Here is a 72,089-nt window from a genome sequence, read left to right as displayed (position 1 = left end):
CAATAGATGCAACCTCTGCAAACATGACCTAGAAATGGTTAATCATTTGTTCATTCATTGCCCTTTCTCATCCAAGGTGTGGAACCTCCTAACCAGGGACCTCGATTTTAGTTGGTGCCCCCTGTTTAGTTTCCAAGACTTCTTCAGCCAATGGAGAAGCCACCACTCTAGCATGAATTCACATTTATTTAGCTTATGGATTCTCCCACACTTCTGCTAGGGAATTTTGAAAGAGTGCAACAATAGAATATTCAGAGAAAGGGAATCTCCAGAATTCATAATTGCTAAGAAAATTGAAGGTCTCACCTTAGAGAACTATGCTATAACCAAGGGTGGAAACATCAAGGAAGGAGGGAACTGTAAAGCTAGAAAGGAAGATAGGGACAAGAGGAGATAAGAAGCCAGATGGTCCTTTCCCCCTAAGGATGGCCACAAAGCCAACTTTGATAGGGTAGCAAAGGGGAATCCCAGACCAACTGAAAGTGGACACGTTATTAGAAATAGTTCGGGTGGAGGAATTGTTGCTATATCCTTCCCTCTTGGTCACTAGACCAACCATTTCGTTGAAGCTACTGCAGCCAACCATATTGTTAAACTGGCTTTGGCTTTCGAAATCGAGCATCTTTGGCTTGAGGGCAATTCCTTAAACATCATCAATTGTATCAAAGGTCTCATCACACCATCCTAGACTATTGTCAACATCATTGAGGATATCAAATTTGACCTGGGCAAGTTCAAAAAGATTTACATCAGCCATATTTTTAGGGAGGCCAAGCCAATTGTTGATTGGTTTGCCAACGATGCAGTCACAAGAAATTTGGTGATGATGTGGAGGAATGGCGATGATTTTTCAATCTCAGCAATTGAGTTACTCCAGCTAGAACAAATCCAAGGCACAAATATTATTCCTTTTTAATTATGACAAAATTTTCCAAATCGCACGTCAGAAGTAGAGTAATAAGAAGTAATGCGAAGCCCTTTTCAAGATATTATTTTGCATATGGGAGGCACGCTTTGAAGGCAGGCTCGAACAGAACCACCAAAAATCATAAAAACATTTTCATTTTTTGCGTCCCAACCAATTTTGTGCTCTGTAATACTATTAGAGGTTTCGAGTTTTCTGAGCCAAAGACTACCATAGTGGGTGGAAGGATCAGAAGAGAGCCTTCGGGGGAGTTAGAGAGTTGAAAGGAGAAGAAGAAGGTTTGGCGTAAGCTTAGAAAAGGTGGAATAACGAAGTTCATGGAGAAGCTGCATGGTTTCAACACTAGGGTTATGAAGGTCATGGTGGATTCTTGGAGAGTCAAAATTGATGGTCTAACCCACCAAATCTCTGAGGGCTTAATTGTGGAGGTGATAGAGATCCCGCTGGATGGCATAAAATTTTACAGAGACAAAAAGATGTCGGCCAATGCTGTAAATGAATTTGTCAAGGATGATAAGGAGAGAGACAAGCTCATCAAGATCAACACCTACTACAATATTGAATCCATCGAGAAATTATGAAGGTATGTTCTCATAATCCTCATTGAGTACATCACTCTTGATCTTAGGTTTGATAGGATAAGAACACACCATTTTGTTTTGCTGAACCACTTTAGGCATGGTGTTAAAATTTATTTTCCCTTCTATCTTTACACATCCATGTCTAAGGGTATTGAGGATTTCAAAAAAAAAACTATTACAAATCCTGCCCTCCATGAAGGCCTTCTTCTCCTAGTTTACGAGTTTTTGAAAACCCAAACCAAAGGAAAATCCCTTGGTGACCCGGGTAGTGAATCAGAGGATACTACCAATTTAGACTCGGAGGATGTTCAAGTTGTTAAAATAGAGGATGCCAAAGCCACCTCTGTTGCTCGCAACCCCAATATGCTCAGTAGAAAGAGCCCTAGAAGCTGCCCCCCCTTCCCAGAAAATTGACAGTAGGGAAGAGGAGGAGACAGAGACTAACTCAGAGGAAGAGGACAAGGAGTTGCAGAAGGACAATGTGAGTGAGGTGGAGAAGGGGAGGGATAGCGACAAGGAGGAGGCTACCCTTGTTTCTCCTCTGTGTAACCCCAGGAAAAGAAAGGCTGACCAAGCCCTGATTCAGGAAGATACCCAGAATCCCAATACCCATGGCCCTAACTCACCCATATCCCTGCCTAAGGAGATGAATGAAATTATGGTGGAAAGAAGTGGGGAGGTGGTAAGGAAGAATAGGAGGAGGGTTTGGAGAAATTTTAACATGGACACAACTAGGCTGGGTATTGTTAGAGAACCAGTGAACATCTAGGTGTTGGAGGACCTTGATGGCAAAACCCACTATGATGAGTTAATTGACCCTGATATGTTGGTCATCTCCAACAACATGCAAGAAACTGGCTTCAATTTCCTAAATAATGTGAAGAATTGCTTGGTAGACAATTTTCATTCTATCAAATGGCTATTTCAGGAAATTGAGGCCCTTAAGGAAAAGAACAACCAGGAAACCAGTCAGAATACTTGTAGGGTTCAGGAGACCACAAGAAATAATACTGCCCAAGTTGGTAACCAGAACATCCATGGCAGTCAGGACACCAGGGAAGGACAAGAGGACAGACTCTCCTTGGTTGAACAAAAAGTCTAGAAGTTCAAATCCATCCACCAAGTGTTGACCAATCAAATTGTGGACACCTTGCACACTCTGAATGAGAATATTGTCAACTTGGGTGACTCTCTGATGAGAGCCGACTTAGGTAGGGACACTATATAGAAGATTGGGATGGATTTTGAGCAGGTGGAGTTTGCTCAGATTGATGCCAGGGACTAGGTAGAGACCTAGAATAGGAACCATGAAGGAGCAGATAGTCAGAAGGACAAAGAAACTATAGAAACTCTACAGGATGTGGAGAAGCACAACCAATAGTCTGCTTCACTTTTGGTTTTTTTCTTTGTTTTGGTTTATGGCCTTTGCCTCCTGGCCTCGAGCCTTTTGTCAATTTTTGGCTTTTAGCAGCAGTCTCTTGTTAGCTAGACTTTTTAATTTTCTATCTATTATGTTGTAAACTTTTGGGTTTCGGGGTCCCTGTAAAACTTGTTTTACTTAATCAAAAACATGATCACACCATCACCTATTCTACCAATCTCATTAGTTATGCCAAAAAATTTAAGGTCAAATTTTTTGGGTCAAATATTTTTTCTTCACTTGGGAAGACATGGACTCATGTGAGAAGGTTTTTATGATTCAAAGGTGTTGTTGATGACCCTCCTTGTTTCTCTATCAATGATAAATCTCTTTAGTGGGGATTTCGATTAAATGGTAAACCACTTGCCCTTTCCAAAAGTTGTTCTATTAAACAATGAAATGATAATCATTTTACCATTAGAGACATGTTTATTGATAAAAGGCTAGGGACTTGGGATGAGCTTAGAGAAATGTTTTATATTCCAACTACTCACAACAAAACATATACTTTGGTCAGTAAAGCAATGGATATTTTTCTTGGTAAATTCGTTACTAGTATTGACACTAACAATATTCTTAAATGGAAGGATGGTATACCTTTTATGGGTATTTCTTCTAAGAAAATCTACCACATGTAAGGATGATGATAATATACTTAAATCATTAAAGCAAAAGTTGAGCTTTGATTGGCCAAACTCCAAATGGCACTCTATTTTAGATTTTCTATGGCACCATTCTAGTAGACCAAAAATTAAGTTTCAAATCTGGACTCTCCTTCTCAAAAATGTCATTGTGGGTAATATTTTTCTCTCACTTGACATTACCCTCTCTTGTTGTTCTCTTTATCATGTTCCTAAGACTACTGAGCATATTTTCTTTGATTACAGGTTTGTTATTTTGATTTGGTCCACTTTTTTTGGAAGACCTACTACATGGAACCCCATGTTTAATTTCCCTTGGATTAAAGTACTTTTTGGGTTTGTGGATATTTTTTATGCTAGACTTAATATATTTTGGTTTGTTTTTTTCGATGAAGTCCTTTGGTTTATTTGGAAAAAGAGAAACTAAGAAGTTTTCCAGGAATTCAAAAGAGAACTTGTTGGGTTTCGCAAAAACCTCACCTACAACACTATCATGTCACAAGTTTATGTTGTCTTTGAAATTTCAAAGAGAAGGTTTATGATCCCACTAAAAGGAGTAATGTTGGTATAAAAAGATGATATCCAATCAACACACTACTTCCATACTTACAATGAAATGTTAGATGAAAAGGAAAGAGATGATCTTAAATAGTTTGTGAAAAAAAATAGTATAAACATAGAAAATTAAGACAAAAAGATTATGAAAGTGCATGGTCCTTATGCTATTATAGAGATGCCTCCACTTGATCACCTTGTCAACATAGATGATGTTGGATGCAACAATAATGCCATTGGTGCATGGGACTGAGGATCTGATAACATATGAATCTTTTTTTTGACATTTCTAATTATCTCTCTTTTGTACATATTTTATATGATGACTAGTACAATAAATGATAATTGTAATGAGCTTAGTGGATAGGATTCTTGATACATTGACAACATTAGATACTCAATCAAGCACTAATTTCTTGTTAAATTTGTAAGTATTGTATCAAATGATTTCTTGATCCTTAATATAAATTAGATAATGCATCCCCTAATGAATATTTATATCTACCTTTATGTTTGAATAAAACTAACATTAAGTGTAGACTAGTAGAGGTTATGAATTTTGATGATTAGTTTTCAAGTGATGGCTTAAGTTAATAGTTCAAATAATGATAGTTGATTAACTTACATCTAACTAATATTATGAATTTTAAAATGATCATAGATGAATAAATATGACATTTTAATGTCTATCTTTATGGATGTAAATATGTTTGATGATGTTGCTTTGGTAGCAATGTTAGAGAGCCTGTCAGGACATAGGTTGGTTAGTACTCTCAAATTTGAATTTTGTAAACACATGTTTACATATGTACTAGAAATTATTCATATCCTATTGATTTAAAAAACATTATTGGTGCTTTAAGTATTTAGATGACTTATTCTCTTGGGCTCCATTATGGAGCACTGCATAGCTCAACGACCATGATAACTTGAAATGAAATAATAACACTAGAGTACCGTAGAAACATCTGAAGGAAATTAAGTAAGGGTTGCTGCAAGTTGAATGTTGAGAGTTGGAGGAAAAAAAAGAATTCTTTTGGTACTTGCAAGTTTTTAATACAACAAAATGGGAGATGGAATGAAAAAGAAAACCAATGTCATGGGTGTTAATGGTAGACAAAGGAAGTTTGTCAAAACTTTGCAAGTACATTAAAAAATAATTAAAATACACAAATGTACAATGTAGCTTTACCAAGGGTAGGAGATTAACAAAATCGACAAGGACTAGAAGAGACCACATGACCCTCACAAGTCTACAAGAGAAAAATAGGGAATATTGTTGAATGCATTCTAGATGCTAAGAGGGGGAAGGGGTAAATCAACATAAACCAAAATCACACTTAAATGAACAAATAACTTCAAATATTCACTCCATAAAACATTGAGAAAATTAAAAACATAACTAACAATACATGAACACCAAAAACTTATATGTGGAAAGCCCAAACTTAGAAAATTTATGATGATTACTTGCCCACAAAAATAATTCACTAGATTTGGATTATAAAGATGATAAGAGCTCACTGCTATGGACTTGTAATAGTGGCTCACTCCTAATAAATATTGAATATCAATAGGATCTTACCACTTTGGACTTGCAAAAATTGGCTTATTGTTCAAGTAGAAAGATAATCCAAAGAACAACTACCTTCAATATTCACTCCATAAAACATTGAGAAAATTATAAACATAACCAACAACACATGAACACCAAAAACTATGTGGAAAATCCAAACTTAGGAAAATTATGATGAGCACTTTCCCACAAAGATAATTCACTATAGTTGGATTACGAAGATTCTAAGAGCTTACTCCTTTGGACTTACAATAGTGGTTGACTCTTGATAAAATATTAAATATTGATATATTCTTATTTCTTTATACTTGGAAACATAGGCTCATTGTCAAAGTAGCAATATAATCCAAAGAACTTGTGCACCCAAGATGCATTGTCTTAGAGATAGGGTACATACAACTCTTCACATCTTCATAATAGATATAGATAAATTATACTAATAATGCAACTAATTTTCTCAATATTGTTAACCTCAACAACATTTTGTTATTACCTTTACTACTCTTCCACTATCACAACATATCAGTCTCATAATCAAAAATTTGATCTTGTAAGACTCTACAGATAGATCTTTAGTGGTCTCCTCATAAATATCTCACTTCCCTTATACCGAGTCATGTATTGTACTCATATGCAACTAAAATATTTAGAGCTTACAAGGTCAACCATGCCAAAAGTATAATACATTTGAGTTACATTTCAACCAAGATAACAAAATACAATGAGGTCCCATGCCATAAGCATCCATACCAAAACATATACTATATTTAACATGGACCCTATCAGCTAAGAGATAAATATTAAATGCAATATCAAGGACAAGATATGAAACATGATCCACTCTAGGAGAGAGAGGAGCCATGAAAATATTATACACAATCCACTAATAGATCCATAATTACTAGAATAACTTCAAAAGCCATATCAACTATGTAAAACACATTAACGAAGGAGTCACCTAACTACCAACTATATCTCAATCTCCACCCACTTTAGTGTGATCCACATGCTATGCCAAAAATAACATCACTTGTCAAAAATCCATGTTAGAAGCCATCATAATGCATTTCTCAACTTGACCACAAATTGATGATAATTGGAACACTTGATACCACTATTCTTGAAAGACTGGGATTTTTTTTTGTAGCATTAGAAAATACCACAACCAAGACCAAAACTTGAAAATAATTAAAATCACATTTGCATATCTTCATCCTTGGTTTTTGGAACATAAACCTTCTGAAAAAATACAACTTAATAATTTTCGTCTTCAAATGCAAAAGTTTGTTACAAGACTTCTGACATTTGCACATAACCATTGACTTTCAGACCAAAACAAATAACTCTCAAGAACTAACAAACATCATTCGTATGATCTCTAGAATACATAACTATCTTCTATTATTTTGAATACATACTTGTCTTTCACTATATTGTATCATCAAATACGTACTTGTCTTCCCTTTTTCATAGGTTCAAAAATACTAACATGTTCAATAATACAACCTTACATCTTTCTAAACTAGTATATATACCTAAATGTGTCAACAAAAAATACTCCTAGACACAATTGTAATAACAAACACCTCCAACACCTTCGAACTACATAGTGTTTGAAATCAATGACAACATTTAATCAAATATATATTCCCATCAAATATAGCAAGTATTACAAGAATGGAGAATTGTGAAGGATTGAATGAGAAGAGAAAGAAAAAGAGAAGAAGTTCAAATGAACCCTACAAATCCATAAAAAACATGAAATTGGATAAAAACCATAGAATGAAATAATATAGGGATGTAGAAGAGGGTGATAGGTTGACATATATAAATGAAATATAAGAAGTCTTAAATGAATTCTACAACTTCGCAAAATGGAAAAAAGAGAAAAGAGAAAGATAACCAAGAGAATGCAAGGATGCTAATGAGGATGGAGGTTAGGAAATGAGTATAAGCAAGTTATAGTTTGGATATATGCAAAATCCTTCAAATTGATCGAATGAAGAAATGAAAAAAAAAAGTAACCAAATAGACTCAAGCCAACTTCTATAAAGAAATTGTATGTATTCATTATCAACATTTAGATCACCTTTATACCTATAATCTACTAATAAAGAGAACCTATTTTTCCAATGATATGTTTGATTTAAAAAAATTATATATGACATTTCTCCCACTTTCAAAATATACCCTATCAACCAATTAATTATTTTCATTCTTTTATATGAGCAACATTCTATTTTTATCATACTCTTGAAGTGGGAACCATATTTACTCTTGATTTAATATTATGATTATTATTTGTTGAGATTAACTATTATTATTATTTCTTAAGCTCAAATAGACTCAAACATATGACCTCCCCATGAGAAGTTCACAACTTACCATCGTGTTGTAGATTGTTGCCTTTTGAGGTTTCAAATATTGATGTCATAGTTCTAATGAGTATGATATTGGATTTATCTCTTTCTAAATATATGAACATCATAGTTTATCAGTGGATGGTCAAAATTGCCAAAGTCAAAATCACTTTTAAATTATATCTATATCATTTATTTAAATAATTCATATGCAGATGATTTATGAATTTATTCATTGGTGTTGGTGTTTCATTTTTTACTTCAATTACGTTACTATCAAAATCTTTATTGTTATTTATAAGTAGTGTATATTTTCAAACTTGATATCTCCATGCATTTTATATATTTTTAAAAAAGGTATGCTAGTAACATATTGGGTGCAACTCCACATGGTTGTTATTTGCCTATTTAAAATGACACAAGAATGATATAGATAAAGACATCCTTCCAAAAAAATAAAATAAAATTTGAATAAAAATTTGGTAAATTAAAGTAAGTTTCTAAATTCACAACTGAAACTATTTATAATAGTTTTTTTTTAAATGAATTTTTTGCCATTTCTATCTTTAATCCTACTGATTGTAATATTCTCACTTGCATAGTTTATTGCCTTACATATATTAATACATCACTCTATTGTGTAAAAGTGCACTTTGAGATATATATCTATCACTTCTAAATGTGAAAATTTTATTTGGTGAGGTTTTAACAATTTATTTTGAGATTTCTATTATAATTACCACACATATGTCATACAAAATCAATACAATAATGAACACAACACTATTCCACATAATGTAACCCAATAAAGTTGACAACTTAAAATAAAATAATAACACTGGAATACCATGGAAATATCTAAAAGAAATAAAGTAAGGGATGTTATCAATAGGTGGAGGGGAAACAAAAAAAAAAGCCTTTTGGTACTTGCAAGTTTGAAATACATTGAAATGGGAGATGGGATGGGGAAGAACCAAAATCATATGTGAAAATGGAAGACAAAAGAAGTTTGTCAAACTTCACTAGTAAATAAAAAATAATTAAAGCATATGATTGCACAATGGAGCTTGACTAAGGGTAGGTTGTTAACAAATTGGCAAGGGTTGGAAGAGTCTATATGATCCTTTAATTCAGTGCAAGGCAGGAGAATCCCCAAAGGAGATGTTCTAGCCCCTAAAAAATAACCATACAATGGAAGAATAAATAATGATACACGTATTTAGATCCAAAATAATGCCAATTCTCATAATATAATTATAAGATTTACATCCAACATGCCCAACTGTAAGGCCTTCCAGGTTACGGCCAAATACATACGCAATTACAATACTAATTATGCAAGATCACTCAAGATCCAATCCCAACTTTAGCTAGTCCAGATCCACAATTTGGTAAAAACCTCCAAGGAAGATCTCAACTTGTTCTTGCAAGCCCACCAAACAATCCCCTTGTTTCCCAAGCCACCACTACTAGCTCTTCAAAGTTCGCTCCTTCGACTCCACATCCTTTTCTCCAAGATGGATGATTATGCCTAAAGACTCCACAAGACCCCTACTTATACCCAACTAAGACACAAGTCAGCCCAGGAAGCTACAAATTAAATAAACCTTTACATTAAATAAATGTTGAGCCACAAGTCGGCCTCCAGCAAATATTAAATACCAAATGCCTTAAAAGGATTACAACACTTATTAAATACATCAAGAACAATTAACCAAGGCCAAAATCAGTCCACACAAACTCCAACAATTGATCCACATCATAATATTAATCTTCATGCAATAAATGCACCAAATCATCTGAACAAATCCATGAGAACTCCATCTTGCAAGCCACATTGTTGAGTGTCAACAAAACCACAAGCATCGTCGAGCTCCCACAAGAATTTTTGAGTAATAGTATAGGTCGAGCAATAATATAGGTCAAGCTATAGTATAGGTTGAACACCTTCAGCAACTGAGTCCCTTCAATGATCAAGCACTTCGGCCAACACTACACCCAATAATGACCAAGCACCACTCCGTTTGTGACCAAGTCCTCAACTCCAAAGCCAAAATCCCTCAAAAATGTAGGATTGCTAACAAGCATAGGATGCTCCTACATTAGACACCTCAGGTTCGAAAAGATGTTCTTAATAGTTGGAATAACATCTTCTAAGATTCAACACATAAATCCCAAACTGGTTCTTCACATACATGTCCTCCAAATCTTCAACTTGTACACTCTTTCCCTTGTTTCACTTCTGCTTCTTCACATCCATCCGCGGTGTTCCATAGTTCTTCCTTCCACACTAATCTCTAACCCTCTCAGAATCCTTCAACTTAACTTAGCTACCAATATTGAGGTTCCTCTTACCGAGATCTTCATTGTGCAAAGGAATCGGGGAATGCTTCCTACTACCTTTCACAATTGGATACCCATTATTGACATAATCATACACAACCCTACAATCATACTGCTAAGGTCTACCAAGCAACAAATGACAACTTTCCATGTCAACAATATCACACAACACTTGATCCTTATACTGCCCAATCTGGAAATCAACAAGGCACTGCTCCCTCACTTCCAAAGCATGCTCACCTTGCAACTAGCCAATCCTATAAGGATAAGGATGTCTCATTATTCTCAAAACAAGTTTATTAACCATCTCCTCAACAACAAGGTTATCTATTCTACCACTGTCCACAATCACCTTGCAAACTTTATCACCAAACTTACAACAAGTCCTAAACAAATTACTCCCTGAAAAGAGTCCACTAGCCTTTGACCAACTAGTACTTGCCGAGCCAGTAAATTCTCTCCTTACTTAGGTTGACTATCATGGTTTTCATATGCATTCACAACAACAACTCTTTTGTCACCAGCCTTTTGCAGACACTCATAAGCTCTATGTCCCTCTTCATGACATCTGAAACAAGTACCCTTAAACTCACCTCTACCTGTCCTCCTCTTCTCATCAATAGGTTTTGGTTCATCTTCTCCACTCAATTTAGCATTTGCCAAGTAGTACTGCTTCTCCTTCTTTCAAGAATTACCTTGACTTTTCCTCTTCAACATTTCTTCTACCTTCAAGGCATACTAATAAGCATCCTCAACCAAATCAATTTTCAACATACGAACTTCATCTTGGATATTGAATCTCAAACCATTAATATACTGAGCTACCTTCTCCTTTGACAATTCTCTATGCCCAGACCGAATAGTCAACTTGTAGAACTCCTCAATATAATCTTTCACGGTCATATCTTTCTGCTTCAAATTCTATAACCTGTTAAACAACTCAAGTTCATAATCAACAAGAATGAACTTAGCCTTCAACTTAGTTACCATCAACCTCCATCTAGTGATCTTCATTTCACCTTCCTCCTCTCTATCTCTTTGTAGTTCTTTCCAAAGAGAAGCATGTCCTTACAACTTAGTTTGTGCCAACCTTACTCTAAGTGGATCTCTAATATCCTCAGGTTCAAAGTAGTCTTCCAATTCACCAATCCAATGAATTAGGTATTTAGGATTCAAAGTACCTAAGAAATCAGAAACCTCGATCTTATGCTTAAATTTCAACTAAGATCTAGGGCTAGCAAACTAACCAGCCCTATTTCCCTTATGTCTCTCCACATGATCAATTATGTCCTTGCCACTTGATTTAGTAACCTCAAAGTCTTTAGCAACTTCCTCATAACCATCTTCAATACCCACATGTCACGGTACACCAACTATAGCACTTATGATTTCAACAATCATATCACTCTTCATCAGCACCATCTCAAAAATGAAACTAGCTTTAACCTCCTTCATTTCAGATCTAAAATATGTTTTAACCTTCTCTGAGATCCTTTCTTCCACAACATCACTAAGATCATCAATTGTCATAGGGTCCAATCTTCTCGGAGGCATCTTCCAAGGTTTTCGTAAACCCAAAGTAGTAAAAGCACAAATCCAAAATATTAATAAACTCCATAAGATTAGCCTTCACTTAAATCTTGGTGCAAACTAACTTTGGTTCGACACTCGATCTACACACTTGGGAACAAATGAGCTTTGATACCACCTGGTGTAGTGCAAGGCAGTAGAATCCCCAAAGGAGATGTCCTAGCCCCCAACAAATAACTACACAATGGAAGAATAAATAATAACATAGATATTTAGATCCAAAATAATGCCACTTCTCATAATATAATCATAAGATTTACATCCAACATGCCCGGTTATAAGGTCTTCCAGGTTACAGCCAAATACACAAGCAATTACAATAGTAATTTTGAAAGATCCGTCAAGATCCAATCCCAACTTTAGCTAGTTTAGATCCACACTCTAGTAGAAACCTCCAAGGAAGATCTCAACTTGTGCTCACAAGCCCACCAAGCAATCTCTTTGTTTCCTAAGCCACAACTACTAGCTCTTTCAAAGTTCGCTCCTCCTCCTCCACATCCTCTTCTCCAAGATGGATGATTATGCCTAAAAACTCCATAAGACCCCCTACTTATACCCAACTAAGCCACAAGTTGGCCTGGTAAGCTACAAATCGACCTAGTAAGCTACAAATTAAGTAAACCTTTACATTAAATAAATGTTGAGCCACAAGTCGACCTCCAATAGATATTAAATACCAAATGCCTTAAAAGGCTTACAACACCTATTAAATACATCAAGAAAAAATAACAGATACCAAAATAGGTCCACACAAACTCCAATGATCAATCCACATCATGATTTTAATCCTCATGCAATAAATGCATCAAATCATCTGAACAAATTCATGGGAACTCCATCCCACAAGCCACATTGTTGAGCATCAACAAAACCACAAGCATCGTTGAGCTCCCATAAGGATTGTTGAGCAACACTATAGGCCAAGTAATAGTATAGGCCAAGCACCTTTAGTGACCGAGCCCCTTCAATGACTGAGCACCTTGGCCAATAGTACATCCAATAATGACCAAGCACCACTCCTTTAGTGTCTGAGTCCTTAATTCCAAAGCCAAAATCCCTCCAACATGCAGGATTGCTAATAAGCCTAGGATGCTCTTGCATCACCCTTACAAGTCTACACAAGGGAAATAGGGAAATTATTGAGCACACTCTAGATACTAAGAGGGGGATTAGGAGAATCGACATAAACCAAAATCACACTTAAGTAAACAACTAACTTCAATATTCACTCCATAAAACATTACAAAAATAATGAACATAACCAACAACACATGAACACCAAAATTTATATGGTAAACCCAAACATTGGAAAACCACGATGAGTGCTTATCCACAAAGATAATTCAGTGATGTATATAGTCTAATTACGAAGATGATAATAGCTCATTGTTTTGGACTTGCAATAGAGGCTCACTTATAATACAATATTAAATATAGATAGAAGCTCATTTCTCCAAACTTGCAAACATTTCTTCACTATCATATGAGCAAGATACTCCAAATTTTTACAAGTAGTGGTTGTCATTCCACCAAAAGAGTGACCTGTCAATGCTTGATGCAACCACTAGACTCATAGAATCCAAAGTAGGTAGTTAGTCCCTTGTCAAAAATCTCAAGAGGAGCACTAACCATTTTGCCAATAATTTCCCCCTCAACATTACCCAATGATATTCAAACTCATGACCAAGCTTTAATACCACTTATTACAAGTAGTGGTGGTTGTTGCACCAAAATATTAATTTTTCAATTTCTGATACAACCACTAGACTTATAGAATCCACAAGAGGTAGTTAATCCCTTGTCACAAATCCCAAGGGGAGCACAGACTGTAAAATCCCTTGCCCAAACTAACTGATTTTAGCTCAAGGAAAATTATCAAATACTTGTATGCTACCTTTCAATAGTTTGAATGATGCTAAGAAATTTACAATGTTCGCAAATGATATTATAATACCTCTTACAATGAACTAATATGCAAGTGCAGTTCTTTTGGTATTTTAAATGCATTTACATGGAAATTAGACATGGAATGCACACCTACAAGCAATTGACATTTTGACAAAGAATCCAAAATCTGATTCTGAATTATCATAGCAAAATCATATGCCTAAAAAATTACAATGTTAACTACCAATAATTGCAAGACGGACCTAATAATGGTGAGACCCAAGGATGGAGATGAATCAAGCATACATGTTGTAGCGCGACATTGTTCATGTATTGTAGCAACCAACAATAAATATATTCTTCAATTTAAGCACAAATAGAACTCTAGAATGAAGCTCTCCTGAATACCAAATTCAGTGGATATTTCACCACCTCAAATGGTTGTAGCACTAAAGAATGGACGTTCTCCAATGGCTAACTGAAATTAGAAACCTTAGTTTCTTCTCCCAAGTTCATAACAAATGCAATTCACAATAATCGAATGATTAACAATGAAGCTCTCACCTCTATTTATTCTTTTCCTTCACCCTTTAAGAAAGAAATAAAATATTATTTAATTGCACTCTCTAGAAGCTTCCCCCTTTCCAATAATTAGTTGTATTTCTAAAAAATGCACTCTCTAGAAGCTTCTTCCTTTGTAATACAATAATTAGTTGTGCTTCTAGAAATTTAAATTAATTAAATATAAAGTCACCTTTAATTTTAATTTATTTAATGACTTTATAAGAAATTAATTTAATCAATTTCTCTTTATTTCTCCACTTAGCCTTCGGAGAAGGTAAAGGCTAAGAACTAAAAAGATGAGGACATTACAGTCCGCCCTCCCTGAAATTGCTTGTCCTCAAGCAACTTCAAGTCCAAATGCTACAAAATCTCCTCATTCTCCCATGTCGCATCCTCTACTTATAGGTCCTTCCATTTCACCAAATACTCCCTTATACTATGTCAACTCAAGTTCCTTTCCCTGAAATCAATGATAGCCTCTAGCACCAATACCAATTTTCCCTCATCATCAAGGGTGGAAGCATTGTAGAAGGAACAATATAATGTCCCAGCGCCTTCTTGAGGCATGACACATGAAAAACATTGTGCACCTTGCTCTCCACTAGCAAATCTAACTCATAAGCCACCTCTCCCACTTTCCTTATAATCCTAAATGGATCATATTATCGTAGCTTAAGTTTCTCAACACTACTTTTCTTGAGAGCAGATTGACGGTAAGGCTGCAACATAAGATACACCATATCTCCAACCTCAAAAATTTGCTTAGTCCTCTTCTGGTTTGCATATTGCTTCTGTTGATTTTGTGCCTTGGTTATATTATCCTTGAGAATCTTAACAATGTCTTGACTCTCCTATAACAAATCACCTACACTGGGCACTCTACTGTCACTCAAAAGAAGATCCATAAAACTGGGTGCTTCATACCCATACAAGGCCATAAAAGGTGACATCTGAATATACATGTGATAAGTGGTATTATAGCAATACTTACAGAGATAAATCCATTTTACCCATGCTTTTTTTTGCCTTGCTATATAATTTCTGAGATATCCCTCCACCCATTTATTCACTATCTTCATCTAACCATCTGTCTGAGGGTGGTAGCTAGTACTCAAAGTGAGCTCTGTCACACACAACTTGAATAGCTCCTACCAAAAGTGAATCATTAACCTATTGTCTTTGTCATTCACAATGCTCTAAGGTAAGCCATGCAATCTGAATATCTCCTTGAAGAACAACTTTGCCATTTGTGTAGCACTATATGTAGTAGTGATAAAAAAGAAATGTGAAAACTTTGTGAGGCAATCCACAACCACATATATGCAATCCTTGCCTTGGGCTATAGGTAGTCTTGTGGTGAAGTCCATAGATAAACACTCCCACTTCCTATCAAGAATCGAAAGTGGCTGAAGTAAACCGGCTGAATAGAAGTGTTCTTGCTTATTCTATTGGCAGATGGGACACTCCCTAACATACTGAAGTGCCTCTGCTTTGAGTACTTTCCATGTGAAGCACTCTCTAATATGCCAACATGTCTTGTACAAACTAGGATGTCCTATCATAGGTGAATCATGAAAAGATTTCAGAACCATCCTCCTCACTATTGAGCCTGGGACCAAAAATATTCGCCCTTTGTAAATGATGAGCTCATTCACAAGGGTGTATCTGCTATCCTGAATAGTACCATCTATGAATCTAGTTGTCCACACATCCTTTGCATACTCTACAAGGATCAAGTGTCTCTAATCCTCTAATATGTTTGTCAATAAACTCAAATGGGGCCTACGTGATAAGGCATCAACAACTACATTCTGTGTCCCCTTAAAATATGTAATATCAAAGTCATAAGACTGTAACTTGCTCACCCACTTCTACTACCTATCATTGAGATCTCGTTGTCCCAAAAAGCGTTATAGGCTATTATGGTAAGTTTTGATACAAAATTTGCTACCTACAAAATATTGTTTGAATTTAGCCAAAGCATGCATAATGGCTAACATCTCCTTATCATATATGTTGAAGCTCTACTCTGGCCCTCTCAATTTCCTTACTCTCATAAGAAATAGGGTGCTTCTCCTACATAAGCACTGCTCCAATACCCTCTCTAGAAGCATCACAGTGTAGCTCAAAAGGTTTGTTGAAATCTGGTAATGCTAACACTAGACAGGAAGTCATCAACTCCTTAAATTTCTCAAAACATTCTTGTGCCTTAGGAGTCCATAAGAAAGCTCCCTTTCTCATCAAATCTATCAAGGGTGTTGCATGCTTGGAATATCCATCTATAAACCTCCTGCAGAAACCACATAATCCCAGAAAGCCCCTCAACTGTGTAAGGTTCACTGGTGAAGGCCACTCCACAATGGCATGAATCTTTTCAGGATCTATGCGTACACCTTCTGCACTGATGATGTGACCCAAATACAACAACTTTGTCATTACCCAAATCATATTTTGACTCCTTTGCATACAAGGACTCTCTGCCCAATATATCCAACACCATGTCAAGGTGAACCAAGTGCTCCTCCCAAGATCTATTGTACACCAAGATATCATCAAAGAAGACAAGTACAAATTTCCTCATCTGAGGATGGAAAACCCTATTCATTGTTGTCTAAAAAGTAGCAGGTGCGTTAGTTAGCCCAAATGAAATAACTATAAACTCAAAATGGTCACAATGACATCTAAAAGTTGTCTCCTCGATGTCCTGCTCTCTAACTCTGATCTGGTGATAACCTAATCTCAAATCTATTTTTGAGAAGAAGCAAGCTCCATGAAGCTCATCTATTAACTCATTGATCCTGGGAATGGGGTACCTATTTTTAATTTTCTTCCTATTAAGCACCCTGTAATCAATGCACATCCTCAATGTCCCATCCTTCTTCTTCACCAACACCACTAAAGAAGCAAAAGGAGACTTACTCGGTCTAATGCGACCCATAGCAAGTAACTCCTTTATGTTTTTTTCAATTTCATCCTTCAACCTCTTCAGATGCCTATAAGGTGTAATCATGATGGGCTTGATCCCCTCTTCTAACTCAATGATGTGCTCAATACCCCTGTCTAGTGGTCTACCTGGTGCAATGTCACTGAACACCTTAGAGTGTTTAACTCTAAGCTCCTAAATATCAGGAGGATATTCAGTCTTCTACTATCCCTCCTATGATGGTAGTAACATGCACTCTATTGCCCACTCTACTTGATCATGTTGAATCAATCTAGCCATCCTCTGAAAAGAGACAATTCTAAAATCACTGTTCCTAATTGCCTTAAGAATATGTGTCTTCCTGGCATTCACTTTAAACCTCATCTCCATCTCCTTGAGATTAAGAGTGAACTCACCAATATCGTGCAACCAACTCATCCCAAGGACTATTTCTATATCTCCCATAGGCACAACATAGAAATCTACCTTGAAGGCATACTTATTAACTTGCAATGGGAGTTCAATGATCTTACGATCACAATTGAGGACATAGCCATTAGCTACCTTCACTCTAATTCCCCTAAACACCTTTGTTTGTATGCCACGCTTCTCCACCAACCTAGCATCAATGAAATTATGAGTGGTACCGGTATCAACCAAAGTTATAACTCATTGTCCAGCAAGTACTCCTCTCATTTGAAATGATCCTTCCTACTTAATATTAGTGAGATGCGCTCCCCTAAGTTGCCCATCTCCTTCCCCATCGTTGGACTCCATTTTAGACAAGTTTTCAGCCTTGTCTGCCTTTTTTTCACCATCTATTTCCTTTATATCAAACTGCTGGTCTAAGTTATCTAATTCTGATTCCTCATAGTATGCCCACATAACTCTGTTAGCGTTCCCCTTTGGTCTAAGAGGACAGTCATGGTTTGCATCATAGGGTCCCTTGTAGTAAAAACATAATTTTTTCTTCCTCAAATCATTTAATGTTTCTCTGTCAAAAGGTGTTGGAGTTTTATCTTTAGAATTTTAAAATCAATCCTCTCTAGTTTTTTATAAAATGGTTTTTTATCCTTGCTAGAAGATGCTCCTTTGGACTGAAATTTGTTTGTTGGGACTACATGTTCCATTCTTCTTACCTTTTTCATAGCTTCCTATAAAGAAATGGGATCAAATGCCTTTATCCAACCTCTCAGTGGTTTAGATAGGCCTTCAATGAAAAGAACTATCAATCTACACTTTGAATGTTTGGCAACATGATTGTCAATCGCTGAAATTCACCAATAAAATACTTCAAGTTGCCTGTTTGTTTCAGCTATGCTAAGTCCCAAAAGTAAATCTTTGGATCTTTCTTGTCAAATCATTCAACCAACCTATCCACTTAGTCCTAGTACTTTGTCACCTAATTATGCTAAAGTGTTACCATACCATGGTACCACCAATCATGTGCTACTCCCTCCAAATGCAAAGTGGTGTATTTGATAGCTTCAATCTTTGTCATTGGCCTCAGTGCCAAGAATGTGTCAAGCTTATGAATCCAGGCTTGAGCTATCATCTTACCACTCCCATCAAATGTAGGCATAGTAAGCATGCATGTAGCCCTCTTCAGCTCACTATTTTGACCCCTAGGCCTCCTATCCTATTTGAGTGACCTGTAATGTTCTCTCCTCAGATTTACAAAGCATTCAAAGGTCATCCTCTCCCGAACTTGAGGAACTAATAATTCCCATTTATCATTTGCAGGCATAAGGATATCTGCAAATGTCTCATCCTCAACTTCCTCCATTGGTTCATGTACTGGTTCCTCTCTAACAAAGGTAGGACATGTGGGCCTATCTACTATTCTAGAAAGAGTTCTATGAACTCTAGGTGATCCCACTACACTCTTGTTATCTCCTTGTTCTTGATTCCGTCTACCCTATGGGTTCATGCTCTCAACCATGGTGGTGAGTGCCTACAAAGCTTGTGTCATTCGCTCTTGTCCTATAACCATTGCTCTAAAAAATTCCCTTGTTATTCCTATTGTCTCTTGGTGGGCTATGCTCTTACCTGTCACCCATGGTGTGTGGCTATTTGCGAAAATATTGTTCACTATTAAACAAAGCTCGCTTAATAGTGTAAAATTTGTGAGAGCCAACCCCAGGTGGTTGCATATGATTGCTAAACCCTCAAGATGGTAGGATTTAGCTCTAATAGCAATGTAATATCCCTTGTTTAAATTGATTGATTTTAGCTCAAAGAATATTATCAAATATTTGTATGCTGCCTTTAAATAGTTTGAATGATGCTACGAAATTTACAATGTTCGCAAATGATATTATAACACCTCTTACAATGAACTAATATACAAGTGTAATTCTTTTGGTATTTTAAATGCATATACATGAAAATTATATATGAAATGCATACCTACAGTCAACTGACACTTTGATAAATAATCCAAAATCTAATTCTGAATTATCACATCAAAATCATATGCCTAAAAAATTACAATGTTAACTACTAATAGCTACAAGAGGAACCTGATAATGATGATACCCAAGGATGGAGATGAATCAAGCATACATGTTGTAGCACAACATCATTCATGCATATTGTAGCAACCAACAATAAATATATTCTCCAATTTAAACATGAATAGAACTCCAAAATGAAGCTTTCCTGAATAGCAAATTTAGTGGATATTTCATCACCTCAAATGGTTGCAACATAGAAGAATGGACATTCTCCAATGGCTAACTGAAATAAAAAACCTTAGTTTCTTCTCCCAAGTTCATAACAAATGAAATTCAAAATAATCAGATGATTAACAATGAAGCTTTCACCTCTATTTATTCTTTTCCTTCACCCTTTAAGAAGGAAATAAAATATTATTTAATTGCACTCTCTAGAAGCTTCCCCCTTTCCAATAATTAGTTGTATTTCTAGAAAATGCACTCTCTAGAATCTTCTCCCTTTGTAATACAATAATTGATTGTGCTTCTAGAAATTTAAATTAATCAAATATAAACTTACCTTTAATTTTAATTTTTTTAATGACTTCATAAGAAACTAATTTAATCAATTTCTCCTTATTTCTCCACTTAGCCTTTGGAGAAGGTAAAGGCTAAGAACTAAAAAGATGGGGACATTACACAAACCATTTTCTAGCACAAAGAATTTATGCACCAAAGATAGATTATCTTAGAGACAAGGTTCTCACAACTATTCACACTAGATAATAAAAAAAGTCCTAATAATGCAACTGATCTGCACAAAATTACTAACCTCAACAACACACTATTAGTGCCTTTTCTTCTCTTCCACTATCATGATATAGTAGTCTTATAAACTAAACTTTGTTCTTCTAAAGCTCTACATATAGATCTTCAATGATTCACTACAAATCTCACACTTCCCTTTTGCCAAAACACATATTGCACTCATATATAACTAAATTATTGGACTTTATAATAGGTCAACCATGCCAACAATATATTATAACTGAGTTACAAGTTGATTATGCCAATAACAAACTACAATAAAGGCCCATGCTAGAAGCTTTTAGACCAAATTAAAGTTTATAATTAACATGCGCCCTATTGGATAAGAGATGAACATTAAATACAATATCCAAGCCGAAAATATGAAACATGATCCACTCTAGGAGAGAAGACCATGAAAATATTACACATAGCCCGATACTAGATCCACAATTACTAGAACAACTTCCAAAGCCATCTAAAACTTGTAGAACACATTGACCAAAGAATCACATAATTGTGAATTGTATTCAGAACTCTGTACACACTATGGTGAGATCCACACACCACATTAGAAATAATACCACTTGTCAATAATCCATGTTAGAAGCTATCATAACACATTTATGGACCAAAACTAGAAATTGATGATATATGGGACACTTGATACCATTATTTCTAAAACACTAGGAACATTAAAAAACACCACAACCAAGACCAAAACTTGAAAATAATTCAAATCACATCTGCATATCTTTATCCTTGGTTTTTGGAACATAAACATTTCAAAAAATATAACTGAATAATTGTCATCTTCAACTGTATAACTCTGTTACATAACTATTGACATTTGGACATTACATTAACTCTTGGACCTAAAAAATAACTCTAAATCATAAACAAACATAATTCTTACAATCTCTAGAACACATACCTATCTTCAATTATTTTGGATACATATTTGTCTTTCATTGTACTATAGCACCGAATACATGTCTTTTATTGTTCTATAGGTTCAAAAGCATTAATATGTTCAAAAATACTGCCTTACTTCTTTCTGGACCAACATATATGCCTAAACATCTCATCAACAAATACTCTTGGACACAATTGTAAGAGAAACACCTTGAACACCTCTGAACCACATACTATTTGACATCAATGATAATGAACAACCAAACACACATTCCCAACAAATATATCAAGGATGTGAGAATTGCAAATGGAGAGAGATTGACAAAGAAGAGAAAGGAAAAAGAAGATGCTGAAATGAGCCTACAATCCATAGAACAAATGTAATTGGTTAAAAAAATAGAAAATGAAAGAATATAGGGATGTAGCAGTGGGTGATAAGTTGACACAAATAAATGAAACATAAAAAGTCTAAATGAATTCTACAACTTCACAAAATGGAAAAAGAGAAAAAAGCAAGATATCGAGAGAATGTAGGTATGCAAAAGAGGGTTAGAGGTTGGGAAAAGAGGAGATTGAAGTTAGTTTAGATGTGTGCAAAATCCTACAAATAAACTAATGAAGAAATAAAAATACAAGTGAGCTAATAGACTTAAGCTAACTTCTTAAAAAACTAGTATATATTGATTCTCAATACTTGGATAACCAGACTTAAGCTAACTTCTTAAAAAACTAGTATATATTGATTCTCAATACTTGGATAACCTCTATACATATAACTCACCTATTTCCAATGATATGTTACAATTTTTTATTATTATTTTGATTTTGATTTGATATGACACTTCTCCCACTTTAAACCTATTGCAAAATATACCCTAATTTGTTCATCCAAGATTTTATTTTCGTACTCTTCAAGTGGGAGCCAGATTTACATACGTTTGCAATGACACTAGGGCATGGAGGGCTAGTTAGGTAAGATGCTTCCCAACCCAAACCAAGTATTTTGACAAGAACTTGGCTTTAATCATGGATGCCAAAGCAATGGCTCGCTCCTACCACATTTCCTTGGGAAGAAAGCAAAGACACAGTGAAGAGTCATTGTCAAAAAAAACAAAATGCTCTCTAGGGAGTGGCCCCCATTAAAGGCAATGAAAATGATGACAGCACTATTTAGTTGAAGAACAATTTTCCACAGCACGAGAAAAAGTTGATTCCTCACCAACCAGGGGCCACCACGTTGGGCAAAAGAAGAAAAATATATTCCCAAAGTACAAAACCTCCAAAACGGCCTCCAAATTTGTCGCGATCTCTACCAAAACCCCATAAATTCTACTCTCAGTCCGCCAATTAATGGACGAGAGGACGGCGAGTATTGGGTATGATTGTGATTATGAGTAGGAGTATGAGTAAGAGTATTTGCTCTCCATTTCTGCTATTTTCTACTGTTCAATTCCATCATGCTCACAAATTTATAATGCTCACCTCATATTGCGCTATTTATAATTCTCACAAAACGCGAAGGAAAGATTCGAAATCCTTCCGTCTAGGACAAAGTGTTCTTGTATCCGCATTCTCTGGAATTTGAACACCTCAGGAGATTTCGAACCCTAGGGGAGAAAACCCTAAAAAGTTCTCAGAGCCCTTCAATGGCTTCCCGTGTTTGCCATTTCAGCAATAGATGAACAGGGGCGTTTTGTTGAATTGCAGATTTTGGGGATAAATGTTGTAGTATGGTTGAATTGTGATGTGGGATAGGGGCGTTGATCATCAATGGGGCAATGCTATGCTAAAAATTTTATAGTACAGGGGGAGGAATCTGCTGTTTCCACATCGTTGCAGGATCGAGCCTCGGCCACGCCATTGCATTACGTAAATAATACTTATTCTTATGCTTGCACTCCTCAACCGAGCCCGCTTCCAGCTGGGGTTTCTCCTTCTCCTGGAAGGGCTACTCCGCGAAGATTTTTTCGCCGGCCTTTTCCACCTCCTTCTCCTGCTAAGCACATTCAAGCTTTTCTTTTGAAAAGGCATGGAGCTCCCAAGGTTAAAGAGGTTCCCTTGCCTGAGGGGGATGTCTTGGAGGAGGATAAACCACTTGATAAGAGCTTTGGTTACGCAAGGAATTTCAGTGCTAAGTATGAGCTCGGCCAGGAGGTTGGGCGCGGCCATTTCGGACATACCTGTCAAGCAAAAGTCAAGAAGGGAGAGCTCAAAGGGCAGTCTGTGGCTGTCAAGATCATTTCAAAGGACAAGGTAGTTTTCTTTTTGGCTTTTGTCCTTTTTTTTCGGGTATAGGTTTCAGGGATCTTCTCAATTGCGTGCACGTAAAATATGGATATAATTGACACGGACGTGCATTTTCCCTAATCTATCTGGCAAGTAAACTAATTTATGCCCGTGTGTCTGACACACGATCTTGACGAATGAGACATGATCAGGAAGAGTGAGATTGTTTATACAGTCCAGAGATCGTACTACCGTAAAATTATTTAAGAAATAAAAAAAATGCACCCAGTAGCTCTTCCAACTATTCACTTACATGATCAGATTATGCTGCAGTCACCCACTTTCTTGTCTTTTGTTGTCAGGGATTTTGCCTACAGTCCGTTTATCTAATTTTTCGTTTTCTTAACATGAAGAATTGTTGAAATGGATATTGCACTTAATTAACTTTGGTTCTACACTTTCTTGTAGGCGCAATAATGCTAGATCATATTACTATTATGTAACGCTTTGTGGAATCAGTAGCTTTTTAAAACGATTTCAATTGCATTGATCACATAGATTCATTTATGACATATTATAATATCTGCCAGTATTTTTGTCGTTATTGTTTTGTACCATTTAATATCAGATTAGAAAAGTTTTCCAAATCATCTCTTTTGAAATTGTTGATTTTTTAAACAATTCTTGATTACATAAATTGCGTGGATGCACTTATGCTATCATCTACTGATTTTTTATTATTTGTTATGGACCGTTCGATGCAATATTTCCAATTAATTTGACTAATTAATGCTAGCGAGATCCACTTTGTTGTTGTTAATGCTAGCCGGATCCACTTCAATGAATTTTTTGTTATTGTTAATAAGAGCTTAGTTTGTATTTTCAAATAAATTTTTAGTTAGCATAATATGGTTCTTGTTCTGGCTTTTCTGCAACATCAGATGCATTGAATTGAAGAGCTACCCTAATCTGCATTAGCATTGAATCATTTTCTAATTATGTGCGATTTGGGTGTTTAATTGGTAGATTACTACAGCTATAGGGGTTGAAGATGTTCGCCGAGAGGTTAAAATCTTGAAGGGGCTCTCGGGGCATCACAATTTGATCAGATATCACGATGCATGCGAGGACAACAATAATGTCTATATTGTCACAGAGTAATTGACATTTACCCTAATTAATTCTTAATTTTATATTTAGATTCTATGTCTAAAAGTCTGCAGACTTTTACTTGTCAGAAGCTTATAAATATTGTTGTGTGCAATTCAATTTTGAAGTCTAAAATGTACAATTAAGAGTATTTCATGTTCACTGCTGTTTAGTATGCTTTTGGGAATTTTCCACAAGTCTTACCCCACTATAATATAGGTGAGCCTTGTAAGCTATCCTGTTTTAATTTTATGGTGTAAAACCAGGAAATGAATGTCATGTACAGTTTCATAAATCAAGTGTCTACATTTCATTGCATTATTTAAATATAATTATTTCAATCGTCATTTCCCATGCTTCCATTGTTTTCAATACCAATTAGAATCACATGTAAAATACGATTGATATATAGCAAGCATAATAGAGGGCTCAAGTTCACTGTACTAAGTACTTGTGATATTGAGAATTTCTATGTATCATCTATTAATAATCCAGATAATTTTTTGATTTATATCTATAATAAGACTCCATGTTCTTGTTGCCATTTGATTATTACATTAGTCATTTCTACTATTCCTGTATCATTGTTTCTGTGTTGTATATGCATAGTTTGCTCTGAGATTGTTTTTTAATAAATAACAAATTTCACAGTGTATATTTGTTCATTATTATTACAAAGCAGAGTCTGAATACAAGAAAAGATTCATATTGTTGCATCTTTGCATGTATGAATGTATCATATGTAGGTTGGTGTGCACACACATATACATGTATAACTATATATGTCTAAGTATATCTTTCCAAATGTTGAATATCTTATTTTGTATTAAACTAAGAGTTATGTGAAATCTATTATATAAGATTTTTATTCATAAGAATATAATGCCAGTAACATAGATGTATCCAGTTATAGAGGGCTTGGTTGTTTTATACAGCTAAATTTGGATATATCCAATTTTGTAGGCTATGTGAAGGCGGGGAACTATTGGACAGGATTTTGTCCAGGTTAGAGCATTTATTTTCTTGTCATTGTATCTCATTTCGGAATTTTGATTAAGGGATGATTTGGGTAATAGGCCCATTAAATGTAGGTTAAAAGCTAACCTGGCAATTGGAATTAATTTTCCTTAATAGATTTTGAAGTTTTGATATTGAAATATTGTTGGAATTTTGATGCAGGGGTGGGAGATATTCAGAGGAAGATGCAAAGGTTATTGTTGTGCAGATTCTGAGTGTAGTTGCCTTTTGTCATCTTCAAGGTGTTGTGCACCGTGATTTGAAGCCAGAGGTAATTTAATAGGTTGATTTATCAAATCCATTTTAATCTCTGTATCGGAACTTGATTGCTCACAAGGTTCAGTTGTACTATTTTGAATGTGAAACTTAAAGGAACCATACGAGATTCAACATCATTGTGAAAGATGAATTGTGATATACAAATTTTTAGTATCACATCGGAATCAACATGTACCATATCTATGATCTGCTTATCTAACTTTTCTTGTTTTCATTTTTATATAGACGTTACAGCAATTTTGTCTCTGAGATTTTTTTTAATAGAATTATATCAGAGAGTTAGTTGAAAGCAGTGTATGGTCAATTTGTGTTTCTCATATTTAGATATATGGGTTTCTTTCTTCCCTACATATATTTGTTGGTTTCGACACCTTGAGTTTTGTGAATTTTCCAATGTTCATTCCTGTGGTCTCTTGTTTTGTTCTATATCATATTAAAAAATCTCTAATCAAAATATCAATGAAAAACAGCGAAAGTAGAAGAAGAGAGTCACACTATCTAAATATTAAGTTATCAGGTTCGGTGGTTTTATGGTTGAACCCAGGTCTGTTTCGAACCAGGTTTGTGTACCTTGTTGGTTAGGTTTGGGGTTTGCGATGACCATCTTGACTCTGCAATATGATTATTTGCAAATTTTATTTACAGTCTCCTGTACCTGCCATGATACATGGTTAAAGAGTAGAGAAAAATCATTGGTTTGTGATGATTGCCCTTTTTGTGTATGCCTGTGAATTGAAAAGGCCCACGCCAACAACATCATAGTAGAGAGATGAAAAATGATGCCAGTGTTTGCTTCTCCCACATTGGCAATGGATGTATCACCCCTTCTAGGTTTATTAATGTATGGTTAGGAACATTAATTAAATTAATTTAATGTATGGTTTGATTTATCAATGGATGTAGTGCTTGTTTGAAAGATTTATCAGTTGTTCCAAGTATATTGATGTAGTATATGTGTAATGCACTTACCAATAGGCCACTAAACAAAACCCTAAATTTAATACACTGCTAAAGTATATTGTTGAAATAAGGAAATAATAGTGCCAATGTATTCATTCAATGAAAATCAAATGTTTTTACAAATGATATGGCAATTTTCAGCACCGAAACATTATGACATGGCACGTTACAGACAAACCCTATCTGGCTGTATACAATTGAGAACTTGTTAGAACTACAAACTGAAATGAAGAACTTGGATTGATCAGATACTGGAGACTGACTACTGAAGATGATATGGTGAAAGTGCAACTCCTCTTGAAACTCCAAACCAGCAATTAAGCACAAGTGAAAGGACTGAAATATCCTTCCCACATCTGCAATAATTCAAGTGATCTTTCACACCCTCAAAATTGTGTACCAATTGAGAGTGTTCATTCTCAATGGCCAATTGTGACTACTTGCAGAAACCCTAGGCTCCACAACGCACATAAGCAAAAATCAATAATAAATCTCGATGATAGGCAATGGGCCCTCAATGCCTATTTATTCTTTTTTCCTCGATAGGTCGGCCTCCTTTTTTAATTATTTCTCTGCTCCTTCCAACAACCTCTAGAACATTATTTTATTTAATGACTTTATAAGATATATCTCTTAATTAAATATAAAGTTACCTTGTAATATATATTTTTTTATCGATAACTTTATAAATAATTAACTCCTCCAAAACGGGGACATTACAATATGTTAATAAACCTAAAGCTTGCTAATTTCTATCTATAATATGCATAAAGTTTGTTTTGATTGAGGCAAAAACAGGTTTTGAAGGGGGACCCGAAACCCTTTACATCAAAAACTTACATGATAGGACAAGAGGAGCACATAATACAGGACAATATCACGAGGGATTGGCTATAGAAATAGATATGCTTATAGCCCAGAGAACCAAATTATCTGCTTTTTAGAACTTGGCCCCCTGAGGCGATCATGATCATATAGGGAGGGGAGAGGGGGAGGATAAAGAACTTGCAGTGATGAAAGGTGATATTAAACCTAGATCCCACCATTGGTGAATAGAACCTGCATAAAGTTCATTAATATTTTTTTATTTTGGTATTTAATATCATTTCATTTTTAATAAATTCAATTTAGTAAGTGTAAAATATATTAATTCTATTCTAAATATTATACTAAATTATACCTTTGACTATATATTATAAGAATATAATTTAATTTCAAACCTATTTGAGGACTACTATATATATATATTTAAATATATATAAATTTTTTACATGCTTTTGTACTACCAAACCCAAACCGCATTTCAAAATTATGCCGTATTGGCGAACCGATTCTTTGAACCCTAACAGGCAACTTAGTCTAAAAATAAAAAATTAGAAATGCTATGATGCATCTAATGTCTAAAGACTAAGTTGCCGGTAGTAGTGTGGATATGAGAGCCCGATATTTGGGTATGTGCAATTTTTTGGGGGTTTGGGTACGTGTGTATATATGGTATGTTAAAAAATATTAAAGAAATATACAGAATTGTAAAACTAAATCATTCGATGGTATGATACTTTGTCATTGATTATTGCCAAATGCCAAAGATAAATATTAAATATCAATTGATAGTTTAAAAATATTACAAATAAGCCATATCATATATATCTAGTTTTACAATTCAAATGAAAATCATTACAATTTCAAATTGACAATAAAAAATGATAATTATCTTCGATCTTCAATATAGTTCATCATTCATCAAAAGGATTATAAATGTCTTTTACTTGATCATCTATTATATTTTCAGCTGCTGAAAGTTCAAGATCATTTGCATTTTCATCTTTTTTCCTGTGTTTTCTAAGTCACAAATAGTGACTGGTCGCACATTTGGTGTGCATCCATGGTTTGGGATGCACATCCAGATTGAAGTGCATCCAGAGCATGCAGTCAGATCTGATGTGGACCAGCAGGGTGCACATCTGGTAACTTTGTCCAAGCAGGACCAAATGAGGGACAAGCTTAGGGGTAGCTAAAAGCAGTCTCTTTTGTGAAGATGCCATGTACAAATAGAACTCGAAGATGTCCGCATTCTAAATTGGATACAAATCCATCAAAATTTGATCATGATGGTATAATATCTCTCGTAGCTTAACGTCCTTAAAATTCCCAATATCTTGACCCATTATATACACAAACACAACATTACATTATTAAGTCACAATATCCATGTCTTCTTGCAATCTAATGGCATTAATGTATTGGGTCCACAGTTGATTCCCTTGATAGTCACAGTTTGTCTGAAAGTTTGAGTAGTCAACAGGTCACTCTAATCTGATTGGGTTAGATAGAGAGTAATTTGGCCCTTCCCTCTACTATTTTAACAATTTCCTTGCCTGCCAAGCCATCCTGTCTACTTTGTTCTATTTGTTTCTCTTAATACTTTTTAAATTTTAAACTGTTGATTTATTTTTCTGCTGATACTGTAGACATAGTTTCTTTGGAATCTCAAATTTATGCTATATTATGTCTTTTTGAGCTCTTGACCACCAATGTTTTTTTGATTGCGTGAAATCTGGCCACAGTGTTTTTTGTCTTAAATTTTTTTATTGAAGGTGCTTTAAGACTATGCTTGGTGATTGTTTGTATATATATGAGCTAATGGCCAAGCCATAGCTTTCTATTTACTCATACGATCTTATATTGTCTAATTTCCATCCCTGCAATGTGATTAACTTTAGCCAGATTTTTTATTTCAAATTTAACTGCAAGCTGAGACGTTATCTCTGAAATCATTCCTTTGTCTTTATTAATAAATAAGATATCATCAACATATAGCGCAGTAAACTGGAAATGGTCACCGTCAAATTTATAATAAACACAATAATCTGGCTTGGAACACTCAAATCTCAAACTTAGCACATATATATGAAATTTTAGTTCCACATCCTACAACACTTTGCAAGACTATACAACTATTTCTTTGATTTACAGACCGAATTACTTTCACCTTTCACTACAAAGCGCTCTAGATGTGTCATATAAATATCCTCCTTTAGATGACCATTAAAGAAAGCAGTTAATTTTTCACATCCATTTGCTCACTATCTAGATCAAAGCAACAGCAATAGAAAATAAAAGAACTAATGGATGACATTTTGTCAACATGATACATCTTTTACTATCATAAACACCTTCAACTTTAGAGCAACCTTTTGTCTTTTAAAAGGTAAAGTATCACAATCACATTTTACCATTGCTAACTACTCTTTAAAAAAATAAAAAGATATAAAAAATAAGCAATCAAATACCCCAGTTTCTGTAGTTTATAACTTTACACCTACACACATACACATTTTCACATTAATAAGCGAAAGCTTTTACTCATGGCCCTTGCTAAAAGTTCCCACATGGGCTTGGAGAAGCTTGGAAACATGGCTTAACTTGACAACATATCAAACAGAGTTCAAAGACTGGACACTTTCAAAAGACTCCTTTCACATCTCAAAACATCCTGTAGACAGGATGTAATATAACCAGACCTGTAAAATCATGTAATATCATAAATACAATGGCTGTGTGATCGGGTGGGTACATAGGCTACCTGTGGTTTGACTTTCACGGTATTTGGTACCTCCCATACTAATCATGTTTCTTAGAGAAACTTGTCCACTTTTCTTCCATAGGTGCTTCATCATTGTCTTGGATCATATTCCCATTTGTGTTGATTTCCATCTAGGCAGCTGATATCCTTGCATAAGGGAAGTTTTTTGCCCAATCATGATGAATTTGTATAATATCATAGATAAATACTAAATGAGTGACAAGGTGGTTACATAGGCTTACCAATGGGTTGACTTTCATGCTATTTGCCATTCGTTACTGTAAGAATTTGGTATAGCTCTGATACCATGCAAGAATTTGCCCAAGGCAATAATTCAATGCCAAGATCAAGAAGCTCAATAGATAGCACAAGAGAGGCAAATGAGAATCAAATGAGAATGGATATCAGATGATTGGATAATTGGATATGAGATGAATACACGCTAGAAATGCCTGTATATAAAGGCAACTAGAATGACTAGGAGTCACACAAGAGAAAAGGATTACAACTCAGCACATCTCCACCAAAGGTGGATCATCCTCCATTGAGCACAGGGGTGATGAGAGGATAAGTTTACATAGGTGTATCTCATAAAGAGATGTTGTAGACACCATGTGCTCTAATAAGTTGCTAACTCCTGTGTTGTCAACAAGACAACTCATATGTCTATGCATATTCCTAAGTGTCTACATGACAACTAATATAAAAATGCATTATCCTAAGTAAACTTAAGTGAAGTGTAATAATAATTAATTATTTACAATAACACCCCCCCTTAAGTGCAACTTAGGGGAATGCACTTAGGCTCACAAAGCTAAATACAAGATGCAATGTGGGTCTTGGCTACTAGGCCATGTGAGGTGCCCATGTACAAATATAGTGCTCTACATACAATGCGATGTGATGCAATCTCTCTGAAAATGGAGAAAGAGGGAAAACCTCATAGGAAAAACCTTCTCCAAAAAGAGAGATGAAGTAGTACAAGATGTATGCAAGGATGGAGTAATCAAGACCCCCCATATATCATGCATGTACAAGCAATATATCCCCCATAAGAAAAAATACATGATGGTATCCCCCCATATTGAATAATCTCCTGCAAGGATGTCAAGAAGAAAAGAAAAGTATCCAATGCCTACAAATGACATTTCTCCCTTTAGGAAGAAGATACACCAAGTATAGGTGCAAGTATACTTTCCATTGTGGATAGGAAGATGGATGAGGAATCCATATATAGTATGCTATGGATGTTGCCTTTGAAGTTTGCTCATATGTTGACAAGTCCTTGATGAATGTATATGCCACAAGCCAATCTAGTGGATGCCCAAAAGGTGGTGGCAAACAAGGTAACATGTCCATGTATGAAAGTGAATCAAACTCCAAAGACAAGGATTCATCCTTATAGGAAGATATGGGAAGAGAAGCAATATAGCCTCCCCTCAATGATGAATGCACACCCATGAAAAAAGCTCTTTGATGACTGAAGAAGCTGCACCATGAAAATTGAATGATGTTCCTCCTTGTAGGAAGAAGTGGTGCCATAGGTTTAGTAGAGAATGCTCCCCAACTAGTAGGAAGAATCCTCAAAAGATATGATGTCTAAGGAAACTGGAATACAATCTCCAAAGACTGATATGTCTCCTTTGAAGTAAAAGAGTCCTCCAATTGTTGAAAAGAAGTGTCTACAGTCATGTCAGTCTCAAAAGAAAGATCAAGTGGTTGAGGGTCAGAGTGTTTCCTCGCAACAAGTGAAGAAGAATACTCCTCAACAAAGAGAAGATGGATGCCATCAATAATGTCTCCCAAATCTTCAATGTAAGACTCCACAAACAACACTGCAATGTCTAGAAGGAAGTCATCCCATGAAGCTGAAATAGGAAGACACGGTTTTTCCTGCTGCACTGAATCAGGAGCATTTGTGGCTAGAACGGGATTAGTAGAAGCAACAGGAGCATCAGGAGGTATGATCTCAACTAGAGTTGTAGGTACCACAACTGGAGTGATTGGCGGTAGAATGTCCTCTGGTAATGGAGGGACTCGTGGATCTCCGTATGCTTCCCAAAGACGCATCCAAACGTCATGAGGACTACTTGCCTTTCTAAGAGGAGCAAAAGATTCCTTACTCATACTGTTATACATAATGTGAAGAAGAAGAGAAAGATGTCCCCAATTAGTATTAGGTGGAAATATCTTTGAATATAGATTAAGGAAACACTTCTTTATGTTCTCTTAAATGATCAATCATCAAAGCACTCCATTTCTAATAGTTCTTTTTTGTCAATTTGAATTTTAAACCAAAGTGACACTTTTGACATGACTCCATGAGATCAAATAATGGATGCACCCCCAAAATGCAAAAAAAAATCAAAGACCACCCCCCCCCCCCCCCCCCCCCCCACAATGCATGATTTGGCACTTTATATTTAGTGCGATTACAATGGCCACTTGCCAATTTAGGGCGTAAGTGGACTTCTGTTTATGATGGTTACAACAACAAATATGAAGCTATATTGGACTCAACAAGATAAGACACAAGACCTCTCACGAATCTAATTAATTACAAGTGCCAATAGGCTAAAAAAGACCAAATTCTGAAAGTACTATGTCTACTCAGAGTTACTCCAAACTGATACCAGATCTGGAAAGTAGACAAAAATTCATGCACTTTCAAAAAAATAGCACACGAATGTGTCCATAGGAGCTTGAATGAAGCCTCTAAAGTTGTAAAAATCGGGATTGGCAATTAAATTTTTTTTTCAGGAACAAAGATCACAAAAGTCAATTTGGGGGTTTTCTGACCTTCTGAATGTGATGCCAACATCCGATTTGCACCACCAAGCTCCAATCTTGACCTACAAAAAAAATTCTCTCCAATGGCTATGCAATGAAACTCCTATGGCTCTGATACCATGTAAGAATTTGGTATAGTTCTAATACCATGTAAGAATTTGGTATAGCTCTGATACCATGTAAGAATTTGCTTAAGGCAATAATTCAACGGCAAGATCAAGAAGCTCAATAGATAGCACAAGAGAGATAAATGAGAATCAAATGAGAATGGATATCAAATGATTGAATAATTGGATATGAGATGAATACACAGTAGAAGTGCCTATATATAAAGACAACTAGAATAACTAGGAGTCACACAAGAGATAAGGGTTACAACTTAGCACATGTCCACCAAAGGTGGATTATCCACCATTGAGCACAAGAGTTTGTGTGATGATGAGAGGATAAGTTTACATAGGTGTATCTCATAAAGGGATGTTGTAGATACCACATGCTCTAATAAGTTGCTAACTCCTGTGTTGTCAACAAGACAACTCATATGTCTATGCACATTCCCAAGTGTCTTCATGACAACTAATATAAAAATGCATTATTCTAAGTAAACTTAAGTAAAGTGTAATAATAATTAATTATTTACACTAACAGTTATGTCTCATTCTGAGCTTGTCTTTTCTAGTGATTTATGCTATTACCGTCGAGATGCCGTCTTGCATCATATGCCCGTTTGTGTTGACTTTCATCTAGGCAGCTGATATCCTTGTATAAGGGAAGTTTTTGCCCAATCATGACAAATTTGTATAATACAATAGATAAAAAGGCCAAATGAGTGACGGGGTGGGTATAGGTTTCACATGGGTTGACTTCAACGCTATTTAGTACCTCCCATCTGAGGCTTGTCTTTTGTAGTGACTTAATCCGTATCCTTAGAGATGCTTCACCACTGTCTTCAATCAGGTGTCCATTGTTGACTTTCATTGTCTTGGAACAAAGTCCTCGTGATTGGGCAAAAGAACTTCTCTTGAACAAGGGCACCAGCTGCCAAGATGAATAACTTCTGTCTTGAATTAGTGTTGCTAAAGCTGGAGATGAATATGCTGACCATAGAGGAGTCAGTGTATTCTTGCGAGCAGGACCTAATTCTCTTCCTCCTAAGTGCTTTTTATAAGGTCTATGTTTGATTTTGCAGAGACGAAAAAGATCATAATGCAAATGCCTTTGTGAAATGCAAAAGTTTTATGAATTTAGGCTTTAGGAAGGAGACTCAGATCTGTGATGATGAAACAGGTCCACGTCTTATCAGTCCAGAAGGAAAGTCTTTGAGTAGAAGGCCAAACATTTTTGAAATTTTAAATAAGAGCGAGGAGAGTATTGAGAACATACTAAATCCATTCCTCTTGGACATCAACATATTTTGGCAGCAGGCTGGAAGCTAAAGTTTGGCATCCTGACGAGTTCTTAGAGGAATTGTGCCTGGCTCCCTCTCTGCCATCTATGATCAAGGGGGCTTTGCTTCACTTGGATTGTCCAACATCATACTGGTTTAGAAGGAAAGACCTTGAGCAGCAGGTCAAGGATTTTCAAGATTTAAGATCTTCAATAAGATAGTGGGCGAGAAGAGGGTTGAGGGCCTCCGAATTCCATTCCTCTTATACATTAACAACTTGGAAGCAGGCAGGGATTAAAGTCAGCTGACACTTTTTTTGTGAGGCATTTTGTGTAGCATTGTGAGGAATCTCAAGGAGTTCTTCCAGGAACTGCTCTGTTTTCTCTCTGCCATCTACAAACTAGGAGTTCTGCTTCTCTTGGATAGGTCTCTGCCACAGTCGATGACCATTTTTTTGTAAATATTTATTGCACAAGCTCAGTGAGAGAGCTACTTTTGCTTTGGGATATGTCGTGCCTATGCTTGGAAGTTTGAGCTTGATTCCAGCTTCCATAAATCTTATGCTTACTTTTGTCTATGGGCTAGTAGTAAATTGATAATGACTGTTTTTATGAACATCTCTACCAGTTTTATTGAAGATGTTGTAAGTTTCTAGGGTGTTCTCTGAATTTTTGGCGGGGATATGGAATATTTTATTTTTATGCAATTTCCTGTATATTTAAAAAAATAAGTTATAATGAACCCTAAATCACAATTATAATGGTTTGCAGTTTGCACAATTAAAAATATCCTTTAGATATAGCGGCCAGAATTGTAATAGCCAGCAAATTTTATTAACTCGAAATCTTTGTCAATTTCTGCTAGGAAATCTGTCAAATCAGCACAATGTTGATTTCCATGTGAAATCACTCTCACAGAATTGTTGGTTTTCATCCTTCAGTTAGACCTAGAGGGGTTGCTTCCTCAGGTTAATTGAATTGTTGTTCATACTTAACAAGGAGTAGAAATCAGATAATAAAATGGTTGATCAACAATGACTCTTCTCCTTGCTTGTCTCTCTTATCATAGTTAAACTTATTAGTTTTCATTTTATGCTACAATTAGTCCTTTCGAAAGTGGCTGCCTTCACTGTCCATAAAAATTGAAAGTACAGCAGCTTTTTTCTCGTGTACTAAATTTCCAGCTTCTTTTTGCACATATTTCATTCCTGTAACTGAATCCGTTTCTATGCATTTGGAAAGTGTGGCGCTTTGGAACATTATGATTCATTTGTCAACATCTATTACAATGTCAAAGTTGGTTTATTTTTTCATTAAGTGGTCCTGACAAGTCTCCTTGGTTAGAACTTAGACCTTGTATTCTTTTATCTCTTTTTCTTTCATGCACTAGATCATTGCGAGGATTAAACAGCTAGGTGATTTACAATTTTCATTCTGAGAATTAGTTTTTTGCTTGCAGCAGTTATACATAATTTATTAATCTGGAAAATTATAGTTAAGGATGGTTAAATGCGATATGCTTAGGGCAGGTCTCAAAAATTCTTGTAGAGGATAAAGGATGTGCTTGTGATATAAATGGCCTTTTTTGAAGTAAAGTTTGAAAACTATATTTGTCCTGTATCTCTTTTATTTGATGATGACACTTAGCATTTTGGGACATTTCTTTTCAAAATTCCAGTTACATATCATGATTTATCTTTTCAATTTTGTGTCATTTTCATGAATTGATGAGTGTTGGATTCTTACAAGGATGGCATAATTTCCTAATACTTTACAATGACAGAATTTTCTCTTCACTACAAAGGATGAAAATGCACCTTTAAAGGCCATTGATTTTGGGCTGTCAGATTTTGTCAGACCAGGTTCGTCCTTTCATTGAGCTGCTTATTATTGTGAAATTGATGCAATTAAATTGAGCAGTAAAATGATTTTATTTTATGTTATCTTTGTTTAAGACAGCCATCTGATATCATTTTCCTGGTGCTGGTTGACTATTTTAAACCATAATCATTAAGATTTATATTTCATGATTGTCTATTTCTGCGGAAATTGCAGATGAAAGGCTTAATGATATAGTAGGCAGTGCATATTATGTGGCACCAGAAGTACTTCATCGATCATATAGCACAGAAGCAGATGTATGGAGCATTGGAGTGATAACATATATCCTCTTATGTGGCTGTCGGCCTTTTTGGGCACGCACTGAATCAGGAATATTTCGTGCTGTTTTGAAAACTGCACCGAATTTTGAGGACACACCATGGCTTTCAATTTCTGCTGAAGCTAAGGATTTTGTGAAACGGCTTCTTAATAAGGATCTGCGTAAAAGGATGAGTGCAGCTCAGGCCCTTTGTAAGGGTTTCCTAATTTCACACAACCAGTGTTTCATTTTCAGTGCGATTTTAGTTGGTGTAGAAAGGAAATATTATAATGTAGTAACTTCCCAAAAATTTCTATTTTGACAGCACATCCCTGGCTTCGTGGTCGACATGTTATTCCACTGGATATATTGGTGTACAAACTAGTCAGAGCATATCTCCGGTACTCGCCACTAAAGCGTGCAGCTCTTAAGGTAATTTTGTTCTTGTATAGTTGGATAGGCCTTAGCCAATATTTTTTGACTATTGGATTATTCAATGAAGCAAAGGGATACAATTTAATGCTGTGAATTTTATTTTGATACTCTTTTGGTCATTGAAGCTCTTAAACCTCAGTAATCCATGGGTAACTGTGTTATTTGGTTAACATCTCTAGAATATAATTTACATTGTAAAACTCAGTTTTTTTTTTTTTCTCCGAGAAAAGAAAAGAGTAGGATGAGTTTTCAACCGCATTAGCAACATGCATGGGTGACAGTGGCTGGCAGGTTTCAACTGAGTCATGTAAGATCTTTTAATGATTTTGAAAAGAAAGATTGATGATAAAGTTCCTGAAGTCTACATAACTTGAAATTTACCCAAAGTAAACTTTCGAGGCTTGATAGAGAAGTAGGCATCTGTTTCACATTCTCCAAAAATGCCTGGAAGGATGTTTTGTCATTTATATACTTTTGACCATTACAAGCAAGTCAGCTGTAAATCTTAAGGAAATAATGGAATATCATATATAACCACACACAGCTGTTTTTAGCAAGTCAGGAAAAGAACAATGAAATATTCTTTAGATTCTATTAGACTAATATGCTGTAAGTTTAGGGGAAATCCTATTAGATTCTATTAAACTAGTATCTAAGGTTGTGTTAAGGCTTTGGGCTTGTCCCATGAAGGTCCAGAGTTCAACTCTTGCCGGCCATGAATACCTTCTGGTTGCATTGTTTGAGGCTTGAGCCCATGCAGTAGGCCCTTGGGGACTAGGTTCGTTCTGGCTTGCCTCCTCCATTGCCCCAAAACCCTGCAAAAAGTCTGGATCACTGGTAAACCCCAAGGTTCAAAAGAAAAAATGCTGTGGATTAAACTGTTCAAACATACTTACAGCACTGGTATGCCTGGAATGATAGTTTTATGTACTTCAATGGTTACAAGCAAGTCAGCAGTAAATCTTAAGGGAATATTGGTATACCATGTAATTACCTCATATAATTCTCTTTTGCAAGTCAGGAAAATAATCTATGAATCACTTTGTAGATTCTGTTTATTCTATTTCACTAATATGCTGTAGGTTCAACCCTTTATACTCAACTTATAGCACCAGTATATGTAGACAAGCACGGCGCTCTGTTGGCTAAAGCTAAAACTATTTTAAGATGATCTGGTCCTCGGCCACACCCTAGAGGATTGGTTTTGCAATGTAATTTGGGGCATGCTTCAAATATGCAGTGTTTTTATTGATCATCCACTTCCTCTCTGTTTTTAGATAGATGACCAGGCTATCAATGGGAAATCAGAAGACAGATTTCAAATTGCCAAATGAAATTTATTGTGATATTGCTATCAGGATTTAGTTGTGTGATTTTGAGTCAAACTCATTGACCCATGTTTCATGAGTAGTGATTCAACATGAATCCATCTCTCATGAGAATAAATGGAACAGTTAGCACTCATTGGATCTAGGTGATGCTCACAGGGGTGAAGCACTGGGACTTCCCGGGAGGTCACCCATCCCAGTACTACTCCAGCCTGAGTGCGCTTAACTATGGAGTTTCCTCCATGGTTAAACCCAAAGCTTGCAACCTCATTTGCAAAACCTTCACCAAGTGTTGTGCCTTATGAACCATTCATTAGAAAGCCTCTTAAGCTCATCAATTGATAAGTAGGAGATGATTTCCACAACAAGTCAAATTATGATATTGCTATGAGGATTTAACTGTGTGATTTTGAGTCAAATTCATTGACCCATGTTTCATGAGTAGTGATTCAACATGAATCCATCTCTCATGAGAATAAGTGGAACACTTAGCACTCATTGGATCTAGGTGATGCTCACAGGGGTGAAGCACCGGGACTTCCTAGGAGGTCATCCATCCCAGTACTACTCCAGCCTGAGCGTGCTTAACTACGGAAGTCCTGGTGCTTCATCCCTGTGAGCACCACCTATATCCAATGAGTGCTAAGTGTTCCATTTATTCTCATGAGAGATGGATTCATGTTGAATCACTACTCATGGAACATGGGTCAATGAGTTTGACTGAAAATCACACAGTTAAATCCTGATAGCAATATCACAATTTGACTTGCTTTGGAATTATCTCCTACTTATCAATTGATGAGCTTAAGGGGCTTTCTAATGAATGTTTCATAAGGCACAACACTTGGTGAAGGTTTTGCAAATGGGGTTGCAAGCTTTGGGTTTAACCATGGAGGAAACTCCGTAGTTAAGTGTGCTCAGGCTGGGGTAGTACTGGGATGGGTAACCTCTTGGGAAGTCCCGGTGCTTCACCCCTATGAGCATCACCTAGATCCAATGAGTGCTAAGTGTTCCATTTATTCTCATGAGAGATGGATTCATGTTGAATCACTACTCATGAAACATGGGTCAATGAGTTTGACTCAAAATTACACAGTTAAATCCTGATAGCAATATCACAATTTGACTTGCTGTGGAAATTATCTCCTACTTATCAACTGGTATTTATTTTTGGAGAAAAAAGGCTTGTGATAATTTTTATTCTCCGAATGTTAAGGTGAACTTGCTAGGATTTTGTGGATAGTCGGGCTCTTTTTATTATTGCCGTCAAATGATAACCCTACTTTAAGATTATCAGTGAGAGGTTTGCTTTAGGCTTTTAAGTTTTATATGTGCAGAATTTCTTAGGAAGCAATGGAAATGTAATCTAAGCACGAATATTATGATGGTTTATTTATACCTCCAAGTGTCGTACACTTGTATTTCACATATTTACACTAAATATTTTAAAATGAGTTTAATGCCTGTTAATAGGCTGATGAATTTTTACCTTTTTAAATTTTAATTTCATTTTCCAAGCTTTCCAAATATCACCATTAACTATAATTTGTTGAATTTGGACAAACACACTTCTTTATGTAATTTGCTAAGGTTTGAAATTTTGTTCCATCAGTAAATTTTCAAGCATTATATTTCTAAGCCCAAGGGACTGATACCAGCAACATTTTCAGGCATTGGTGAAAGCACTGGCGGAAGATGATTTGGTGTACCTTAAAGCTCAGTTTAAGCTCCTTGAACCTGATAAAGATGGCAGAATTTCTGTGGAGAATTTTAAATTGGTTAGTGAAATTTATCTTTTCATTTTTGGCTGTTCCATAGAGATTCTATGATTTAAGTTGAGAAATTGTCTGGTTGTCTGTAGTTTGGTTTTTATTAATTCTATGTTGCTAATATGCATTCTGCATTAATGTCACTAGTATAAAGTCTCGCATGCTTTTGCACTTTTCTGCTGATTTTTCCTCTATTTTTTTTTATATCAGGCATTAATGAAGAATGAAACAGAAGCCATGAAGGAATCTAAGGTTCTTGATATACTAAATGCGGTATGCATCATGTTATTTTGGTAATATTGAATATTTAGTACATTTCATTGTGCATCGACATTTGTCAAATAATTTTTTTGAGTTGTTTCTTTTTTACATATAATAAGGTATATAAATATTTTGTTTATCAACAATTATGGATATAACTGTTTTTATTGTACATGTACACGAAATTATATCTGGCACTGTACCCGCACTCAGATAAACCATAATAATGCCCCACGGTGTACCCATACATGTATTATGATGCGCAACTTAGCAAAAAACAAAGCAAAAATATTTGTTCCTAGTAATTTGTGGACATGTAACTTCTCAGAAGATAAAAGCAGTTATACTGTGTCTGCCATGAATTGATTTCAATTCTGCAGGTTAATGACAAAAACAAGTAGTTGGTAGGATATCAAGTATTAGACAACACAAAAAATGACACACTACTCAGCAATGCTGAATTCTGATTTGGTGTTTGGCGTTAGTACTTGGCTTTGCCAAAGTCTGACAGTTTGGGATCAAAACTGGGATGGATGCCATGTTAGAAGATAAGTTTTCCATTGAGTGGAGAGTCAAGGATCAATGTGTTCAAATTCTGGCTACAATAACCAGCAAGTTGGGCATTAATATTCATACCATAATATGCTATGGAAGATGCAATTATTGGTGGTAACCATGTAAACTAATTTTGCGCTGCTTGAATACATTTTGGATTGATGTAAATTGTTGGTGCAGAAGGATCTTCCATTGGGATTATCTTTTGAGTTTGAATCAGATCTTACATGGTGTATGACAACTATTCTTGGTCAGGAATTTCCTTTTTCCGTTTTCCTTTGTGTGCAATGGATGGTTAATAGTGTAATAAATGGATACTGTAATATCAATAAGTGAACTCTCAGATCTGCATTGGGGATATTTTGGTTTGAGGGTCAAATTCAGGGATTTATGAATTTGGTTGGTAATCTCTTTGGATGGAATATTTTGTTTAGTTATTTTTTGGTTATATTTCCAGGGCCAAAAAGGAAGAATGCCTGCAATAGTTGTTTTGCATTAATATTAGAAGGACAGCTTAAATAATTGGTTGAAAATAAGTGTACAATTTACACAATTTGGGCACTACTGGTTTCCAAAATCAAATCAACTTTCAATGCATTCAGTGGGCTTTTGGGTGTATGATTCTGGGTAGCGATTGACCTTTATTGGATCATAATTTTTTTTGATTTCCATCAAGTTCTATCAGAAACCATTGTAAACCTCAGCAGACTGATGTCTATGATACTACATAGACATTGATTTTAAAATTGCCCTGCTGTGGCTTTCAACCACTGGTCTGCAGAAAGTGGTCCCTCTGCCTGACATGTTTGTGCAAGAATTTCACTTCTAGTGCTCAAGGGCTCTACAGCATTTTATCACCGTAGACTTGGAGAAGCAAGATTCAACAATATAGGTTGAAGCATGACCTTGATAGTGAGATTTGCAATTCATTGTACTAATCTTATTTTTTATAATTGCCACTACAACTGTTTTTGCCTCCATTGATAGAAGGATTTTAAGGACAAAATCTGAGTGTTTCATTTCTTTTTGTTGTGGGATTCTATCCCATTTATACTAAGTCAGTTTATTTTAAATAGGTAGTGCAGGCCATTGCTTTTGATTCTTAGTTGCTACAAAAATCAATTTGGAAAGATTAGGGATCATTTTGGCATCAGAGCAATCTCCTTTTCCTTGGGATTATGGAAAAGTAGTTGTGGTTCTATGGCTAGACTAGGGCAATAGAGAATCTCAAGATCTGACCAAGCATGTAGTCCTCCTTAAGCGACATGCATACTGCCATGGAGAATCAGAATTGGATTGAGCAACAAGCACAAATCAATCAACAATAGGAGTATATGAGTGAGGTTCAGTCAGCTATTGGCCTTGCAGTCTGTGAATCTGTGCAGCTTGTAAAAGGTTTGGCATCGGAGAGGATGGCAAAGACATAGAAGGCTGAGATCCTACATAAGAAGAAAGAATATCAAAGATGATAAGTTTATGCAACCCCCATTCAAAGTTGAAGCAAAACTAGAAACACAAGCTTTTGATGGGCAATGGATGAACTTTTAAATACATGGATTAAACAATTAGAGGTATAATTTAATAAGGATAATAATACTGGATGCAAAAGATCTCCTTTGCATGTCACAACGTGACAGGCTGTGCTCTTGTATGGTGGGAGATCTTTGTAATAGCTTCGGAACGACACTAAAGCCAATCGTGATTGGTTGGGAAAGATGTAAGGAATTCCTACGACATAATTTCTATGCCACTCTCCTCAAGAATATTAAAAAAGTTAAGGAAAAATTTAAGGAATTGTTACAATAGAATTTCAATCCCGTTGGCCACAAGACGGCCAAAAAATTCAGTGGTTGAATTTTAAATATCAAATTGGGCACATTATACTAGATTACAGAACAAAATTAAGAAAGTCAGGTCATGCTACCGGGCCTGGATTTGTAGGACAAGGACTTACAAATTATGCTGGAGGTCTTCACATCTACATCACAAGAAGGCTGATAAACATGAAACCATGGGTTTTGGACACAGCCAGAATCCAAACTTCTATCCTCAGTAGAAGTTTGGGATTGAGCAAAAACTTCTAGAGGGTATGGCTCTACAGAAGAGAAAACAGAGAAGACTAATGGTTTTTCAAGGAATCAAAGGGAAAATAGAAGGCAAACAAAATGGTTCTGAAAAGCTGAGAGGTGGAATGGAGAATTTGGCTCCTCCTTAAGGTATCCATAAGTTTTTGTGGAACCAATTGCCTCTTTAACAAGGGGAGTTCCATAGTGGATCATAAGAAATGGATTTCTCATCAGGAGTCACATCAGCAAGTTATTGTCCTCGAAATTTACCATAAAACTGGTAGATTGAATTTTTTATTTGGTAGGTTATAGATTGAAAATATTGATGCTAATGGGGATGCCAATATTAAAATTGCCATGGTGAACCACTGAATTCAAAAGTGCGCTAATGGTCTTACATGCACTAGTCTGTAGAAAGTGGTAGTTTTACCTGATGTGTTTATGCTTGAATTTGAAAGAAACGAACGCCTTTGTCTTTTAAGTTTATTTGGATTTGCAATCTTTTAATGTGCATGGACTCTCCATTATCTTTGAGTACTGTAGACTTAGAGAAACAAGATTCCAGCAATATATGTTGAAGCACAATATTGATAGTGACTTTGTCCCAGTGGAGCACAGGTTAGATTGTAATCCACATTCAATTGCAATTTCTATGTACTTGTTTGTTTCTTAATAATATTTGATAGCAGTGCAATTACTGCTATCCAGCTGGTTTTAATTCCATTAGCATGAGGATTTCTAGGGTAAAATCTGTGTTTTATTTCTTTCTCCTAGTTTATAATCCACTTCCATTTGCAATTTCATTGAACTTTCTGTTTCTTAATAATATTTAATAGCAGTGCAATTGCCACTACTAGCTGGTTTTGCCTCCTTTAGCAGGATGATTTCTAGTATAAAATCTAATTATTTTATTTCATTCTCCTAGGACTATACCCATTTTGACCATCATTGGGTCTTAATTAGTTATCACAGTTCATTTCTTGTGATTTTTAGCTTTTACAGGCAATGAACATTAGTTTGGTGCGATTAAAGATCGTGTATATTTCAAAATTGTGGTAGATTTTGATTGGGTGTAAGGAGCATCTTATGTAGGGCGCTTAGGAAGAAATATATTATATTATGATTTTTCTTCTGTTTATAGTAAATTTTATTGGAAGGGTGTGGCATGCGTTGTCAATTCTGGCAGGGCAAATGGTGGTGTGGCCAAGTAGGTCAGTTCCAGTGATTGGTAGGTGAAGAATTGACACTGCAAAGGGAGTTGGCACAGGAAATGGAGAATGATCAAACTATGAGATGGATAAATAATATCACTAGGATGAATAGCAAGTTAGTTGACACACTGAGTAGAGGTTTATGTTAAGTAACGAATAGCTGCAGCAGCTACAACAGTAGGGGGAAGATGCCTGAAAAAACCACAATATATTCCGAAGATGCCTGGGCCACTAACAGCAGAGTGAGGAGGAAGTGCTGTAGTTGAAGTAAAAATTAAAATAGATAGCCATCGTAGTCCATATTATTGGGAGACTGCTACTGGTTCTGGTTCAGGAGATTGCTACGATACATGTGTGGCTATTTTCAAAATAGGAGATGATGGTAATTGGAAACACTTTATTTTAATACAATTTAATAAATCCAGCCCACCTGCACTGTAAGACTTCCCAAGCCTATAAGAAACCACATGGTGGGAAGGAAAATAGAATGCTCAAGGAAAAATTAACAGACGTCTCACATCTAGATTAAAAAATGGTCTCTTTTTGCACCAGAACAACATCAATGTTCTGTGGCAATTTTGTTTGTATTCTCCAAGTTCTATTTCCAGTGGAGACATCTCATGTTCCATGGGAGGCAGGAGGAGATGGCAGGGTTCTTGTTGATGAGTTCACTGCATTTGGGTGTCTCTGGGGACATTTATGATATCGAGATGTATCCTGGTCCCTGAGATGTGTCTCAAAGGATTGGATACATGTCTCTTGGTAACTATGGGCCATACCTTACAGAAGAGAAGAAAGATTTGAAGATATAAGAGAGGGGGAGAGCTTAAAGATGCTACTAGAATAGAGGAAGACAGATTTTAGGGACCATATTTAAATTGTTAGTATCTGTAAAAGGGTTTTTTAAATCAATAATTTTTAGAGGGTAACGCTAGAGACCTGCTGAGTGTGGCTAGCAAAAGAAGAAGAAAACTATGAGTTGATTTACTTTAATGTAGTTTGGTTCCTATTGCCAGATGATCCCAATTGTCAAAATTGAATATAATTATACAGTTTGCAACTTTCAGAAGTAATTCAATGCCTAAATAATTAATGTATTTAAGTAGATTGGAGAACTTAAAAGATATAACATGCGTTTTCCCATAGCCATTTAAAAACTAGATTTTAAAAATATATCTATAGTCATAACAGGAAGACAAAGCGACTGTTATAACAGCTGTTCCATATGAAAGAGATTTTTAACGAACTTATTCAGATGTTGCAATTCATCATTAAAGAAATTAGTAACAAGCTAATCTAATTCACATGAAATACAATTATAAATTCCATATCTATTTCCTTTTCATTTCTATTGCAATCTTTCAAATGATAACATAATGAAATAACAATTTAAATAACATGATATAATAATATGACAATGATAAAATGAAATGTACAAAAGAATCAAGTACCATACATGAAGCAGATGACGGTTATTGTGTTGAGCATGTGTCCCAAAGGATTGGATACACGTCTCTTGGTAACTATGGGCCATACCTTACAGGAGAGAAGAAAGTTTTGAAGATATAAGAGAGGGGGAGAGCTCAAAGATGCTACTAGAATAGAGGAGGACATATTTTAGGACAGGGACCATATTACAATTGCTAGTATCTGTGAAGGGGGTTTTCAAATCAATAATTTTTAGAGGGTAATGCTAGAGACCTGCTGAGTGTGGTTAGCAAAAGAAAAATAAAACTATGAATTGATCTACTTCAATGTAGTGTGGTTCCTATTGCCGGATGATCCCAATTGTCAAAATTGAATATAATTATACAGAGACGTGATTCAAGGCCTAAATATGTTGATGTATTTAAGTAGATTGGAGAACTTAAAAGATGAAACATGCTGTTTTCCCGTAGCCATTTAAGAACTAGATTTTAAAAATATATCTATAGTCATAACAGAATGACAAAGTGACAGTTATAACTGCTATTTCACATGAAAGAGAAATTTAACGAACTTATTCAGATGTTGCAATTCATCATTAAAGAAATTAGTAACGAACTAATCTAATTCACATGAAATACAGTTATAACTTCCATATCAATTTCCTTTCCATTTCTATTACAATCTTTCAAATGATAACATAATCAAGTAACAATTTAAATAACATGATATAGTAATATGACAATGATAAATGAAATGTACAAAAGAATTCAAGTACCATACATGAAGCAGATGATGGTTATTGTGTTGAGCATGCCTTGGCATCTGGTGGAGAGGAGAAGTGTTGCTATGTGTTTAACCTCCCAACCATGGACCTTTACTTGTCCCCCACACAATCTCTTTCGAGAAAGACCCTCCCTACCTCGGGGTTAGGCTTGGGGCACCACGGTCTTGCCACCTGAGCATCCTGGTCTTAGAGTCTCAACTAGACAATAGACAAGGCTGTGGATATCCTCCATCAACCCACCCTTTGTGAGCTAGCACTCTAACCTCGAGTGATTACAGTGACAAGCATGACACTAACCTACCTTGGCCAAGGATTTCATTGGACTACTAATTATGCCCAATCATCCACCACTCGACTTGACAACAAGAGTTATATATTTGACAACCATGAGCTTACTCAGTTATTTTATGTAGTTATATAATTAAATACTTTCATTACTGATCTCATCTTGTTCTTGTAGGGATGTTCTCTCCTCTCACCCTTTCGTCTTGACCATTCTGGTGCTTATGGGTGCTTCCTAGGAGATCCCATGAATAAATTCAGTTCTAGTATCAATTTATATTTCTAAATCCAAATCATTGTACATAACCTTTATCATGGCATCATATGTTGTTCTTATCTCAAAAGCATATTGCCAAAACCTCTATATAAACCAATGAAATTAACAATATGCACAATAAGTATTTCGGTGCTTTGCAAATATCATATCATATAAAAAACCTGTGAGTGGCATATGCATGGCGGATCACTTGCAGTAATAAAATGACAACTTATGATGTTCATATCTATGTTATTATCATACTATCCCTATGTTGCAACATCAACAAGGGAATAATAAATACATAACTTGCTAAAAAGAGGTGCACTGCGTGGTGCAGTTAGAGATTACTATCCTTGTCTGGTAGACGAAAATGATAATTCTGCAAAAATGGATGTAGAGAAAGTCTTGGCAAGTTTGATGCTATACGCTAGTCTCGTGAAAGATATGGAGCTCGCTCTTAATGAAATCTGCAGTGTTTGCATTCCTTGGCTTATTGCTGTGAGGGAGAAATGAAATTGCAGAGCACAAAAGAAAGACTGGAAAAAGAATGTCCACATAGCCTTGGCGAGAAAATATATAAATCAGCCCACAAACGTATGCTTAGTTATAAGAAAGGTCGAGGTGGTGGGTGTAAAGCCAGATATAGGTTCCATAAAGAAATTACATTTCCATTTGATTTTAATAAGCAACTCCATCAAATGAAATATTTGAAAATAAAAGCTCGAAGGAAAGATAGGCAATCAGTTAAAACAATAGGGAACACATAATAATGATAATTATAAAGGTTATCCCTCCAAATGATTTTTAAATATATTGGCATCATAGTAGCTTTGCCACCTCTATTTGTACGTACACATATACATACAGTTGTATAAGTTTAATCTTAAATTTCTTTTGTATCATTATATTGATTTATGTGCACACACACACATATATGTGCAAGTATAGATGTCATGATAACATGGTGTCAATATATGTAGTATAGCAAGAGACTCCACAATGATCTCAAATAGAAAATGTAACAATTTATACATGGTTATAGGGAGACCCATCTGCCCCCTAAAAGTCGTGCCTCGGTCTTGGAGACTTTTTGCGTCTCCAGAGACTCAAAAAAGGTTGGAGACTTCAGGACGAAGTCACTTGAAGTTTCCCAATCTCCTAATCCAAAAAGTGACATCTCCCCGAAGTCCCTGATAAAATATAATATTAAATAATTTAATATATTTTAGCCCTCATTTTAATGTTTTTAATGCAAAAATTAAGACCAATGAGATACAATATTGTGATTATGTGAGTTTTGAAATATTTCACTGTATATTAATGTGACATTAGTATTATTATTTACTTTAGTCTTTTAGTTTTACAGTATTACTATTTTCAAATTTTGTATTTAGTATTAGACTCTTTAAACTATTAAAAAAAAAAATTGCCATGTCCAAGTACCCTCATCTCCAATTTTTGGAAAATTGCCGTATCGGTACCAATACCAGTATCGGAGACCTCCAAGTCTCCCCGTCTCCTAGTGACCTTTAATTTATATTATTATTTAAATGCTTAATGTTTTTCTTGATAAGTGTTATAAACATATTGGTTAGCTCATGGTTGTCCAAGGTGTACTCTTGCTTGCCTAGTCATTAAATCCTTAACACACTCTTGCTTGCCTACTCATTAAATCCTTAGCCAAGATGGTTAGAATCCATACGTGATTTCTTGTCAGTGGACTTTTGGTGCCCCAACTCTAGCTTCTGTTTAGCAATATTGTACCCCCCTTCATCTTGTTCTGCAACCAAGAAGAATTTCTACAATAATAACATATTCGGATATTCCTCAATTTAAGTCAAAAAATCATTTTAAAAATCATCATAACAGCTAACCACTATTTCAAATAAGCAACTAACTTTTCCAAACTTGTTTAAAATAATAAATATTCATTTTCTATTAAAATTTTAACAAACAACTAACATGTCATCTTTACATGAGTTAAACTGAACAACCATATTTCCATTTCACATGATCATAATATTCAACTGATTTACTAGCCAATTGGCATTCACACGAATTACCTAACGGCTATATGATTATTTAAATTTGCAAAAATTTGGGATGTAACATACCCTCCCTCTTGTGTTTCATTGTTCCTCATGAACTTTACAATATAAAAGAAACAAAACATTCTAAATAAAGAAAACAATACAAAGTTCTAGGTTGCATTCCATCAGAGTTTATTCATTGTTCAAGCCCTTGAGAAAAGATGAAGAAATTTTTGGAAGATCTCATCATAGTTTTCTCAAGTAGCATTTTCCTTGTTATATTGGTCCCATTGGACCTTGCATTGGGTTATGTCTTGATTTCGTAAGCGAAGCTTATACACCTTGAATATTCTGAGCGGCTCTATTTCCACCATCCTTGGGTCTCGTACTTGCAAGAGGTTCCAGTCAGTTACATGCTCATGATGGGTGATATATTTCTGAAGATATGATACGTGGAATACATTATGCATTTTGGCAAGGTTTGGAGGTAGTGCAATTCTGTAGGCTACCGGGTTTACGACTTCTAACACCTCAAATGGTCCCACATATCTTGGGGCTAGTTTGGCGTTCCTCCTAATCATGATAGTGCTTTTCTGTGGTTTTACCTTCAGGAGAACCTTTTCTCCGATTGAGAACTCCCCAGGTTTTCTTTTTGCATTTGTGTGACTTTTCTGTTGGTCATTTGCCTCCTTCAGCCTCTGATGGATCTGAACTACCTGTTCTTCCATCTCTATAAGCATCTCGGGTGTGACGATGATTCAATCTTCAATTCGGTAACCTGAATGTGACAAAAATATGAGTATTTTATGTTAGACCTTTAGTATGTGTGACCATAATAGCAAAACTATTTCTTAACAATAAATTAGCAAACTGAAAGATGAAAGATTTCTCCTTGGTGGTTGTTTTGGGTTAGGTCACTGTTGGTTTAAAAGCGATGGTTAATGTTGGGTGAAATTAGAAAACAATCCGGAAATCCTAAATTATCAAACCCAAAAGTGCCAGAAATTGTGGGAACTGTTAGTCCTAATTTTCCCAATTTTCTAATGATTCCCAATTTAATTCGAGCCTTCTCATTATTTTACTGCCAGAAAATTGGTATCTGTCAGCGAATATCAGAGTAAATCCTCTGGCATGAATCGTTTGCAGAATCAAGTCCTTGGGTGAAAAATTGTTTCTGTTTTGGTTTCTGATTATTTATTGGCAATATTGGCTACTATTGGCCAAACTAACTGTCATGTAAGGTCTGCATTTTTCTTAATTGGTAATTCCTCCTCATGGTGTGTTATCTGGCGTATCCTTAGAAGATATAAAGCACAGAGGAACCTTTTCTCCCTGGTTCAAGAACATTAGAATTGGTTCCTATTAATGAAAAGCTGCTCTGAGATAGATGCTTCACTACTTAGGCGTGCTTTTTGAAGCACTTAACTGCATGATGAGTTAAGTGTCATTGATCTATACTCTGCAGGAATATATCCCAATGCCGTAGCTGACCAGAAGACCCGGTTGAAGACCCCCAAATTTTTTCAACATTAATAAAAGTTTTTTTTGATATGGTTGCCTCTCATATATGGTTATTTGATGCAGACTTAATTCCAGGGTGTTTTTTAGTGGTGAATATTTGTAATTTGCAAATTTTAGAAATTCTTTGCTAGTAATTTGGCTAATAATTTAAGATTTAATGCAACCTAAATCGCCACTTTTTTATTAAATTTAGTTCTAAAATATTTAAAATTGCTCAATAATTTATTTTATTAAAAAATTTAAACTCAAAGGTTTACTACAATAGTCGATACATGATTAGATTTGATTCAGCTAAATATTATATATTATTGAAGAAATTAAAATTAATTCACTAATAATTATCATAATTATTAGTTACTTTAGGGATATATTACCAATGTTTAGTTTTCACTATTGATTTAAAATATAATGTAATTATCCTTATAATTTCCATGAGATAAAACATTTTCAATTTTGATTTGCAATATTCTATGACGATTAGCGAACTTCCTATTATTATAGAGATTCGCCAATATTTTCTACTCAAATTATGATTCCAAAATAATTGCCAATGTAAATAATATTTAAAATAAAAAAATTGAGAGGTTCGTTGATAAAAATAATTTGGTTTTTCAAAATAATGAAAGATTCGCCAATAATTTATATCTTTTTTGGGAGGGGGGTTGCTTAAAGTTTACCCATGCAGTTAATTTTGTTATCAAGTAAAAACTTTTTAACTGTTTCTGCTTGTAAAACTGATTTTTGTGCATCTATGTTTGCTGTTCTTTTCTTCAATCTAGAGTAGTTCTCTTTTTGTTTTTCGATTTTCTAGTGGTAGGAATGTTGTGTTTGTATGAAATTTAGGAAAGAATTGTGTATCCTCCTTGCTTTGTTTTGTATTGTTTAGGTCAGAGGACTGTACATAATCCAGGCTGGTCCTTTTCCATTCAGTTGTCATTTATACTTTCAAGTCAATAGATGCTCCTTTTCTCATTCATTCGCTGTATTTGTTTGTGCTGGTTCTGCTGGTTCTGTTCTCCCTAATATTTCTCTTTTCAGTGTTCTCACACCTGATATTGTCTACCATCCAGATGAATCAACTAGCTTTCAGAAAAATTGATTTTGAGGAATTTTGTGCTGCTGCAACAAGTATTTATCAGCTGGAAGCTCTTGACCATTGGGAGCAAATCTCAAATTCTGCTTATGAATTCTTTGAACAGGAGGGAAATAGAGTCATTTCAGTTGAAGAACTAGCACGGGTATGTCTTGTCTGCATGGTTACTGTTGAAGTAATTCTAGAATTTCAAATACAGAAATTTTAGTATTCAACCTATTTCCCTTGCAGGAGTTGAATATAGGGCCAAATTTCTATACAGCTTTGCACGATTGGATCCGACACACAGATGGGAAACTCAGTTTTATTGGATTTGCGAAGTTTTTACATGGAGTTACCCTGCGTACAAACATGAGGACTCGGTAATTGTATTAACAGTTATTTAATCAATGATTAATTTATATTTTTTGGCTTGCAATTCGTTGCTTTGCCCATTTCTGATTATAGTTTTTTATTGGATTTTGTAGGAATTAGAAATCATTTTCAACATAATTGTATTGGCCTTCCACTGGAACTCTTTGCAGAGCAACTTCTATGATTGATGTGATTTCCTAGTCCCGTTGGAAGGATGCTTGATTTATCCCATTTTTCATCTTTTTTGGTGTACTTCACATTGAGTGTGTATAGGACAATCTTAATGCTTATGAGAGGCACTGTACATCCTAAGACTGTACACTGAAGCAGTAGCCTAGTTCAAATGTTTCTAATAGTGTTAAAGCTTGATGGTTGATCTTTGTTTCCGTCAGCCAACATTATGGAAAGCATTCCTTTAGACCTTGCTGCATGAAACAGGCTTGATATTGCCTAGTGTATTGGAATACCTGAAGAGCTTTATTGCTAATGGTTTTTTTGACAACCCAAAATTTTTACAAGTTGGGTTCTGTAACATGAAAAAGCACAGCAGTAATCTATCTTTCGCATTATCTTTCGATAAATGTTTTACTAGTCTTTACAAACTATTCTCAAAAGTTATTTAGAGTGTTTTGTTTACCATGGCTAGGGATTGAAATTTAGGAAATAATGCAAACTAAGTATAATGCAAAACAGAGTCAAACTTGAAAGAGCAATAGGAGCAGAACAGCAATCAATGGTACTAGCAAGAATTCAGTTAGTTACTTCCTCTGTATATGATTTTGAAAGGAATTTAGACTTGGAATTTGCATGAATTCTTAGCTTGTGGCTGGCAGTAGCTTGATCATAATGTCATTTTTTGGCAAGAAAAATCATTTTATGGGAGGGGCGATAAATCCGGAGCTAGCAAGGTAAAATGAAATACTTGTAGCCTAATAATTACTCCTTTTTTGCTAGCAAGGTAAAATGACTACTTGTAGCCTAATAATTACTCGTTCTTTTTTGCGTGTATAATAGTGACCTCATATCTCATAATCAATAGGGCATATGAAGACGAAAAGGTCTTCAAATTTGGACTCAAGATGACAATGGCTTCTATGTTGTTCGCTTCAATGGATTGTGTGATTCTGCTTGCAATGTAATTATGGCAGAGTACCAGAGTTATGTCAGTGGGAATTTACGCAGTATGATAGTAATCTCTTAACATGATCAAGTATGAACTGAATTTTTTATATTAGGTTACTGATGATATTATTACGAGGATACAAAAAATGGGTAAAAAGCTTTAATCCGTCACATTGTTGTCAATGCAGTTGGAAAACTCAAGTTTACAATTTAGAAGTTTTGGGTTTTATCAAAATATTTTTTTAAAGCAGTATTAAACTTCAATGGCACCAAAAATAACAAAAAAATTGCAACTAATAACTACACATTATTTTGTAACATGATTAAGTATGGCTACTAAATGAGATGGAGTTTAATGTTAAATATACTCACACTGAGAGTTAATGACTATTCACCAACTATATACAACTCCTTAATGAAGGCGTGGAAGCATTTCTCTAACAGTTTAGTGGAAGGTGTTGGTATGTTTGTTATACATTCATACAATTAGTTTAGGTTTGCTAATATTATTTGGAATATTATATTTTCTTAGTTGAGGGTCAATTTAATATGGTATAAGAGCAGAAAAATTGGTTTGTGTGCCTATTTTCCTGAATAATGAGAGATTATTGGCAATATAACTGGAGGCACACTTTTGTTGGAGCTTTTACGGACTCTTTACAATCTAGGTGTCCAGTTGATTGGTGGGGTCATTTATTTTATGTTGGTCTGCGTGTTCTTCCTATTTGGAGTGTGCTTTGTATGGTTTTCGGTAAGCTGCACATAAATATCTCTTAGCACATTCATTGAAAGGTCTGTGATTTGCATTTGGGGATCATGACAGTGTGTCTGAAACTCTTGTTTCCATCAAATTGACCATAATTTATGATTGGTTGGGACATCTGCAAATGGGCTGTTCTACTTCTCTGCCCTTCATAACTAGCTACGCTTCACCCTATTGGTAAAGCTACTGTATTTTTGCATATTAAGAGGTCATTGCAGCCTCTGAGTGGGTTGCAGCCTCTCAGTGGGCGGCATGCAGTCAACCTTATTACTAGTTCCATGATGAATTATCATTGGTGACTGGCTGCATTAGCCGTGATTTCATTTGTGGGTATTTGCATTTCAGATTCGATGCTAGTTCATTGTTTATAGAGGCTTGTGTTGCCAGTTCCTTGTAATGCATCGGCCTACTTTGCAGCCTCTCAGTGGGCGGCATGCAGTCAACCTTATTACTAGTTCCATGATGAATTATCATTGGTGACTGGCTGCATTAGCCGTGATTTCATTTGTGGGTATTTGCATTTCAGATTCGATGCTAGTTCATTGTTTATAGAGGCTTGTGTTGCCAGTTCCTTGTAATGCATCGGCCTACTTTGGAGGCAGTAGCATCATTTGCCTTGAAGGATTGGACTTTGTTATTTATATGTTCATTTTTGCCCTAACTGGGATTTTTGTTTAAAGTTGTATAAGCAATATCTGGTTTTGATCAGCGTTGGCTGGAGACTTTTTGAGCTTGGTGTTCATTCTCTTGGCTAGGTGAGCTTCGTGGTTTAAAATCACATGATTGATTTCCAGTTCTTTGAATTAACAAATCTGTTAGTAATGTTTCTTATTCAGTGTCTAGTTCGTTGAATTAATATTCTATTAGTAATGTTTATATGATTAAAGTAAAAATAGGTTCTGAAGGGTTCAGAATTTTTTAATAGAAAGAGTACAAAAGATGTTCAATGAAGCCCTACAACATGGAATGGTTCAAGATCAAGATGAGGGTTTTACCAAGAGTCTCCGACAACATGAGACCAAAGCTGCCAAAGAAATCATTGTGCAACCAAAAGCATGAAAAAGGACTAACACAAAACCACCCCTTAGCTCCAACAATCCAACGCATTAACATGAACCTTTATCCCTACACAGAGGAACAACGGGTCATGTCAAAAGGTGTAGATGTCTTGGGATTTTTTGTTTTCATGGTAATCCAACTTTCTTTATCTTAGCAGTAGCATTTTGCCAAGCAAAAGGACCCAATGTTAGAGCTACATTGTCTTGAGAGGGAAGACCAACAACCCCACAAAAGAGCTAGAGAAGTGGTCAACAAAAGCCTGAGAGACAAGATCGTGAACATTTTGAGAGACATGGCCAATTGAAACACCAACAACAATGCTCTCAATAGTTACAACACATCCTCGAACAAGAGCATTGTCACAATCGACAACTTTTTGAGACACCAAGTTTAGAATCAACACCACCAACCAAAGTCTCAACAACACCCTTACCACCATTAGATAAAGACACCATAGGCCTATTTTAATAGAGAAATGACGATACGGGTCATTCACAATTACCATACCACGAGATATTAGATTTAGAAGAAATTGCAAGACCCTCAATCACCCCTTGAGAGACTCAAATAATTTTTTTTCTCAGTTTCACAATGTTGGTTTGACATGCCAATCCACCAAGAAGTCGTCAAACTCTTTCACAAACCCACAATTTTCAGCTACATGCGTTGTTATATCTGAAGCAAATCTCTTCATAGTCTAAGGATTGGACCCAACTACCCTTAGAAGACTCAATCAAGATCCTAGTAGGATGCCTATTTGAGATGTCCAAGTCAACCAAAAATCAGGCATATGTAGAGTGGAGTGTTGAAAGATTCTTCATCCACTAGAATAAAATTGCTAAAAGCATTGCCAACTTCCTCAAACTTAGAAGCATTGCCAACTTCCTCAAACTTAGAATCACCCCAAAGATTAAGGGATGGATAATCTTATCAAACTTTTTAGAAGGATTGAACTCAAGGTGCTAGGGTTTAACCACTAACATGCATTTTAAAAAAAATTCTTAAAAAGTTGTCATACACTTCTTTCTTTCCATCCTTTGTATTTTCAACTTCTACACTAAAAAAACCTTTAGCCATAGGGTAAATATAAATTGTACCAAAGAGGATGGGCTTCCAAAACTACGAAATTCAAGCATGCAATTCATGTAGGCTATGCCAAAATCCCCTAAACCAACAAATGATCCAATGAGTAGAAAAATAAAAAATAGACACATTACGATCTATTTCCTCCTCAATAACCTTATTAAACTTTAAAGAAATAACATAGGAGATAGGAATAGATCCAACAACAGGAAGGAGATGCTTGGGCACTTGTGAACCATTCATCGATGCACCCAACCCAATAGAGGCTCCCTCGATAAAAGCCACACCAACACAAATCCCCGGGTGTAGGAAAGGAGGTAGACAATTGAGCACCACTCGATTCACACCTTGCTTTCCCAACCTGAAAACCACTTGTGGATGCAGAAAATGGAGGCCCAAGATTTGGAGGATTTTTTTCAAAATTGTTGGGTGGGAGGTGTGATTCAAACCTACACATGCTGGATTCTTTGAGCAAATCTTAGGTCTTGTAAATCTGTTAGTGATGTTTCTCATTTTGTATCTTGAGATTCAAAAAATATTACGCAACTCAACCGAGTTTATGTCATATTTTAGTCCCATAAGTTATTTGGAAGCTTGGTTTAAGTCATCTATAAATCTCAACTTCAACTTAGAAATATATATAGTTATAGTTGATAGCTTGAATCAAACTCAATGTTGTCGATAACACGGAACATCCAAACTCAGTTGCTACTTGAGTCACAAAAAATGATTTAGACAAACTCGTGTTTAGAGTCATGAAGTTGTAAGAAATTGTGAATACAAGAATTTTGCCAACAATTTGCTAAACAAAGAGGAAAAACTTGATATCGATGATGCTGATCACGACAAGAAAGTTCATGATTATGACATACATCATGATGAAGCCATGTTGACTAAAGCTATTAGTTGGCGATGAATGCATTCTTGAAGTAACAAGGAATCTGATTTGTGAAAAAACTTATGCATAACATACTAGACCACATAGGTAGTGGATCTTTGTTCTCAAAGAATTAGATGTATTTAGCTCAATTGCACAAAGGAAGCTCAATTGTAGACTACATGATGTAACTCAAGGATTTATGTGACCAGTTGGCTGCTATGGAAAAGAAAATAGCAAATGAAGACATGGTGCATACAATGCCACATGATTTATCACTCCCATATCAAGGATTTGCGAAATCCTTGTGTCTGATTGGTGAAACACAAACCCTTGACTTTGATAAATTGTTAGCATTGCTTCTACAAAAGGAAGAAAGATAGATGTAGGAAGAAGTATTTGGTTCAAGAAGTACATAAAGTGCTTTTGTGACAAAAGTCAAGGAAAAACAATAAGGCTATCAACTATACAATACTAAACTATTTCAAAGAAAGGCTCAAACTAGTAAGCCCTCAAATTCAACAAGAAAAACATCTAAATCAAGTTTGGTTTGCTATATTTCTAAAACAAAATGGACATCATGGAATATTTATTTACATAATCCCCAAAATAGTAGACCAAGAAAAAAAGGCAATGTTGCTAGAATAGATGTTGATGAAAATGATGAGGAGTTTGCATTCATATCATAAAAACAGTGTTTGCAAAGATCCATGGAATGATACTTCGGTTCAAGAGCATCAAGACACTAGACATGTTGAAAAGATTGGTATCTTCTTTTGCATTTTGTTTAGATAAAGAAGAAAGTATTTCTCTAGCTCTTGATGCCACATATTTCATTCATGGAAATGATGATGTATGAATAACATTAGATAACAATGCTACATTAACATTAAAAAATTGTGTAGCATTAAAAAATTGTGTGTTATGTACTTGATATGGATAAAACTTGTTATCTATTAGTAAAATTACTAAGAATTCATCTCTTAGTAAATTTTAGAAATACAAGGTATAAAGTCACATCAACAAGAAATTGATAGCTCTTGGAGTCGGTGAGAATTATTCATACAAACTTGTGGTCTCATGCACATTAAACTTATGTGTCTAAGTAGTAGAAGATGATAGTAATGTGCTTAGCACAAGAGGTATGATCATTTAAATTATCACTATCCAACCAAGTTATCCAAGACTGATATGGTTCATGGTCTTCCTAAAAAACAAAATCAAGATCATGAATGTGAAATTGTTCATGTACAAAAGCAAAGTCTAATAAGAAATGCTACCCACATCATCCTAGTAAAATCATCAAATACCTTTCTCCATAGAGTGCTCTCATTTTTGTAGGACCACTCAAGTTTGTGTGTACTATCTGCAACTTTGCTGATGTAGTAAACTTCTTGCTCGGAAAAAAACTTTTCTTCTACTTTGCCATAACACATTCCTTGCATACCATGTTGGTAGTCTTTACAATTTTAGGCAAATCTCTAACATTAAGTGTAGTACTGATCTTTACAATATTATCAAAGTTTATGTGACAAAACCTTTTGTGCCATAACCAACTTAAGCAACTAAGCATGTCATCTCAGTAGGATTCAACTTAAGCAGCTAAGCATGTCATCTCAGTAGGATTCAACTAAAAAACATTACCTCTTGTCCTTGTACTAGTACCAATCAACTTACCATTTTCGTCCTTGATAATATATGTCTTTTTTGTGAACTGCAATTGATATCCCTTGTCAACTACTTGTCCAACACTTAAAAGATTATGTTTCAGACCATCAACAAAATAAACATAACTAGTCTTAGTCTTAATGTGATAGGCTGCATTGTTTCCAACTTTAACTATTCCACCATCATAACTATTAAATTCAATGAACTTGTTTATATCTCTAGTCATATAATGAGAACAAATACTTTCTATAATCCAATCTGATTTCTTCCTTTCAACTTGTGATTCTAAAGCTCTTTATTTTCTAACTTTTTTTTTTTTTCAAGTCTTTCTTCCTTAATAACAACAAATCCCATTTCATCACTCTTATCATCACTTTTACTAAAAAAATTTCCACACTAGCTTCTAAATCCTCATCATTAACAAATAAATATTTGCTTGGCTTATAAGGCTTCTTCATAGACTTTCTCTCTCTTAGGACATTTAGAAGAATAATGACCAAACTCATTACATGTCCAACATTTAAAGATTTTCATGCCAATAGTGGCATGTCGTGATGGTTAAGTTGTTGAGTTGTTGTCCTTGCCATCAAGGTTCAAATCTAACGGAGATGAGGTCCCCTATTTGTGGCCTCACTGGTTCATAGGTCTAGGTCAAAGCATTTGCCCCTTTGAAAAAAAAATAAAAAAATTTAAAGATTTTCATACCTTTAGGTTCTCTTTGAATAAGTAGGGCACAACCTTCCTTAATTTTCTTGTATTTTTCTAATTTTCCTTTGATGCTGCTAGCATAATCTCTACTAGTACTTGCACTACTTGTCAATGTAGGTCGAACACTTAAAGCGCTAAAAGCAACCTCAATTCTAGGAAAATCTCCACTTTGTCTCAAACTAGTCTCAGCTGATTCCAAACTCCCAAGAAGAGTCTTTCTTTTGTCATTCTCCGTGCAAGGTATAACTTGTTCAATCATTTGTGTTGTCTGCTTATATGTAGGTGTCAAAGCTTTCAAGATCTTCCACACAATTCCATCTTCATCCTTGTTTCCATCACAAGCCTTAATTTCTACAACAATATATGACATTCTACCAAAATAACTTCTTACAGATTCATCTTCCATCATTTTAGCTTTTTGAAATAAACATTCAATTATGCAATCTAACCTTTCTAGCATGCTTATCACCTTTAAAAGTAGATTCCAAGGATAAGTGCACCAAGATGGTGTACAAAAAAGTGGACACCTCACTAGAAAAAGTGAAATTTTCAATAACTTGATCAGGTTATTTGAAAAGTGAAATGTTGGCCAGGCTTGGTATCCAAGCTTGGCCATTACAGTTTACAAAAATCGATTGAGTTTTGTTAACAATATATTTTTATTGCTGTCCACGTTTGAGGGCATTATTTTACCCTCAAATGACAACAATAGCGTGAATTGCGAAGGAGACTAGCAAAACCCGATTGGGTTTACCATAAAAAAAATTCCGATTGCATCTCCATCCATGGCGCGCCACAAACAAGGTAAGTCTTCATTCTATCTGTCGTTTATGTATTTTTTTAAATCAAATTTTATAAATTGGTTTTGCAATTTATAAGTTTTGTAATTGTTTTAAATTTCTTTTAATATAGATGCATCAACGAATCCGAGAAAATGAGAGAGAGAAGAAAAACCACCTCCTACATAATCAAACCCTCCACTCGTCACGATACAACCAAAACACACTTCCCCCCGTTGTGACACAACCATAAAACCCTCCACTCAATGTTCCCATTCAACAACCACCACTCCTATAAACCCTCTGTGCATAGAATTACATATTTTAACTACTACACAAGAGGACCTCATAAACTACCTCTCACAAAATAGTGCTAACATTACCCAAATGGTCAATAGGTTGCAGTCATCTACACTTGATCACCACTCAACCCTAGCGAATACACTTGAACAAATGGCCTAAAATGCAAATGATGTGTCTAGGGAGGTTACGAAATGGGGTACATGGAGGGATAGGTGTCATGCATTTTATGCCAATGGGTTATCATATCAACAAGTGAAAGATAAAGACATAAAGAAAGGTACCATATGTTCTCTTTTCACCAAATCTATATCTGACAACTCCTTATTACACACAACCAAAACTTTTCCTATTCATTGGTGCACTCATGCTGGGATGATATCATATTTGTGGGATAGGTCGTATATGGTATTTGACCTACCACCATGTAATAATTATGAGGTGCCTCTATATTTTTTGAAAAAGCTATATTGTGAGTTCATCCTTAGCGAGAAGCCAAATCACTTTGACATCCATCAATTCTAGGGTAGAGGGAGAGGCTCTGTGTAGGATAGACTTGGGGCTCATAGGGTGGTACCATAACATGAGAGGAGATGTAAAACAAAAAAAACCATGCCTCATGTTGTGCTCCCATCAATTGTTTAGGAGTATATTGATTTATAGACTCTTCATGCAGCTGCATCATTGACAGATGTTATCATTTAGTATGGCTCACAATTATGTGTTTTTCCTTCACCTATGGCACCTCAACCATCATCAGATGCACCTTTAGGGTCATCACAACATGCGATAGCTCCATCATCATCACCTATGGCACCAGGGTCATCACAACATGCGAAAGCTCCATCATCATCACCTATGGCACCTCAGTCATCACAACCTATGAAAACTCCATCAACATCACCTGCACCACCAATGTTATCTCTGCTTGTGTCACTTGCACCACTAGTGTCATCTCTGCTTGTGTCACTTGCAATAGTGCCATCCTCACTTGTGCCACTTGCATTGCAATCACATGCATCATTACAGTCTTCGAGGGCTAATCAAATTTTTTGTTTTAGCTGTCAACACGTGTAATGGGATAGATATAGATGTGTCTTAGGATGGAGTGTTATCTCATCCATGTGTACATTATGGGCATATTTTTTATTCATACAGAGGTGGGGATTTCACACTCACAGATGATTTGATGGCAATGGTCTTCGATGGACAGGGGACGTAGGTTTGTTTGTTTGTTTGAGTTTTGACATGATATTATTTATTCACCTAAATATCATAAAAGTCAATTTTTTATATATTATAGATCACTCTAGATTGATATGTGAACAATATGCAATGCAAGGTGTAACAAGCAATATGAGAACACCGCAAAGTACTCGTTCTGCTAGAGGTGTGAGGCTAGGATCAAGAACACCTGAGGTAAATTTTTTTAAATATTCTTAAAAGTATAATAATAAATTGGCTTAAAAATATTATTTCTTAATTGGTATGACACTAACAACCCACTTATAAATCCTCTTCCATCTCCTACCATCATTGAAACTCTCTCATTCATCAAACCCATCCAATTCCCATGCATATCTCTTGCTCCTAGCATTACTCAAACCCCATCTAATGAAGAATCTTATTATTTTTGACATGATATTATTTAATCACCTAGAAATATTGTAAAAGTAATTTTTTAATATTTTTTTATAGAGAACTTTAGATTGATATGTTCAAACAATATGCAATGCAGGGTGCAACAAGTGGTATGAGACCACCGCATAATACTCATTCTACTAGAGGTGTGAGTCTAGGAGCAAGAATACCTAAGGTAAAGTTTTTAAATATTCTTAAAAGTGCAATAATACATTGGATTTGAAATATTGTTTCTTAATTGGTATTCTTAAAAGTACAATAATACCTTTCCATCTCCTACCATCATTGAAACCCTCCCAAATTCATCAAATCCATCCAATTCCCCATCCACATATCTTGCTCCTAGCATAATCGAACTCCATCTAATGAACCTCACATGAGTTCATCCTCCATATATCCATCCACATCGAAGAACCTCCATATCACATAGAGTGTCTTGCAAGAGTGTGAAGATCATGAATCTCCACTTCTATTTCTTGACAAGTTGCCAAAAGTTCATTCACATCTCTCTTTTCCTTCTTGGTCTCTTTGTTTTCAATTTCTAGGCCTTGTACTATCCTTCCAATATCATCCTTCAAGCCCTTTTGTCTTCTTGCCCTCCTATGATCTTCTTGTTGTTATTGTGCCTTCTTGCCATTTACAACATTATCTCATATTTATAGCAATACTCTTTACTATTTTATAAGGCTTGTCGGGGGCTGAAATTTCTCAAATTGATGATGCCACACTTTTTGCCATTAGCTTTGGCCTTGAGAACTACACGGTATCATAGCTTGCACACCTATCAAGTTTATGATTTGAGTTCAACTCATGATGTGTTTTATTTATTATGTTATATTTGTTTCTTCTTTAGGGTACTCCACATAGCTTGAGGTTTGGAGGAAAGGGAAAGAAATCAGCAAGAACACCAGAACAAAAACAGGTATTAAATACAAGTCAAGTTTATCTTTTAAAATTTAATAAGAATGAATGTATATACATGTACTCAATATTGATGAATACATGTTGACTTGTTTGTTGAATATATGTAGATTTTTTTAGTTTTGTAGAGTTGATGAATGCTCCTGAGACTGCCAATGTTGAGGCAATGGAAGAGGTAAAATTTCATATTTTCCTTATCATAAATTTTAGGTTATAGTATGCATTTGTTCTATATGCATATTAAACAATTGTATTTACAAATGAGCACATTTTTTTTTTTAGTTTTATAATAATTATCAACAATTTATCTTATTAACATGTGTTATATATCTTTTTCCTATTACAACAGTCTTCGTGCAAATCATTTCCCATTTCATTTTGTTAGAAGTCACGAGTGTCAAAGATAGGGTCAGACACAACAGAGGCTAGAGGTATGTATGTAGAGTCTTAGTTGAAACCCTTTTGTGATCTCAATTTTGATTTCTTGTGTGTGTGATAGAAATTCCTAATACCTACTCTACAATTCTAACATTTTAACGCTTACCATATAGGTTGTGTCTCATAGTGGTATTGATTCATCAATGCTTGTACCTCATGTTAGCACTAGAGATCTAGCTCAGGATGCAGTATATATATATATATATATATATATATATATATATATATATATATATATATATATATATATATATATATATATATAAACTTTATTTGTAATCCCTAATGCCACTCTATAATGCTAACATTTTATCACTTATCATATAGGTTGTGCCTCTCATGAGCATTGATTCATCGATAGTTGTGTCTCCCATTGTCACTCTACCTCATCATTTTGTGAGGAGTCCCACCCATTGATGAAGGAGCCCATTACCGCTATCATTCAGTCCAACTGTGGGACAAAGGGATGAGGTAATGGACAACTCAACTATTCACAATTAAGAACCCAATTTCTAGTTATTTTCATATTACTTATAGATAAGATATTTGATAGTGTATTTTAACTTTTCTTCTGTAGACACTTGGTGAGCCACAAACTGCATCAAAGAGGCTCAATTTTGATGAATATGCACAATCATAGATATTGATAGTGATATATATATATATATATATATATATATATATATATATATATATATATATATATATATATATATATATATATATATATATATATATGTAGTTTTGGTCATCACATGATATTGACATATATTCAACTTTTGCATTGTATATATTCAAGATTTTTATTGTGCACATTCGACATTTATATTGTACACATTCGACGTTTGTTAGGTATTCAACTTTTGTATTGTATATATTTGATATTTGTATTGTGCACATTCAACATTTCTATTCTACACATTCGACATTTGTTAGGTATTTGACTTTTTTATTGTACCAATGAGACATAGCATCTTTTTTGTAAACTATATGATTGATATGACATAATATATTGTTCATTTTGATGTACATTAAACTTGGATTTCCATCCAACTTGTTCACTGTGTGCATACAAACTTGTATTTCACCTTACTTTCTTGCAATTAATCAAACACATGAATGCTCATTATTTTATATAGAAAATGTAACATGTTTATCAAATTCATTATAACATGTAATCATATCACTTATTTTGATGTAGTAAGACATGAAAAGTAAAAATATGTCATGAGTTTTGTATTTGTGTCAAAGATCGCAATCTAATAGTGCGTAGAGACCCTTAGGGACACTTCCATTCAGTGTGGTTGATATTGTCAGAGGGACGTTGTGGTTGAAACGAGGTTGGTCCTAGCCTAAACCTGACCAACCAAAGCTAACAAAGCATACAATTTGATCCTAGGACAATCGGTTTGAAATATACACAACCTTGCTCTTTTTAATTGAGCAACATTGCAACTTTTGGCAATAGACGAGATACGTGTGTCAAATCCAAACAAATTCGAATCTCTAAAAACTAAGATACATTGTTGTGGGCCTAGATAATGCTATCCTATAACACTTGATAGTTTGTCAATACCTTGCACAAGCTCAGAGAAATGCCTGATCAAAGATCATAGCCTGATGGTGCTTAGAGACCCTTAGGGACACTTTTGTTTAGTGTGGTCGATACCATTGAAGAGACATTGTGGCTAAAATGACATTGGTCCTAGGCTAAACTTGACTAACCAGAGCTAATGGAGTAGATGATTCGATTCTAGGACCAACAATTTGAAATATACACAACCTTGCTCATTTTAACTGAGCAACATTTTAACTTTTGGCAATAGGTAAGATATGGGTGGCAAATTCAAACAAAGTCAAATCTCTAAAAACTGAGATAGGTTGTTGTAGGCCTAGATAATGCAATCTTGTAGCACCTGATAGTTCTTCAATACATTGCACGAGCTAAGAGAAATGCTCGATCAAAGATCACAGCCTGATGGTGCTTAGAGACCCTTAGGGATGCTTCCGTTTAGTGTGGTTGATACTATCAGAGGGATGTTGTGGTTGAAATGAGGTTGGTTCTAGGCTAAACCCAACCAATCAAAGCTAACATAGTAGATGATTTGATCTTGAAATATACATAACCTTTCTCATTTTAACTAAGCAAAATTGCAACTTTTGGTAATAGGCAATATACGAGTGCCAAATTCAAACAAAGTTGAATCTCTAAAAATTGAGATAGGTTGTTGTGGGCCTAGATAACATGATCTTGTAGCACCTAACAATTCATTAATACCTTGTACGAGCTCAGAGAAATGCCTAATCAAAGATCACATCTTGATGGTGCTTAAAGACCCTTAGGGACACTTCCATTCAGTGTGGTCAATATTGTCAGAGGGAAGTTGTGGCTAAAATGAGGTTGGTCCTAGGCTAAACCTAACCAAACAGAGCTAATTGAGTAGACTATTCAATCTTAGGACTAGCAGTTTGAAATATACATCTTGCTCATTTTAATTGAGCAACATTGCAACTTTTAGCAATAGGCGAGATAAAGGTGCCAAATCCAAACAATGTCAAATCTCTAAAAATTGAGATAAGTTGTCGTGGGCCTAGATAAAGTGATCCTGTAGCACCTAACAACTTGTCAATACCTTGCATGAGCTTAGAGAAATGCTCAATCAAAGATCGCAACCTGATGGTGCTTAGAGACTTTTAGGGATGCTTCTATTCAGTGTGGTTGATATCATCGAAGGGATGTTGTGGCTGAAATGAGGTTGGTCCTAGGTTGAACTTGACAAACCCAAGCTAATGGAGCAACCATGGATTGCTAGAAAAAGCTAGAATTGCTGATTAGGTCCTAAGTTGGTCAAAAGTTACTCAATGAGCCAAAAGTTGTTGAATAGGTTAAAAGTTGTTAGGGATGGGAAAATGAGGTATTAGGTTAATTAATACATCCTAGGAATCTTAACTATGGTTCTAGAATGGTCCTAGATGGACCCATTCAACCAAAAGATGTCAAGAGCAAAAATTGCTCAAAAGTTGCAAAGTTGCTCAAAAAGTTGCTTGACCAACTTTTGCAATTTTCGCAAAAAGTTGCAAATTGACCCTACCTTAAACTTAAAAAAAAATCTTACCTATGGTAAAAACCTAACCCTAACTCTTCGTGGATCCTACTGATCTCATGATAATGTCATCATCATGCCTTGTGCCAATCAGAGGACTATTTTAAGTCTAAAAAGGGATGACATAGTGTGAAAGAAAGGACATGGTCCAAAACAACCCTATCCAAGTTTTGCATATGTTGTACAAAAGCCAAATGGGTATCCAAATCTATAATTTATTTTCCTACTAATGGGGAAATTTGGAAGAAAAATGCAAGAGGATAGCCATCTAAATCCATATAAGTTGAAGATAATTAAATATTTTTTTAAGGATATCATCAAACTCATAAAAAATAATATATGGCATATAAATATGCACATGTTACATGTTTTCTCTTTTATATATACAAAATGTGGCATCTAAATATGCACATGTTGTTAATGTTTAGCGTCAGAAGAAGCAAAACATGCATTATTGAATATACTGATAACACTATTGATGTCACATACAATACAGGGATCTATGCACACATATATGTGTATATATTTCAATATATGTACACATATATGTATGCATACATCGATGCATTATTATACCTGCTATTGGCATCGTAAAGATCATGTTATTATACCTGTTATCGGTATCATAGAGATCATGTTATTATACCTGTTGTCAGCATCACAAGATTATGTTATTAATAGACTTCATTGTGTTTTGACACTTATGTTATTGCCTTGTTATTGAGCAGTGATTCCTTATCGTGCCTTATCATATTATCGACACCGACGATGCATTAATTATTTGTTTTTTTATTATTAACAAACCTGCCTCCGAAGAGGCATGTAGTCATGTCCCTTCACAACTTATATAAAGGGAGTTGCTACTGCAGGGAAAGCATCATTCCCACAACATCCAAGTACCTGCAGTCAACGATAATCATATACATTGCTCCTCACTATCACTTGCATATTATTTGTTACTATTATATAGAATTTCAATATTGCTGTCACTGCTAAAAGAAGATAATCAAACAAATATCACTGAGTTTTCTACCAAAGGAAATCAAAGTCATTTTGCATTATTCAAGTAAGATACTCTCTACATATATTTAATTGTAATAGTTTTATCTATCAGAGATCCACATCTTTAACATGGTATCAGAGTAGTACTGATAAGAAAACTATTGCAAAATATTAATTCTAAATCTGAGACAAAGTTAAAGGAAAGAAAAGTTTTTGTTAAGCATTAAAATGATGAATCATGTAAGAATTGAAGATAGACTAGATGGAGCATCTAATTTTTCATCTTGAAAAACTAGGCTATTAATAATTCTAAGAGAGATGGAATTAGAAAATCACATTGAAACAAATTTACCAATGCCTAAAAATGAATCTGAGAAAGAAACATGGAAAAGGCATAATAATAAGGCAATGAAAACAATCATAGATTTAGTAAAGGATCATATACTTCCTTCCATAGCCAATCTTAAAACTGCATTTGATATGTTCTCCACTATTCATAATACATTTGAAATTAATAAGACAAGTAGATTGCTAACTCTGAAACAAGATCTACTTTACATAAAAATGAAAAATGGAGAATCCATTACCTCTTACTTCCTTAGAATTACTGAGTTAAAGGATCAACTTGCTACTATGCAAAGTCAAATCGATGATAAGGAACTAAGCATGATTACTCTTAGAGGTCTTCCTCTATCATGGGAAACCTTCATACGAGGTTTAAGCTCATGCCTTGAGCTTCCAAAATTTGATCAACTCAAGAATGAATGTACTCAAGAGGAGTCTAGATTAGCCTCTAGAGGTCTAATTTAAAATCAAGATGGTGACATCCATGCATTGTATTCCAAATCAAATAAGAAAAGAAAGTTCAAGCATAACAAGAAGGACAACAACAAAAATCAAAATCTCACAAACAATATGACTGGTCCAAAGTAGGATGCTTTAAATGTGATAAGCTTGGTCATTCCTACTATGTGTGTCTTGAAAAATAGAAAATTCAAGCAGCTTTAGGAGAAGTTAAAGAAGAAAATAATGAAAAAATAGATAAAGAAAATTATGCATTTATAGTAGCTCTCTCAAGTGAGTTAAGCACTAACCACAACACCTGGATCATAAATAGTGGAGCTTCGTATCATATCACCATATTTAAGGATAAGTTTGAAACCCTCTCAAATCATGAATCAAAAGAAGTAACTATTGGAGACAATTCCTCTCACCCTATTAAAGGAATTGGTACTTGTTCCATTCAACTGAATTTTGAAATCACTCTTCAACTCAAGAATGTCCTATATGTGCCAGGGATTAAAAGAAATCTTGTCTCCATCTCGAGACTTGCTAATCAAGGGTACATAATTGCATTTCAAGGAGATAGAGTTCTATCTTAGACTAAGAACTTATCTATTAAGAAAGCCATCTCCATTGGAGTTAGGGATGGAAGTCTTTATAAGCTTTGTAATTATCAAAATCCAAAGTTAAACTTAACTTTTAGTGATGATAAGTCAAATTCCATTGAAATCTGGCATAGAAGGCTAGGTCACCTTAACTTTCGAGCCTTATCATCTATAAGTAAAATTGTAAAAGGGTTACCAAATCTAAAATCAGATCATTCAAGTATTTGTAAAGGGTGTGCTTTAGGTAAAAATACTAAAAAATCCTTTCCAAATAGTGTTCATAAATCTAAAAACATACTTGAATTGATTCATATAAATCTTTGTGGTCCTATGTCAGTTCCCTCCCTTAATGGATGCCAATTCTATGTAATTTTCATTGATGACTACTCTAGGAGAACATGGATTTATTTTCTGAAACAAAAGGAGTCATCTGAGATCTTATCAAGTTTAAAGAATTTAAAGCCCTAGTTGAAAATCAATCAGGACAAAAGATCAAAACCCTAAGGTCTAATAATAGAGGTGAGTTCACATCTGATATCTTTAAAAACTTCTGTATTTCTATTGGGATTAAGAGGGAGTGTTTTGTACCTTATAATCCTCAACATAATGGAATAGCTGAAAGAAAAAATATAACTATTGTTGAGTCAGCGAGGACTATGTTAAATGATCAAAATCTTCATTACTTCTTTTGGGCTGAAGCATCTAATATTGCTGTCTACATTCAAAATCGTTGCTCTCACTCCATATTAGAAAACACCACTCCAGAAGAAGTATTTACCAGTGTTAAACCAAATTTAAGTCACCTAAGAATATTCAGATGTTTGGTCTATATTCACATTCCAAAAGAAAAGAGAACCGAATTGGAGCCTTCTGGGAAAAAAAGAATATTCATTGGTTATAGTGAAACTTCAAAAGGGTATATGATCTACATTCTTGGACAAAGAACAATTGAGATTAGTAGAGACGTTATATTTGAAGAAGACACTGCCTTCAAAATTTCTAGTAATGGTGATGAATCCATTTCAAAAGAACATCAAGCCACAAAAATTGAGAGGGAGGATAATTCTGACATCTCTTCCATGTCAAATCATACAGAATCAGAAAACAACCATGCCTATAATAAGAGACCTCTTTGGGCTAGAAAAATGTTAACTAAAAATCAAGTTGAACCAGATGATGTAATTTAGGAAAGTAAAAGAACTAGGAATCAATCCCGTTATGTTGCATTGCTATCTGAGCTCATAAAATCTGAACCCACTAATGTTAAAGAAGCACTTTCACATCAATCTTAGAAGGAAGCTATGATTGAGGAATATAACTCTATCTTGAAAAATGATGTATGGGATATTGTACCAAGACCCAAAAACAAATTAGTTGTTTCCTCCAAATGGTTGTTCAAGATTAAACATGCTAGAGATGGCAGTATCAAAAAATACAAGGCAAGATTTGTAGCTTGAGGTTTCTCACAAAAGGAAGGTATTGATTATGATGAGACTTTTGCACTTGTTGCCAGGTATAGTTCAGTCAGAATAATCCCAGCTATTGTTGCATCTAAAGGATGGAAAGTACATCAAATAGATGTCAAAACAACATTTCTCAATGGAAAGATTGAAGAAGAAGTTTATGTTGAACACCCAGAAGGGTTTAATACTTTTGATTGCAAGAATTATGTTTGTAAATTGAAGAAAGCAAACTATGGTCTTAAACAGGCTCCCCGAACCTAGTATGAAAGAATAGATAATCACCTACTGAAACTGGGATATGCCAAAAATGAAGTTGATCCAAATCTATATTTCAAATCTAAAGGTAATGATATGGTTATCTTTGTATTATATGTTGATGATTTGCTAATTACAGGTGATGAACATCTTATTGAGAAATGTAAGCAAGATCTCTATGCTAAATTTGAAATGAAGGACCTAGGGTTACTTCACTACTTTTTGGGGTTAGAAATTTGGCAGCTAGACAACTATATTATACTAAATCAGGGAAAATATACAATAGATATCTTAACCAAATTTGGAATGATGGTATGTAAACTGACTGCTACTCCTATAGAAATAAATTTGCACAAACTAAAAGATGAGATGAACAAATCTGAGGATGCAGACCCTACTTACTATAGAAAAATCATTAGATCCTTGATGTATTTGGTCAATACTCATCCTGATATATGCTATGTAACTCACATACTAAGTCAATTTATGTGTGCTCCAAAGAAAATAATTTACATGCAACAAAATTATATTATGAGATATTTAAAGGGAACAATTGGAATGAGAATATGATAGAGTCAACCTTGAACTTCATGGATATTCAGATTCTGATTGGGCCGAAAGCTCCATTGAGAGGAAGAGTACTTCAGGATATTATTTCAGCCTTGGATCGGGCATGATTTCTTGGTCTAGTCCAAAACAAACTTTAGTAGCTCTAAGTTCCATCGAAGCAGAGTACATTGCATCTTCCTTGGGTGCTAGAGAAGCAGTATGGCTACGAAAGTTGCTATCAGATCTCTTCAAAGGACATTTGAAGTCCACTATGATTTATTGTGATAATCAAAGCTGTATTAAGCTCTCTTCTAATCTAATTTTTCATAATTGCTCCAAGCGTATTGAGATTCCATTTCATTACATCAGAGATATGGTGAATAAATGAGTTATTCATCTAGAATACATATGTATAGATGAACAAACAACTGATATCCTTACCAAGCCTCTTTCTAAAGTGAAATTGAAATACTTTAGAGAAAAACTTGGTATGATTAATTGTAATCATAAATTTTTCAAATAAAATATATTTCATTTT

At 35.1% G+C, this 72,089-nt stretch overlaps 1 protein-coding gene across 2 annotated transcripts; it reads left to right on the top strand.

The window, feature by feature from the left end:
- The first annotated feature begins 22,691 nt into the window (after window positions 1–22,691).
- On the top strand, window positions 22,692–53,012 carry LOC149552775 (CDPK-related kinase 3-like). Of its 2 annotated transcripts, XM_089788317.1 has the most exons (12): window positions 22,692–23,775; window positions 24,775–24,905; window positions 25,861–25,902; window positions 26,077–26,185; window positions 36,699–36,777; window positions 36,971–37,267; window positions 37,381–37,487; window positions 40,489–40,596; window positions 40,798–40,860; window positions 52,055–52,222; window positions 52,309–52,439; window positions 52,545–53,012. In XM_089788317.1, the coding sequence occupies exons 1-12, from the start codon at window positions 23,293–23,295 to the stop codon at window positions 52,549–52,551; spliced, it is 1,725 nt and encodes a 574-aa protein (XP_089644443.1). In that variant the 5' UTR covers window positions 22,692–23,292; the 3' UTR covers window positions 52,552–53,012. The 2 variants fall into 2 exon arrangements, with proteins under 2 accessions (XP_089644443.1, XP_089644444.1); XM_089788318.1 differs by lacking the exon at window positions 52,545–53,012 and having other exon boundaries at window positions 22,769–23,775; window positions 52,309–52,443.
- Window positions 53,013–72,089: the final 19,077 nt, after the last annotated feature.

The sequence above is a fragment of the Cupressus sempervirens genome, chromosome 6 (assembly GCF_028749045.1).
Source record: "Cupressus sempervirens isolate cs-2001-9-10 chromosome 6, ASM2874904v1, whole genome shotgun sequence".
In the NCBI taxonomy this organism is placed as follows: Eukaryota; Viridiplantae; Streptophyta; class Pinopsida; order Cupressales; family Cupressaceae; genus Cupressus; species Cupressus sempervirens.
The sequence above is the reverse complement of the archived record's forward strand: the minus strand, read 5'-3'. Positions and strand labels throughout refer to the sequence as shown.

Coding starts and splice junctions, on each gene's coding strand:
- LOC149552775 (XM_089788317.1), top strand. CDS start 23,293: ATGGGGCAATGCTATGCTAAAAATTTTATAGTACAGGGGGAGGAATCT. Junction 37,268..37,380: donor GAGTGCAGCTCAGGCCCTTT/GTAAGGGTTTCC, acceptor CTATTTTGACAG/CACATCCCTGGCTTCGTGGT. Junction 52,223..52,308: donor CAGTTGAAGAACTAGCACGG/GTATGTCTTGTC, acceptor TTTCCCTTGCAG/GAGTTGAATATAGGGCCAAA.